Genomic DNA, 60,948 nt, shown 5'->3' with positions numbered 1-60,948 from the left:
TACCCTACCATAATCTCTTCGTTTGTTCTCCGCTATTAGTGACTTTGGAGTGACTCTTTGTTGCATGTTGAGGGATAGTTTTATGATCCAATTATGTTAGTATTGTTGAGGGAACTTACACTAGCGAAAGTATGAACCCTAGGCCTTATTTCCACACATTGCAATACCATTTACACTCACTTTTATCATTAGTTACCTTGCTGTTTTTGTATTTTCAGATTACAAATACTATTATCTACCATCCATATACCACTTGTATCACCATCTCTTCGCCGAACTAGTGCACCTATACAATTTACCATTGTATTGGGTGTGTTGGGGACACAAGAGACTCTTTGTTATTTGGTTGCAGGGTTGCTTGAGAGAGACCATCTTCATCCTACGCCTCCTACGGATTGATAAACCTTAGGTCATCCACTTGAGGGAAATTTGTACTGTCCTACAAACCTCTGCACTTGGAGGCCCAACAACGTCTACAAGAAGAAGGTTGTGTAGTAGACATCAGTGTGATTGGTGGGTCCATAGACAGATGTTAACTTGAAGCACACATTGATCGACCGGATGTGAACCTTGGCGGAGAGGCAAAAGGCCGAAGTAGAAATGTCGGACACCTCAACAGTATCGTCGTCCCATAGCAAGAGGATGCCACCCCTCGTACCTGTAGCTGGGCGCTGCGCAAAACTTCTCAGCCGGTTACCACCAAGGAAGGCTGCCACATATGTATCAACGTTCTCATGCTTTGTCTCTTGCAAACACACAATTTGGCAAGAGGAGTCAGCAATCGTAGAACTGACTGTAGCTCTTCTAGTCGGCCAGTTCAGCCCACGCACGTTCCAGCTTAGGGTATTTATTGGTTGTGATGTCATTGAGCACAAGGGTAAACACATTGGCCAATCCAGAGTTGACGATGTGAAACAGCTAGCAGCAACAACACGACTAAAATGGAGGGAGATACAAGCCCCACTGGGACACACCCATACTGGAAGTGGTACAACACAAAGCCAAGCCAGGCGCCACTAAACAGACCCAAAGTAAAACCTCCTACAGCCAGTAGGCTAACACACACAACAGGGAAGCGGAGAGCTAACATGACAACTAAAATTGCACTAAGATGACGAACTAGGCAAACTAGTCGCTTCCTACTGTGTTCCCATGCTCTGTTGGGCCACACCTTCCTCTTGGATCAACTCCAGTGTTCCTTCACCGCCGTGCTCGATCAGCGCATCCTCCACGCCATCGACAGCAGCATCGTCAAGGTGGAAGAAATCTCTCATGGCAATGATCACTTCCGGGGCCAGCTGCTCTTTGAACTTGGCTGTGAAATCAGCAAGCGTGGCCTCTATGACGTCCTCTCCATCCCTGGTAATTCCCAAGGACCGGCTGACCAGCTTTTTCGCCACCTTGGCTGCCGGAACCGCAACCCAGGGACCCCCACGCTTCACTTTCTGCAGAGAGAGGCCCGCCTTGTTGGAAATCCTCACTCCAGCAATAGTCTTCCGATGAGCCATAGGAGGCCTGGGAGGGGGGAGTCGGGCATAGCAAGAATGCCCCCTGGCGCCGCACAAAGATAGGCTCCATGGCATGACCAGAGTCGGTTGCAGCAAGGCCTCGAGCATGAGAAGGCGTGCGCTGTAGGGCGCCAGCGCTAGATAGGGGCGGCGTGGGGGATGACTGAAACCCCGGCGGCCTAGAGGGTGACCGCAGAGGCAGCACAAGCGAAGTGGGCGCGCAGAGCTCCAACATGGCCTGGCTGGGCGCAGGGCTCGCAAGACGGGAAGCCGCGGCCTCAGCGTGTTTGGAGACCGGGCTTGGCGGCAGAATGGTTGTCAGAGAGAGCGGAGGGGACGCCGGGGGTCCTTTCATCTTGCGAGCGGCGCCTGGAGGAGCGGGGTGATGTCGGACGCTTCGGGCTGCGCCCACGGACAACCACCAGCTTGAGGGCGCGAGCAGGCGCATCACTGGTCGAGCCCGAGCCCCTGAGAACCAGAGCAACACCAGGCCCCTCCATAGGCGCAGGCGAAGCAGCCTGGCTGTTGCCAGCGTGCCGGCGGCCACCGGAGCGGTCCCTTGAACGGTTCTGGACCTCCCCTTGATGTCGGTCCCGAGCGTTTCGGGAGAGCGAGCGCCGGACCCTGGCACCCCAGCCCTCTCGTGCGCGACCCTCATCACGACCACGCCTGCCGTCACGGTCGCCCTCGTCTTCACGCCTGCCACTGCGTCGTTCCGCACATCCCTGGGTAGGCCCGCGCTCCCTTGGCGTGTACGTGCCGTCCACCTTCTTCCTGTACCAAGTGAACTCGTGGACATCCGGTGGCGGCGGGTTGTCGTCGTCGTCCCCGGCCTTGGAGTGGTCCTCGTGGAGGTCGAGGTGGAAGAGCACGCGGTGACGGAGACCTCAACGTCCGCGGTGGCAGTGACCACGGTCCGGGAGAGTGAGCCATTTGACCTTGGGGATGGCACTGGGGTTGGACGTCCAAGCCCAAAGCGCCATGTCCCTTGTGTCCTCTTTGTGGAGCAAACGAGGCTCGATGTAGTCGAGGGAGCAACCTCGGCCGATGAGGAAGGTGGCGATGTAGTGGTTCCAGCCGTGCAGGGGGACGCCTTCCAAGCAGAGACGGACATGATGGAGTTGGTCTTCGTTGTCAGCATGAGCCTCGGGCCTCCACTCACGCATGAAGATGTGGTGGCCATTGCCACGAAGATCACCACGAGACACGGCGTCGACGCAGTGGTGTTGATGCATGAAGCGCACCAAAAATTGCTCGGGGTAGTGCTTGACAACCTCGACGTCGGCCGGTCTCGCGCCCAGGGCTGTCGCGAGCTCGGCAGCCACCTGGTGGCAGGGGATGTCCTGCCTGGCCCCCTCCAGCCAGGCCACAACACAGTTGGAGGTGAGGACGACTGCCTCCGCTTGTATCTCAGGTGTCGCCGGAACGATGACGAAGTCCTCCTCTGGCCTTAGCGCGGCGTCGCCCATGCGCTGCATCACGGCAGTCGTTGCGTTGGACTGCAGCAGGGGGCTCTGAGCAGAGGTCTCCCAGCCCCGGCCCAGACGGGGCGGAGCCACGCGGTTTGCAAGAGCAGCAGAGGGATGAGGCAGCGGTGGTGGGGGCACACGGAGACTGTCGAGAGAGCTCAGAGGCTTCTAGTTGTTCTTGCAGCCGTGCGATTTGTGCCCATTTTGTAGACAACAGGAGAAGCGGATCGGGTCACGGCAACTCTCAACCCTGTGCCCGCGGTGGAGGCACCGACAGCAACGCCCTTGAAGCCAGCGAGGGATGGGCGCTGGCTTGAATGCTGGAGCGGCCAAAGCCGGGCGGCGCGGGCCATTACGCGACGTGACGAGGTGCCAGCCGCTGGTCACCTCCGCCTCGCGCCCCGCGTCCGGCATTGAAGGCGCGCCAGAAGCAGAGAGGGAGGAGGAAGCCAGCTGCCCCGCCACTCCACAGTTAATGCCAGCGCCAGCCTGCACTTGAATGCGCGGGGATGAGGCGGCGGCGGCGCCATGCCCCGACCCAGCCAGGGCCAGACCCGTAGCCGACGCGTCTGGTTGCGAGTCGGGCACGAACTCCTCGAAGGCGGTGGCTCCAGATCCGCCATGCCCCGCCAGTGTTGAACCTGGATCCGGCGATGCGAAGTGTCAGGGGCTTCCATGCAGCGTGGGGCGGGCAGAGGCAGAGGCGCCATCGGGGCCGCCGACAGTGGGAGGTGGGAGGGGCATGAACCACGACGCGAAGGCGAGGTCGGAGCAAGGCGCGGCCACCGCCGGCGGCGTGTGCGCAGGCGTAGCAAGGAGGAGCGAGGGCGCTCACATCCTGATGTATGGACCCGTCACATGTACTACTCCGTCACGTTGATCGCCGCTCGGTCGTGCGCCCAGGAAGAGAAGCTCAACGTGTCGGTCGCCCCCAACTCCGGCATGCTTCCCATCCAGACCGTGTACACCAACACCGGCTGGGACTCCTACTCCTGGGCCTTCAAGGCAAAGCATAGCGATGTATGCATGTCCATCCACAACATCAGCATCGAGTAGAACCCGCGTGCGGCGACGAGCATTCTCCTCTTCTAGGGTGGATGATCATGTCGGGATCGAAGGTTGTCAAGTACGTCGACGCGCCGCACCACGTCGTTCCGCACGGCACACACGCCATGGAGCTGGTGGCCGGTCTGGAGTGCGTGCTGCTGCAGGAGGTGAGCACCGTGCCTATGCGGTCGTATAGGCTCTCTTTCTTTGTCGACGATGCGGGTAACGGGTGTAGTGGGTCCCTGGTCGTGGGCGCGTACGTAGGGTAGGAGACCCTGAAGGTGTCGTACGAGTCCCAGGGCACGGGTGGGTCCAAGCTCGCCGAGCTCCACTTCACGGCGATCTCCAACCTGATGCGCGTGGTGTCCCAACGCTGGAACCACCACATGACGTCCGAAGCCACACTCTGCGGTCCTATCTTTGACGACATCTCGCTCGTCGCTGCGCACGTGCACACTGCTCGTCGGCTGCTTCTGTAGCTAGCTCACATTTTAGACTGTTGGTGGCTTGCGTGTGTTTATTTTGTATCTGCGGAATGTATCGACTGTCTTTGGAATAAGTAAGGATGACATGAAATAAACTGAAATCGCATCTTTGTATTGTATTACTCGAAAATCAGGACTTGAATGTGCCATTTTAATCCATGTCATTCAAAGCCAAGTGGAACAAATGAATAATTTATTGAACACTATGCAGTTCAAACTGAATTGAAAATAAATTATGACAAATCAGTCATGATCCCTGTTATGTGCAAGAAGTGATTTCCACACAGCTCCTCAATGCTCTCGGATGCAAAGGAGGGAACTTCCCATTCACATATTTAGGGTTAGATCTCAGTGCCAACATAGATTTTATCCTTACTTGCCAACAACTTAGAAGACTGTCTGGGTGCTCAACTATGATTTCATATGATGGAAGGTTTCTTCTAGTTAAGTCAGTTTTTTCATCCCTTGCAATATTCTTCATGAGCACCCTAACACTACATGCTTCCATTATCAGCAAGATAAATAGGTATCTCGGGAATTTCTTATGAAGAAAGTTTGGGCAACAAATTGCTGGACCTACCCTAATTGCCTCAGACAAAGTGTGTAAACCCAAAGATCAGGGGGGTTGGGGATTATAGATGTGCCCCTGCACATACCAAAGCATTGATGATGATGAATATTCAAAAAATTCTCAACAAAGATCCATTGCCCTAGGTGTCTCTAATTTGGGAGAAATACTATTCTGATTCTCTACCTAGATTTATGATGGAAGGGTCAAGTTGGTGGAAAATCATCTAAAACTTCTACAAGAATATAAGGGGAACTCCAATTGCATCAGGAAATGGCAAATCAATCCTCCTCTGGCATGGCTTTTGGTTAGATCAACCACTCAAACACAAGCACCCAGAGATGCAATCCTATGCAAAGGCGGATATTCAATATGTGGATATCTGGAATCAGACTGAAGACCCAACCCAACTCTTCCACACAAGCGTACAATCAATTAACTCAGGTGGAGAGTATTCTTCAGAATCAAAGTAATTCTCAAGTGCATGATAGATGGACATGCAAGGGTTCAAAGAGCAAGTATTCTTCAATCATAATGTACCACCATCTCTGTTCACAGTAGGAGGAACACCAATTTTCAAATGGCTATGGAAGAGTGCTTGTAGACTGAGGCATGTTGTTTTTCTAGATTCTACTCCAATATAGAGTTAATACGAGGAATTTGCTAAAAATAAAACTATTTCACCTGGACTGTTATGATTGTGTGTTTTGCCATGAGTGCATTGAGGAAACTTCTAGGCACCTATTTTGGGATGGTGGCATTGTCCATGGCAGTTGGCACAGTATTTCCGAACCCTCGCTCACTCCGCTCGTGTCTCTTGTGTTGGAAATATGAGCAATTTACCAAATAACTTCGCTAACAGAAATACTAGATAAAGCATGGCTAATATAGCAGAGATAAAGCAAGTCATGCAATCTGACAGAGAGAAGGTAAATAGCATCCGCATATATGAACTTGAACTAAACACATCTAGAACAGACACTAGATGAAGTTGCATATATAAAGTAGAACCTAACATATGTAGGGCAGAAACTAGAGCAAAGAACTGTGGCAGGACCAGGACATCTAACAGAAAGAGCAAGAACACGTACGAGACAGCAGCAGCAGAAGCACTGGACTTGGGGTCGACATCCTCTCCAGCCATGTTGTTGATGAGGTTGTCGACGTTGGGGAAGTAGTCGTCGGAGTCCGTGATGAAGAAGGCAGTAGTCACGCAGAGCACTCCCCAAGAACCTTATCACCCTTCTCCCGTACAGGACTCAAAAGGTGCGGTTCCGGAGGCCTACTGTCCCGACCTATGGTGCACGCCGCAAGCCGGGATGGGGAAGAACGTAGCAGCAGCGCAGTGCTCAGGAACTTGTGGCGAGAGGAAGAAGAGGTTTTGGTGCGTCTCTCTGAGAGGAGCGACCTCCCTTTTATAGGTGAAGAGGTGCGCTGTTCGTATTCAATTTCCACTACAACAAAATTTAGACATCGACTCGGCTCATTCCTGCAACCCACGGCGCGACGCGGCGAGGCATGGTGGGCGGCGGAGGAGGAGCACGCGTGGATGTCCCTCTTGTTCTCATCCTCATACATGTGGAGAAAGAGCCTCCCTTATAAAGAGGTCCAACTCCCTCTAAACTAGCAATGTGGGACTAAACTTTAGTTCCACCTCTTGCCTTGCACGAATGGGCCCTCTAGGATTTATTAGGAATTTCCGAAACTGCTATTGGGCTAGGCCCAAAATAGACAAAATTCCAGCAATCCCCCACCAGATCCCAGAGGCACACAAAATTTGCCTTTGGTTCCAAAACACTGTTTTATATACCGGTACTGCAGTGGAGACTGTTAAGTTGAACTTCCACCTAGAACTCTATGCTACACTAGTAAGCAACTTGAACAGTGGACCGCGCCTTGAACTGCAAGTTTTCTGCGAATCTAGCTTCACATAAAGCCTTGACTGATACGTGGCTATCGTGGGTCTTCCCTGCAGGTGGAGCTTATGCGTCATACTCCGAGACCTTTCATGAGTTTACTAGAGAGAACCCTACTCTCATAGAATGCGACGTTTGACAATCATACTCATATATGTGTGTTCTTCAAAAGATGTTCTGCAGGACAACATCTCTGCTTAAATGAGCCACTTAGAACACATTAAGATATACATCAACCTGTCATGCAGATTTAGGAGAGTATTGCATCTTCATGGAGTGGTATTGTTAACAGTAAGGATACTCCCCTCTCAGTTGACCAGCAGCTTGTCTTCCACATCTAATTCACGGGATCTCCGATCACATAGACTAGGTTACCACTATGAACAACTCATATTGTGGGTCTCATACCCATCTCCCTCGATGCATTATCTATCACATTACGTGATAGACCCTTAGTGAAAGGATCTACCAGATTTTTAGACGTTTGGATATAATCCAATGCAATAACTCCTGAGTTTCTCATTTTCCTGACAGACTTTAACCTTCTCGAACGTGTCTTGATGACTTCATGTTATCCTTTGAGCTGTTCACTTTCATGATCACAGTTTGATTGTCGCAGTTCATAAGGATACCCGGTACATGTTTCTCAACAACCGATAAGTCATTTAAGAGCCGGCGAAGCCAATCTGCTTCGGCCGTAGCTGTATCTAGTGCTATGAGTTCTGCTTCCATTGTTGACCTCGCTAAGATGGTCTGCTTGCAAGACTTCCAAGAAACAGCGCCACCTCCATGAGTGAATACATAGCCGCTCATGGCCTTTATCTCATCAGTATCTGAGATCCAGTTTGAGTCACTATACCCTTCAAGCACCTTTGGGTGCCCGGTGTAGTGAATTTCATAATTGGCAGTGCCTTTCAAATAACGCAAAACTCTCTCTAGAGCTTTCCAATGCACATCTCTTGATTTTGAGACAAACCGACTCAGTTTGCTAACAATAAAAGAGATGTCAGGTCTTGTAGCACTGGCTAAGTACACAAGCGAGCCAATAATCTGAGAATATTTCAATTGATCTCTAGCAATTCTTCGATTCTTTCGAAGTAACACACTCGCATCATATGGTGTTGGAGAGGGCTTGCAGTCACTATAGCCAAAGCGACTCAAGATCTTTTCCACATAGTGAGATTGAAGCAATGTAATCCCACCATCATCGTCTCTTAACAACTTGATGTTTAGAATGACATCAGCCACTCCTAAATCCTTCATCTCAAAAGAATGAGATAGGAAATCCTTGACCTTCTTAATAACATTCAGATTTGTTCCAAAAATCAATATGTCATCAACATACAAGCAAAGGATAACTCCCTCGCCCCCACCATGGCGATAGTACACACATTTGTTAGCTTCATTTACAACAAAGCCTGCAGCTGTTAAAGTTCTTTCAAACTTCTCATGCCGTTGTTTAGGTGCTTTCTTGAGTCCATACAAAGACTTCAGCAACTTGCACACTTTTCTTTCCTGGCCATCTAGTACAAACCCATCTGGTCGTTCCATATAAATTTCCTCATCCAACTCTCTATTTAGGAAAGCAGTCTTAACATCCATTTGATGAACAAGAAGACCATGTGAGGTAGCTAGTGAAAGTAGATCTCGAATAGTGGTCAGTCGAGCCACATGTGAGTAAGTATCAAAGAAGTCTTCACCTTCCTTTTGGGTATAACCCTTAGCCACGAGCCGAGCCTTGTACTTTTCAATAGTACCATCAGGCCTAAGCTTCTTCTTGAATACCCATTTTCATCCTATAGGTTTGCACCCATAAGGACGACCAGTTATCTCACAAGTTTCATTTGCCAAGATGGAATCCATCTTGCTACGAACCGCTTCCTTCCAGTAGTCAGCACCTTCAGATGCATAGGCCTCTGAAATAGAACTGGGAGTGTCATCTATGAGATACACAAGAAAATCATCACCAAAAGACTTTGCAGTCGTCTGTCTCTTGCTCCTAGTAGGAACTTCATTGTTCTCCTCCACAGGACTTTTAAAGTGTTCCATCGAAATGGCAGGTTCAGTAATTGTAACCGGTTCCTGATTCGATGAACTAGACATCTCCTGATTAGATGAGATAGCCATATCCTTCATGGGAAAGATATCTTCAAAGAAAGTTGCATCATTCGACTCCATGATCGTACCGACATGCATGTCAGGTACCTCAGATTTACAACCAAGAATCTATAACCAATGCTATGAAAAGCATATCCCAGGAAAACACAATCCACGGTCTTTGGTCCAAGCTTGTGCTTCTTTGGAATTGGCACATTGACTTTCGCCAAACAACCCCAGGTTCGTAGATAAGAGAGCTTTAACCTTTTCTTCTCCAATTCCTCAAATGGAGTTATCTCTTTGTTCTTTGTGGGGACTTGGTTTAGGACATGACATGCTGTCAATATCGCCTCCCCCACCATGCCTTGGAGAGACCCGATGTGTCTAACATGGTGTTAACCAAATTAGTTAGAGTACGGTTCTTTCTTTCGGCCACCCCATTTGACTGAGGTGAATAGGGAGGCGCCCTCTCATGGATTATACCATGTTCCGCACAAAAAGCATCAAATTCATTCGAAAAATACTCTCCACCACGGTCGGACCTAAGCCTCTTGATTTTTTGATCAAGTTGGTTTTCCACTTCAGCTTTATAGATCTTGAAAAAGTTCAAAGCCTCATCCTTAGATTTCAGAAGATACACACAACAGTATCTAGTGGAGTCGTTAATTAACGCCATGAAATATTTCTTTCCACCTTTTGTCAAAACACCATTCATTTCACATAGATCTGAATCTATGAGCTCTAGTGGTGCAAGATTTCCTGTTTCCACAGTCATGTGAGACTTACGAGGTTGCTTAGCTTGCACACAAACTTGACACTTAGATCCCTTGGCAGTGGTGAAACTAGGGATTAAGTTCAACTTTGCTAGTCGCGACATGCAACAAAAGTTAACATGAAAAAGACGTGAATGCCACACATTTGATTCACTATTGTTGCAAACATGACTAACAACTTTATTGCAAACGTCTGATAAGGATAAACGAAACAGGCCTCCTGACTCATAGCCTTTACTAACAAAGGTTCCATACTTGGATATTACAAATTTATTCCATCAAAGACAAGCTTATAGCCATATCTACACAGAAGAGATCCGCTAACAAGATTTTTATTGATGGAGGGGACATAATGCACGTTCTTCAGCCGCACGATCTTCCCCGAAGTAAACTTCAGATCGACCGTGCCAACACCTCCCTTTTATAGGCGCAAGAGAAGGAGGCGAGAGGCTGTGCTGGGAGCTGAAGAGAACGAGGGAGACGAAACAAAAATGTAGCAGGTGAAGAGGTGCGCCGTTCGTATTCAATTTCCACTACAACAAAACGTTTCAGCTTCCGCGTGACCTTTCATATACCCGTCACGCGTGGCAAAAATTTAGACATTGGCTCGGCTCATTCCCGCAACCCGCGTCGTGTCGTGGCGAGGCGAGGCGTGGTGTGGCGTGGCGTGGCGATAAGGAGAGCGGCGGAGGAGGAGCGCGTGTGGGTGTCCCTCTTGTTTTCATCCTCATACATGTGGAGAAAGAGCCTCCCTTATAAAGAGGCCACACTCCCTCTAATAAACTAGCAATGTAGGACTAAACTTTAGTTCCACCTCTTGCCTTGCACGAATGGGCTGCGTGGGCCTCTAGGATTTATTAGGAATTTCCGAAACTGCTATTGGGCTAGGCCTAAAATAGACAAAATTCCAGCATCTTGCTTTGTCCTATCGTCTTCCCTTCCTCATTCCGATCCACAATGTCGAGCGCTGGCAGCCACTCCAGCTTCGACCTCGACTTCGACGAGGAGCTGGCCCTCCGCATTGCCTTGAAGCGGTCCAAGGTGGACATCGGGGGTAGCTTTGGATCTGCGGCGTCGCTGCAGCTACCGCGCCAGCGCAACACGGACGCCGGAGCTCCGACGACGGTGACGACAATGGTTCCACCTCCTCGGAGGACGGACAGGATCCTCCACTAGCCGCGGACGCCTATAGCTGCGCCGGCGACCAGAAGGGCAAAGGCCCAGCGAGGAAGTCGTAGAAGCTCCCTCTTATTTTTATTATAGTTTTTTAGTTGTTGAACTTGTTCGGTGATGAACTGTGGTGATCTTTTGGATGATGTAAAGTGGGTTTATGTGCATTTTGTTGTCCATTTGATGTCGATTTCTTTGTTTGTTGTTTGATCACGTAGAGTAGTTCATCATGTTGCATGCATAGTATGGATATAGGATGCCGGATATGAGGTACACGGATGTGAAGAAGAAAATTTGAGACGTGACTAGTCAGTGCCAGCGGACGTGTCTGGACGCGTCTGCGGGAGTTTGAGGGGTCAGATTTTCTATCGGCGGCTGTAGATGCTCTGAGAGGTCCATTCCACAACCCGCACCCGCGGGCCATAGGTCATTGAACCAGAATCCACCATCTCTCTCTCCCCTGGCTCTCTCCTCCAAATCAGAGGAACCATGCGGGACCACGCATCCCCTGCGTCTCTCTCCCTGGCTCTCCTCTTCTCTGGAATCTCTCTCCCCTCGCAGCCGCCAGTCCTCTCCTCTCGCCTCTCTCTCTCTCTCTCCCTCTCTCTCTCTCTGCTTCATCTCTCACGGCGGCTGGGGACGGCGGCTACCTCATCTCCTATGCTCCCTCTCTGACACGCGGCTATCTCATCTGCCGGAAGGGCGACGATGACGTGCGGGGGTGTTGGAGGGGCGGCAACCAAGCCTATTGAAGGGCGGCATACTAAAACCCTCTTTTCATCCCTCCTTTCATATTTCCCATCTCAATTGTTTTTCGTTTATGGATCTAGTACATTGCCACACCAGGTCTTGGTTGATATGTTGTCGCTACTCTGGAAAAATGCGTCAACTCAGATTTTTACGCATGAGATTCAAGTACATATTGTTGTTGGGTGTTTTAGACTCTGCACCCTTCACCACAAACCATAAGCCCAACCTTCATAAGCGTTCTTAAGAGATGTTCATGGTAGACAAAATTGGTTATTTTACCTCATTTGCTGCTGGAATCTCAAGAAGATCTTTAATTATATTTGTTGAAACTATTTCAGTATGCATATCTTGATTGTTGGAGTCATTGTTAGTTTATTGTGTACTATCAGTGCCACTCAGTCTGTTTAAGGAGTATTAGTCTCGCAGTGGCTTCATTTTCTTGTTTTCATTATTCGGGAGATTGTTCAATAAAGACCTGGCTTTAATCTCTTAAAGCTCAATTCGGACCACTTTCATTATATAAAACTATAAATCTGAGATGTACTAGTGAGTATGTTGTTCAGTTTGAGCTAATCATTCTGGTATCTGCCCTGCATCTCTTTACTAGCAGAATGTGAAATGTCTGTCATGAACCACTTGCAAATTCTACCATTATATAAATTGTAAATCTGAGATGTAGTGAGCATGCTCGTTCTTGTGTGTGTTCTTAGGCCATACTGGAGATGCTAATTTCCAAACACCCAGGCTATCTTATATGTTGTTGATTCAAGTGATACTAATTGATGACATTGATATTGATGCAATGCATTGAAAAAATTACACTGGACACCACGAAGCCTTTTGCCTCCCTCATCAGTGTAGATAGGTCAATGACCATCATCATCACTTGGATTCAAACTGCACGGACTTCCGGTGACACATTTAGCTCGGCGACCATGACTGAAAAGCAATGTTTTTCTACGCTGTCAATTTTACATTTGAGGTATGAAAATTTTATTCTTATTTCTTCTTAGGCCTCCATTTATCAGTGCTACATCCGCGCGACAATTGATTTTTTGTGTGGGAGCGGGCAGTCTTTGTACAAGGTAATGAAGATTGTATCATCCTTTTACTATTTCCTTGGCCCCACATGCAATTTGACCTTAATGTTTTCACTTGAACTGCAGGAGTGCATGTTGGACTCTGTGGCAAAGAGCTACGACGCCTTCACAACATCTCAGCCAATGGCGGAGCTAGCCGAGTATGGCTTGGGGGAAGGGCGGGGGGAGGGGGGAGGGAGGTAGATGGCTACATTTATCTTTAATCTTAACACCTAATAAAAAATTCTTCAGGAATTTTTCTAATCTTAGGGAGGGGGGGGGGGGGGGGCATGCCCCCCCCCCAGTAACACACATAGCTCCACCGTTGATCTCAACGCAGCAGGGCAGACGACTCCGGATTCCTCTTCTCTGGTACGAGCTCAAAGGCTCAGGCCAGCTATACCAGGATGCGTAAACTGAGTGAGGACGAGATGAAGCCCTTCCTGGGCTACAACTTCATCCATGGTGATGATTGGCTGAAGCTCGATCCTGTCCAAAGAGGGGACGATGTTTCGGTGCCTTAAGGCACCTACCTTTGTGTCTATGACATGTGGGCCCAACAAGTGGCTGGCCCACATGTCAATGACTCAAAGGCAGGTGCCTTTAAGTCACCGAAGCTGCGTCCCCAAGGAGGGGGGAAATATTGATGTGGTTTAGTTGACAAGTTCAGCTGGTAGTGTCCTTTGTTCTCGCTTATGAGAACAAGTTCAGCCTAAAGTCTGTTCTTTTATTTCTCTTTTGAGACTTTGCATTCCAGATTGAGCGTCATTTGTTCTCCTCTTGTGGATTCATGGAGTAAAAACAGTTTAGTCATGCTATGTGTAGCTTGTTCTTGCATGGTGTTGAAATGTTTGAAGTTTGCTTGTTCTGTTAATTTCAATTGGGAAATTTGAAAGTATTAAAGTTATGGAAAATTCTAGTGGTAGCCTGAAATCTGTCACAAAAGGAACAAGGTAAACACACCAAGTTATAGAAAATTCTTTTTTTTTGAATGCAGTACAGACGCAAGCGCTCATATACACGCGCATACACTCACCCCTATGAATATGTGCGCACACACATCCTACCCATATGAGCACCTTCGAAGACTGAGCCGGCATATCATCTTGAAATTTAGAAGTTGCCGTAGGCACCTCGTCCTCGACGGAAACATCTCCTCTCACTTAATGTGCATCGCCGGAAATTTTGAAATAAATGCGAGCATCAAGATTGGAACCCTGTTGTCCTGGGATACCACAATCCTTCTAACCATGCAATCATAAGTTATGGTTCGTAGTTATGGAAAATTCTAGTGGTAGCCTAAATCATACTTTTTTTTTCTTTGAGAGGAGGACAGCCCCGGCCTCTGCATCGTACTAGTACATCGACTAATCGAGTTCACATGAACAGTCGGCGAGCCGCGCGCTTGCGCACGCTGACGAGAGAGATGTCATCCACGACCGGCCCGCAGAGCGTGCCGTCGACCTTCATGTGGTGGTGAAGGCTCTGGAACACCACACGCGTGAGGTTCCCGATCGCCACGAAATCGAGCATGGCGCGCCTGTACCCTCCCGTGCCCTGGGACTGGTATTGGACCTTCAGGCTCGCCGCCGCCACATAGGCCTCCACGACCATGGACTCCTTGCACCCGTTGGCCGCGTCCCCGACGTAGAACTGCAGCCTGTACGATCGCCCGGCCACGGTCGCCACCTCCTGCACCAGCGCCGTCTCCCTTCCAGCCACCAGCTCGACGGCCCGCGCGCCGTGCGGCACCCTGTACCTCGGCGCGTCCACGTACTTGACCACCTTGGTGCTCGACATGACCATCCATCCCGGCAACGGCGAGCAGTTGTCCTCGTCCATCGGCGGCACCAGAACCCCCCACGGGCAGTCCGGGAAGATGTACGGCCCATCCTCAAAGTCGCCATTCCTGAGCATATTGCCTGCAGTTTGAGTTGAATCACTCGGTCGTTAGGAACTTAGGATTCGCTACCAAGTTGAACCTTCAGATCGATGTGGGAAGCTAGCGATCTTACCTTTGGTTTTCGTGGGAGGCTGGAGGGTCTTGATGGCGATGGCGTCGATGACGGGGCCGCACGCCGGGTCCTCCTCGACGCCGGGGTTGTGGATGGCGAGCCACACGGCGCTGTGCTTGGCCCTGAAGGCCCATGAGTAGGAATCCCAGCCGCCGCTGCTGTACACGGTCTGGACGGGGAGCACGCCGGAATCCGCGGCGACGGACACGTTGAGCTTCTCGGCTTGGGCGCAGGTGCGCGCCGCGCTGAAGGTGATGGAGTAGTAGGCGCGCCGCGTGACTCTGATGTTCTGCCGGATGGACGCGTCGTTGCCCAGGCGCACGGCGCTGGCGCCCTCCGGCACCGCCACGATCATGTCGTCCTGCGTGTGCCCCGACTGGATGTACTCGACGAACCCCGAGATCTCCCAGTTGGGTATGGAGTGGCGCCCCATCACCACCGTGCCGTTCAGCTGGGACTTGGCTGGCCCGTCCTTGAAGTTGCCGTTCGGTAGTAGGCCTATGCACACAAGGTGATCGAACATATTAGCCATATCAAGCATGGAAAAGTATTCATCCATTTGCGGCTACAGAAAGCTGGGACACATTAGCCGTGCAAATGAGCTAGATCTATTGTGTTAAAAGATTAAGTTGAGTGTGATCTAAAACTGCAGTGCACATTAATTGATTCACTTGCACAAAAATGAAAATGATCAACAGTGGAAATTGAGTTTCAATAGTATACTAGTAACCCTAACAATTCGTCAATTTATATTCTTATCAAGATGATTAAATATCGACAGGTTCAGAAACCCCTCTCAGTTCCACGACCCAGAAAATAATTTCACAATCTGATCGCCCAGTTTGCAAATCTTGAGCTGTATACTCTTTTTCGTACGTGCCTTTACACTGGAAAATCAGTCAACGCCCGCAATCCCGGCGTCCACAAGATGCATAATCAAAACGACGAGAACTATCCATATACTTCCTCCGTTTTAAAATAGATGACCTAACTTTTTAAAATAGATGACCTAACTTTGTACTATGTACTAAAGTTAGTACAAAGTTGAGTCATCTATTTTAGAACAGAGGAGTACACATAGTATACACTAGTTACTTGTTCCGTCTACAAAGTTTCCAACGTAAATCAGTATTACGCTAGTTACTTCTGCTTACCTACGGCGTATTACCAACGAGTCACACCGTCAGAATTCTGACACCTCTCTCACTGAAGTCTGAATTTGAATGCGCATATTAAGGTATGAATAGGGCACCGAAACTAGCAAGAAGAACAACAAAAAGCTCTGCAACATGAAATGGCGCTGGGAAGCCCGCTCGCGGAAGGATCCCTGCTAACGTATACGGGGGGCACCAGTTTGCGAGGTCTCACCGTCCGTGACGGCCGAAGCCGCCCGAGCAGCGACGCCGACGAGCACGAGCAGTGTGATGCACCGGCGCCGCATCCCCTCCGCCATGCCCATCTCTCCCCGTGCCTGGCGAAGTGGTGCTGGGCTCTCTGCTCCTACACTGTCAACAATGGGGCTTTAAAACGGGGAAGGGTCGATGGAGCAGTCATGTCAACTTGGCTATGCTGGCTGGCAATGGAAGGCGACAAGAGGAGGCCGGGTTCCAGGGCACGAGAAGGACAGCCGAGCATCCCTCGGGTCTCGCTCGCTTCCGGTTGCTCTACGCTTCAGTTTCCTCCGCACGACCGCAGGGCCCGATGCAGTGCAGCAGCCTCGGGTCCTCGGGGTTTGGGGACGACGCGTCAATGGTAAAGCCGCTCGCTATGTGGGCTGGGCCGTAACGATGACGATAGCAGGTGCATGCATGTTGGGTGGGCCCAGGCCGAGCCCAAGTGCGTACTGGGCTGCCATGTCGCCGAACGGCCTAGCCACATGGTTGCCCACTTCTTCCCTAAAAAATGGAACAAGATTTGTCAACTCGCTCTGCTGTAGAAAAAGAGGTCTACTCCCCGGCACCCGGCGCTGCAGGCGCCGCATCTATCGGCTCGGCTGCCACGATGCCGCGTCATGCGCTCGTGTAAATCTGCCACGGAACTATGCGTCTTGCACTTGCTGGTGTTCTATCATTCAAAAGTTACTTGCCTACCGCTGTGTAAAACAAGCTACAGAGGAGAGGAGGAGATGTCTATGTCTATGGATTGATGTATGCAGTCCCATTATAACACTAATGATGCTTTAAATGCTTTAAATGATGTTCCCTAATGCAAACTATAAAGTTCTTAATTCGCAAAAAAAAAAAAATTCACCTCCACAACATGTAAAGAAATGTTAAAATGATGTTCCCTAATGCAAATTATCCACGATACATTACAGAACCCTGGTTTACAACTGCCGACCGTCCGGAATTTTAGATCCTACTCCATAACGGAAGAGGTCAAATTGTTCGTGTCACAAACCAACGGACCGTACATTGCGGCGCCGCACAATCACAGAAGCAGCCGGCGAGCGTGGCTCTGCGCGCAGACGAGCGAGGCGTCGTCGACGACGGGCCCGCAGACCGTGCCGTCGGACTTCATGTTGTAGCTCGCGCTGACGAACACCACCCGCGTCCGGTCCTCCGTCGCCGTGAACTCGAGCACGCCGCGCGTGAACCCGCCCGTGCCCTGGGACTCGTACGGGACCGTCACCCTCCCGCCCGCCGCGTACGCCTCCACGGCGAGGGAGCCCGTGCACCCGTCGGCCGCGTCCCCGATCGAGAACTCCATCCTGTAAGACACCCCCGGCACGGTGCACACCTCCTGCACCAGCGCGCTCTCCGCGCCGAACACCAGCTGCACGGCCCGGGCGCCCTGCGGCACCGCGTAGTGCGCCGCGTCCACGTACCGGACGGACTTGGTCGACGACAGGATCACCCACGGGAACAGCGGGGAGTAGCTGTCCTCGTCCATGGGCGGCACCATCACCCCGCACGACGTGCTGGGGCAGATGTACGGGCCCTCCTCGAAGTCCCCGTTCTTCAGCATGTTATCTGCCGGCCGGTGTAAGTATTTAGTTAGTCATCTTCGGCGAATCCATGCAAAAATCACGTACGTAGCTATACTGAAAACGAGAGGTTATGTATGATATGATCCTAGTACGTACATTCGTTGCTTTGTGGTGGCAGGAGGGTCCTGATGGCGAAGGAGTCGACGACGGGGCCGCAGGCGGCGTCTTCATCATATCCGGGGTTGTGGACGGTGAGCGTTACGACGCTCTCCTTGGCCTCGAACGCCCAGGAGTAGGAGTCCCAGCCGCTGCTGGTGTACACCGTCTGGATGGGGAGCTCGCCGGACTGCGCCCCGACCGTCACGTTCAGCTTCTCGGCCTGGGCGCAGGTGCGCGCCGCGCTGAAGGTGATCGCGTAGTGCGTCCCCGGCGTCACGCTGAGCTGCTGCTGGACGGAGGCGTCGTTGCCGAGCCGCACGGCGTGGGCGCCCTCGGGGACCGGCAGCACCATGTCCCCCTGCTTCTGGCCCGAGCAGATGTACTCCACGCACCCGCAGGCCTCCCACCGCGGTATCGCGTAGCGGCCCGTCACCCTCGTCCCGTCCATCTGCGACCGGTCCGGCGCCTCCTCGAAGTTGCCGTTCGGCAGGAGGCCTGATGAACATGCAAAAAAACGACATAACACAGCTCCCGGCATGATTAATCAGCTCGCCATATGCCATGCACTAGAAATGAAACACATAAGTAACACAGCTTGAAAGCTCTCACCATCGGTGGTGTCCGAAGCTACGAGAGCAGCCATGCAGACGAGCAGCAACAGCGCGACGCAACGGGGACCTTGCACCATCTCTCTTGCCCTCACCATCATCTACGATGTCTTACGGCACAGCGAGTGAAGCAGTGGTGCTTTGAGAACTAGAGCAGGCTGTGATCTAAGTTTAGTGTACGCACTAGCTCAGTGGTGTGTGTTCACTTAATAGGGGAGACTTCCTGCTCACTGATTAAGGATCTCGAGGCAGGAGTTATTTCAGAGTTGACCACTGTATCACCGGCGGGATCGAGAGACAACGATAGCAGGTAGCATCTTTTGGATTCCTGGCCGCTCTGCCCGCGTTCATCTAATAATCCGTCAAATTAACCTGCCTTCGTTCACTGCAGGATGGGGCTACGAAGACAGATCTATATGTGTGATTGAAACATTACACACGGTAGAAAAACAGAACTGTTTGCCAGAAAGCGTAACGTATGCGATGGATAAGCCATCGGGCAAGATATCAGAAGGTGAGTTGTGTGCGATAAAAATCTTGCCCATGATCATACTTTATGTCTTAAGAATATTTTATCAAAAAAGATTTTCGCCCCGCTTTATAAATAAAGCAAATCACCAAGCACAAAGTCAACAAGGTACCAACCGCACAACACACACACAACGCCACCGCGGCAAGGTCCAACACACAAGCCAAAACTCTACACAAGATCCAGCTGTGGGCACAACACAACAAGCCCAATACAGACATGAGGCACGCACAACACAACACGGCGGTGGCGACGAGGAAGAGAGAATCTAGTCCGCCTCTGGTGGAGGAGGGGGAAGCGGAGGAGCCATCCGGAGAACCATCGCGCGAAGCTGGGTGATGATGGAGGTGATGGCGTTTCTCTCCCTGGGGCGGCTAAGCGGCCGTCAAAGCTGCAAGTAACCAGACCATTTGAACAAAACGTCAGTAGCGGGACGAAGAGGGACATGCTGAATCACAAGCTTATTCATAATAGTCCACAGCGTCTAGGCCAGCACACCGATGGTCAGCCACCTAATGTGGCAAGAAGCGGCTGGTACTACCTAAAGTTCGGCGAAGAGAGCGGAGAAGTTGTTGTGGTCCCAACTTCCACCCACTAATTCGCGTAAACAGCTCCAGAGGAACTGCGTGGACACACAGGTGAAGAAGATATGGTTCATATCCTCCCCAGGTCCGCAGAGCGGGCATCGCCCATCACCAGGGCCGTTGCGCTTCAGGACCTCTACACCGGACGGAAGGCGGCCACGAATCCATTGCCACAAGATTATCCTAATCTTCAAGGGAAGCCTGATCGCCTAGATGGAGGAGAGAGCTTCAAGGCCCGGCGAGGGGGCTATGGCCTGGTAGAGAGACTTAGCGGCGAATTGTCCAGATGGCTCAAGCCGCCACCTGGTGCGGTCTTCTCCTATCTCCAGATTCGGCTCGTGCACAGCAATGCAGTCGAGCAGGTCCTGCCACACATCATTTTCCATTGGACCAAATGGTCGCCGGAACACTAGGTGCCCTAAGCCAATAAGGGCCACCACTACAGAAATCTGCGGATCAACCGCGATGGAGAACATGTCAGGGAAGTGAGCCATGAAGGGGATGTCCCCAGCCCATCTTTCGAACCAGAACAGCATGGCGGTGCCAGATCCAACCGCAATCGAGGTCCCGATGCGGAGGACTGAGAGCAGTTGTATGGTGGATTGCCAAAACCGGGACCCACCGGGCCGCTGACAGAAGGCGAGTGGCTGACCACGGAGGTATTTCTGCTGGATGATGCGGAGCCACAAGCCCCCCTCTCCGTTTGCAATCCGCCACATCCACTTGGTCAGGAGAGCTATGTTCATGCGTTTGGAGGACATGATCCCGAGTCTGCCTTGATCGCGAGGCTTACAGATCCCCGACCACCGAACCATGTGGTACTTCTGCTTGTTGCCCTCGCCAGCCTAGAAAAAGCGTCCCGGACTGTGGCAATCTCATGGTGCAGCGTCTCAGGGAGGCTGTAGAACTCATGATGAATAGGAGCAAGCTGGAGAGGGACGAGTTAATGAGCATCGTCCGGGCGGCCTTAGATAGATAGTGGCCCTGCCAAGGCTCAATGCGGTGCTGAAGCTTCCCCACCGTGGGGCGCATCTCGGGCACCGTGAGCCTCGTGTCGCTAATGGGGATCCCCAAATACGTCTTGGGGAAGCACCCAAGCTGGCAGTTGAGTCGGTTCGCGATGCTCTGGCGTTCGTCTTGGGGGTATCCCAAGACCATGACTGCACTCTTATCGAAGTTGATCCTGAGGCCAGACATCCTGCTGGAAGCAGAGCAGGAGGAACTTCAGGTTCATGATGTCGTTCGGGGAGCCTTCCACCAATATAATGGTGTCATCTGCGTACTAGAGAAGGGAGATCCCATTCTCTCCTACTAGATGCGGGACAATGGCCCTAATATGCCCCGCGGCCTTGGCCTTATCAAGGATGGCTGCCAGAGCATCAGCAACCACGTTGAAGAGGAACGGAGAGAAGGGATCGTCGTGACGGACCCCACAGAATGTGGGGAAGTAGGGGCCAATCTCGCCATTTATGTTCATCGTAGTCCGGCCCGAGGAGACCATTTGCATCATGCGGGTTACCCAGCCATCATCGAAACCCTTCTGGAGCAGGCATTCCCAAAGGAAGGGCCAACTGACCATGTCGTATGCCTTGTGAAAGTCTAGTTTCAGGAAAACTACCTTGAGGTGTTTGGTGTGCACCTCATGGAGTACTTCGTGAAACACTAGGACTCCATCAAGGATATACCGGCCCTGGATGAATGCCGACTGATCCGGGTGTATGATCCAGCCCGCTATTGGGGCCACCCTAATGGTGTACCCCTTCGCAAGGATGCAGAAGATGACGTTGATCACCATGATCGGGCAGAACTGTCAGATATCCGATGCTCCAGTTATTTTGGGTATGAGGGTGATAATCCCAAAGTTCAGCCTGGTAAGGTCGATGGAACCCACATAGAACTCCTCAAAGAGGGCCATCACTTCCGGCTTAATAATCTCCCAGAAGGTCTGGAAGAACTTCACTGGGAGGCCATCCAGGCCAGGTGCTGATGATGGATTCATGCCCTTAATGGCAGCCTAGACATCCACCTTAGAGATGGGGCCGTGAGGGCCACATTGTCCGTCGGCGAAACACATCAAAAAATCATTGCCCTCAAGAATATTTTTGTGTGCCCCATCCACATCGAAAAATCTTGTCTCAACCTATAAACTTGATCATGATAACCCGGCTTACCTTCAATTTTGGCATGTATTTATCTCCATTAAGGACTAGGTAATGGAGAAGGTGTTGCTATACACCAAGAGTAGGGGTTGCCTTTATCCCCGACCATAGAAACCGTCAGTAGGGCGGCAAGCTCTTTAAGCAAGGAAACTATCCTCCTCTTAGTGGCATAGGCGTCTAAAGCATTCTTTGTATGTGTTGGTCAACAAAGTCCTAAAGGAAATAATCTTCTTTTTCAGTAATGTTAATGAGTCAGTTTGTGATGCTTGTCAAAAAGCAAAGAGCCATCAACTCCCTTTCAGCTAGTACTTCGAATGCTCATCTAGAGCTCATTTTTTGAGATATATAGGATCCTGCCACACCTTCAATGGGCAAAAACCAATATATTATGTAAGCTTTATAGATGACTTCACTAAGCTTACATGGAGGCAGAAACCAATATATTATGTAAGCTTTATAGATGACTTCACTAAGCTTACATGGATATATTTTCTCGAAATATATCTGATCTGTTATAGGAGTTTCATGATTTTTAGCATCATGTAGAGTGATTATTTGATAAAAAGGTCCTTGATATGCAAACCGACTGGGGAAGTGAATACCTTAAGTTAAATTGCTTTTAATCACATTGGTATTTCTCACCATGTGTCATGCTAATATGCCCATCAACAAAGTGGGTCAGCTGAGCGCAAACATCATCATATAGTTGAAGTTGGTTTAGCACTTCTTGCCCATGCATCTATGCCACTTAAATTCTAGATGAAGCCTTTCTCACTGTTGTTTATCTTAATAACAAACTCTCTAGCAAAGCCATCGTGTTCCAAACACTCATGAAGCATCTATTACATGCTAAACCAAACTATCCTTTTTATGAATTTTTGGATGTGCACTATGGCCAAATCTTCTCCCTCACAATCAACATAAATTCAATTATGCCCAAAGCAATGTGTGTTTACAGGCTATGGTGGCCTTCATAAGGGGTGCAAATATCTTGATGTCGCCATCGGTCGAGTCTATATATCTCAAGATGTCGTTTTAATGAGGTCATATTTCCCTTTTCTATCATGCATCCTAATGTTGGCGCACAACTTCCAGCCGAGATCCTACCACCTATCCGCCTTAATCCTTTCACTCCTTTGAATCATGGGGAACATGCGCATGATGCATGTAACTATTTATAACACTAATGTTGATGAAATTTCAAAAAACACTATACACGTTGGTTATTTTATGTAGGAACAATCTGCCACGGAAGATCACAACACGGAGGGTGAAGCTGATTCAGCCACACGCACGAGATCCCCTACTGATCCTGCCAGGGCATCTATCCTAGGATTTGCGCTAGTTAGCCAGACCCGCTAGCAAACCGCGTCCCAGGCCGCATGGTCTGCGCGCAGACAGGGGAGGGGGGTTCCTTGGATGCAGCGCGCACACCTGCGCTGTCTTCTTCTCGTTCCACGTCGCTGCTGTCAAGCTCTGCATTGCCGGATGACGGACTCCTCTAGCACACCAATGACACCGACGCGTCAAGTGGCACTTGTTGGGGAATGCAGTAATTTCAAAAAATTCCTACGCACACGCAAGATCATGGTGATGCATAGCAACGAGAGGGAAGAGTGTCGTCCACGTACCCTCGTAGACCGTAAGTGGAAGCATTATGACAACGCGGTTGATGTAGTCGTACGTCTTCACGATCGACCGATCCTAGTACCGAACATACGGCACCTCCGCGATCTGCACTAGTTCAGCTCGGTGATGTCCCACGAACTCACGATCCAGTAGAGCTTCAAGGGAGAGTTCCGTCAGCACGACAGCGTGATGACGGTGTTGATGAAGCTACTGACGCAGGGCTTCGCCTAAGCACCACTACGATATGACCGTGGTGGATTATGGTGGAGGGGGGCACCGCACACGGCTAAAAGATCAATGGTCAACTTGTGTGTCTTCGGGGTGCCCCCTTGGCCACGTATATAAAGGAGTGGAGGAGGGGGAGGGCCGACCCTCTATGGCGCGCCCTGGAGGAGTCCTACTCCCACCGGGAGTAGGATCCCCCTCCCTTCCCTAGTTGGACTAGGAGAGAAGGAAGGGGGAGAGAGGGAGGAAGGAAAGGGGGGCGTCGCCCCCTCCTAGTTCAATTCGGACCAGAGGGAGAGGGGGCGCGCGGCCTGCCTTGGCACTACAAAAAAAGACACATCTGTGACATTTGGGGCCAAACGAATTTTTTTCTGTCATACTTATGACACTTCTATGAAAATAATTGTGACAAAACCCAATATCATCATAGATGTGGTGGGGGCCTACTTCTATGACAAAAAACCATGATAGGAAATGGGCTTTTCGTCCTGGGCGGGCCGGAGACGCAACTGCATGACATTCTTTGGGCCGTCCATGACGGAAAAAAACCATGGTAGAAGCAAGGCCGAGGAAAATATCGGGGTGTTCCCTGTCACGGTGGGTGGTCGGGGCCGAGCGATGCACGGAGGTTTGCGCGTTTCTCTCATACACGCACGCACGTGGGTGCGAGGCGTTGGGCTCTAACTGAACCCAAGCGAGACGTTCGCCTACTGAACCCGAGCGATTGCACTGCAGGCTACGTGTTACTGAACCCGAGCGATCGAGCGATGGCTCTTAACTGAACCCGATCGACCGATTCCTTCGCTACTGCTCCTAACTGAAGCTGATCGATGCTACCTCTGGATGAACAGTGAGTGGTGCTGGGGGGGGGGGTTGGATGAACAGTTCCCGGTGGGGGTGGATGAACAGGACCCCGTGGTGTTGCCCCTGTATGAACAGGACCCCGATCGATCGAGCCGGTTGGGGCTGGATGAACATGACCCCGTGGAGGGCTGGATGAACAGGACCACCCCGTGGAGGGCTGGATGAACAGTAGATGGTGGAGGGCTAGATGAAAAGTAGCCCATGGAGGGGTGGTTGAACAGGAGCCCGTGGAGAGGGCTGGTTGAACAGTAGCCGATGGAGTAGCGCGCGGTGGAGGCTGGATGAACAGGAGCCCGTGGATGAACAGTCGCAGGTGGAGGCTGGAGGAGGTCGACGGTGGATGAACAGTAGCCCGTGGAGGCTGGAGGGGGTCGATGGTGGAGATGAACAGTATCCCGTGGAGTCCCGTTTTCCGCTACGCCACACCCCTCCCGATGAACATGACCCCCGTTTCGACCATGGCGCTTCAACACAAGTCCGTTTCCTCGTTTTGCGGTACGGCACACCCTCCCGATGAACAGGACCCCCGTTTCGACTGTAGGAGGTCCGTTTCCTCCATTTTGCGGTACGCTAGACCACTCCCGATGAATAGGATCCCGTTTCGAACGTGGCCGGTCAAACATAAGGCCGTTTCCTCCGTTGTGCGGTACACCAGGCCTCGTTTCCATCGGCTGTTTCGTCCAAGCCGGTTGGATCCCACGCGTTCCGTTGCCTCCTGATGAACATGACGCATTCCGTTGCCTCCCCATGAACACGACGACGACGCAGTTTCTCCGTTCCAACCCAACCATGTACACGAGCCCTGGCCGTACTTATGCGCGAGTAGGTGTTCGAGACCCCGCCCGTATGTACGTACGTGGCCATATTTTCTTTCTTTCACACTGGTTGTTGTACGTACGTGTACATGCTACGTGCGCGCCTCTACTACGACACGTGCGCGCCTCTACATTGACCAGTATGTACGTACACGTTCGCGACCAGAATGAAAATGCTACGTACGCTTCGACCAGGTGGGTCCTGACTGTCGGGCACTTCCTTGCATGCGAAGATGTAGCTGGTGGGTCCCAGCAGTCAGGGGGAAAATCATTTTTTGCCCGGGCGCACTTCCTTGGGAGCAAAGATGTAGCTGGTAGGTCCCAGCAGTCAAGGGGGAAATATTTTTTTTGCGAAATACGGTTGCCTGTCCGGTGGGTCCCTGCTGTCAGGTGGAGGAATCATTATTTTTTGCGTAATAAGGAGGCACTTCCTTACTGTGGCCGTGGACCCAGCTGTCAGCCTCTCCATGTACAGTCCACGTCCGATGGAAGCCGTTCCTTGACCATGTTAACCATGCCGCACTGAGAGCACCAGGACGGTGGACGACGGCGAGGCCTAGGAAGGGAACGACGCGGAGCCGGAGAAGACACAGTAGTGGATGCCCACGCGTAGAGGAGTATGAGGGTTCACTGGTTCGGCTGCGGTGTGAGACTGCCGTCGCCACAGAATAACAGGGGGTGTGGGTGAGTAAAGGTATGGCCTGGCCAGCAGTGGGAGTAGTAGGGCGTGGTGAGGCCTCCGCGGCATCACAGCCGGCCACGGGAGGCAGGAGCATGCGGCATGACCGGCGCTGGTTTGGGTGGCTGGAGCAAGAAGACCAGAGATTGAAGAAGCACTACGATCGTTGGATGGGTATCGTACGGTCACTGGAGCTAGAATCGTTCATATTGACTAAGTTGACAAAGCCCTCCATCCCCGTCAAATTAGTAGGCCCACAAGTCAGCCTCCCACCAAGGTGGGTCCCAGCTAGCAGGGGGAGTATTCATTTTTTCTGCGTAATAAGGAGGCACTTCCGGTGGGTCCGAGCTGACAGCGGGGGGAACATTTTTTCACGAAATACAGTGGCCCGTCTGGTGGGTCCCAGCAGTCAGGAGGAAACATTTTTTTTGCAAAATACGGTGGCCCGTCCGGTGGGTCCCTGCTGTCAGGTGGAGGAATCATTATTTTACGCGTAATAAGGACGCACTTCCTTATTGCGGCCATGGACCCAGCTGTCAACCTTTCCACGCAAAGTCCACGTCTGATAGAAGCCGTTCCTTGACCACGTTGACCACACCGCGCCGAGAGCAACATGGCGGTGGATGATGCGGAGCCGGGAAAGACGTGGCAGTGGATGCCCACGCGTAGAGGAGTATGAGGGTTCACTGGTTCACTGCGGTGTAAGGCTGTCGTCGCCGCAGAATAACAGAGGGTGTGGGTGAGTAGAGGGATGGCCTGGCCAGCGGTAGGAGTAGTAGGGGGCGGTGAGGCCTCCGCCGCATCGCAGCCGGCCATGGGAGGCAGGAGCATGAGGCACGACCGGCACTGGTTTGGGCGGTTGGAGCAAGAAGAACAGAGGTTGAAGAAGCACTACGGCCGTTGGATGGACATTGATAATCCCCAAGTGCAAGGAATCATCATAGCAATTTACAAAGGTGGAAGTGACAAGTATGGAGTGTCAAACCCACAAGGAGCTAATGGTAAGATCAATATTCTCTCAAGCCCTATCTGCCACTGATACGACTCTACGTACAACGAACGTTTGCTTCCAACTAGCAACGAGAAATAAAACTATGTTGTGGGTATGAAGAGGATAACTTTGTATGATATCGGAGAGCTAAAATATAAAAGTAGGTTCTGTTATCATGAAATTAGAATATATTATTAAATATTATAAATAGCAAGTGTGGAATAATGGTGGATCGGTGTGCGGAATTGTCCTAGGCAATCGTTAACAAGACCGGTAATCACTATTGCAGTTTCATATGAGGGAGAGGCATAAGCTAACATACTTTCTCTACTTGGATAATATGCACTTATGATTGGAACTCTAGCAAGCATCCGCAACTACTAAAGATCATTAAGGTAAAACCCAACCATAGCATTAAAGCATCAAGTCCTCTTTATCCCATACGCAACAACCCCCTTACTCGGGTTTGTGTTTCAGTCACTCACGCAACCCACTATAAGCGAATCATAAACGTATTGCAACACCCTATAGCGGGAATCCCTCATGCTTGCGCGACACGGAGGGCACCATAGGACAACACCAAAGTAAAAAATACAACTCATACCAATCTAAATCATCAATCAACCCAAAGACAAAAGATATCTACTCAAAACATTATAGGATGGCAACACATCATTGGATCATAATATGTGGCATAAAGCACCATGTTCAAGTAGGGATTACAACAGGGTTCAGGAGAGTGGACCGCGTAAAAGAGATGAGGATGGTGATGATGATGGTGATGTTGATGAAGACGATCACCGCGGCGATGATTCCCCTCTCGATGGCACTCCGGTGCCACCAAGAGAGAGGAGGAGAGGTTCTCCCCCTTGTGCTTCCTCCTCCATGGCCTCCGCCGGGATGGGGAGAGGTTCTCCCTCTGGTCCTTGGCCTTCATGACGATAATGGCCCCTCCGGGATCCTCCTCCATGCCCTCTGGTGATGATGGCCCCCTCCGGCAGGATGCCCGAGAGGGCCTAGATTGGTTTTTGGTGGCTACGGAGGCTTCTGGTGGCGGAACTCCCGATCTAGGTTAATTTTCCGAGGTTTCTGTATTTATAGGAATTTTGGCGTCGGTCTCATGTCAAGGAGGTGCCCGAGGCATCCACGAGGCAGGACCACACGCCTGGGGGGGGGGGGTGGGCGCTCCCTCACCCTCGTGGACGCCCCAGGACTCTCCTGGCCCAACTCTTTTACTCCGGGGTCTTCTTTTGGTCCATAAAAATCGTCAAAAATTGGCACGTCAATTGGACTCTGTTTGATATTCTTTTTCTGTAAAACACAAAAACAAGGAAAAAACAGAAACTGGCACTGGGCACTAGGTTAATAGGTTAGTCCCAAAAATCATATAAAATAGCATATAAATGCATATAAAACATCCAAGGTTGATAATATAATAGCATGAATACTTCATAAGTTATAGATACGTTGGAGACGTATCAGCATCCCCAAGCTTAATTCCTGCTCGTCCTCGAGTAGGTAAATGATAAAAGAAATAATTTATGAAGTGTGAATGCCAGCAAGTGCATAAGTTTCATCAATGATAGTTTCAATCACTTTTTATAACATCATTATATATCATAACAGTAGCTCATCTTCATAAAACTTTTCATGATCAAGTAACAAGCTATTCACATGTTAAAGTATAGATCATAAACTTTCTTGAAACTAACAAACTATATTCTCAGTCATCACACAATTGCAATTCATCTTATTTCCAGGAAGGGTCTATGTCAGAGCTTTGGTTTAGCAAACTCCACATACTCAACTATCATTTAATCTTTGACAATTGCTAACACTCACGTGATATTTATGGGTTCAAAGTTTTAATTGGACACAGAGAAAGATAGGGGCTTATAGATTCGCCTCCCAACCTTTTACCTCAAGGGTAATGTCAACAATAATAGTTCATGATAACTTACATCCAATTGGATATATATATATATCAGGATCTTTCCAACACAATGTGCTTGCCAAAGGATAAAATGTAAAAAGAAAAGATGAAGATCACCATGACTCTTGCATAAGGTAGAAGATAAAAGTAAAAGATAGGCCCTTCGCAGAGGGAAGCAGAGGTTGTCATGCGCTTTTATGGTTGGATGGACAAAATCTTAATGCGAAAGAACGTCACTTCATATTGCCACTTGTGATATGGACCATTATTATGCAGTCCGTCGCTTTTATTTCTTCCGTATCACACGATCGTATAAAGCTTATTTTCTCCCACACTAATAAGTCATACATATTTAGAGGGCAATTTTTATTGCTTGCACTGATGACAACTTACTTGAGGGATCTTACTCAATCCATAGGTTGGTATGGTGGACTCTCATGGAAAAACTGGTTTAAGGGTGTTTGGAAGCACAAGTAGTATCTCTACTTGGTGCAAAGAATTTGGATAGCATGAGGGGGAAAGGCAAGCTCAACATGTTGGATGATCCAAGACAATATATTTTATTTCGGATATAAGAAAACATAACCCATTACGTTGTCCTCCTTGTCCGACATCAACCTTTTAGCATGTCATATTTTAATGAGTGCTCACAATGACAAAAGATGTCCAATATAGTATATTTATATGTGAAATCTCTCTTCCTTCAATATTGTTTCATGAATTGTTCAAGTGACCAATTCTACGTTTGCTAACTTTCAATAAGTTTACTACCTATACTTATTCTATGTGAAGTCATTACTCCCCATGGTATAAGCATATGAAAAATGCATAAATTCAGATTTATGATATTCAATTATTCAACCATTTACTCATAGGATATACGTGAAGCACGTGAGTAAATGACAAACTACTCCAAAAGATAATAGTGAAGGACACAAAGTAGTCAAATAATTAACTAGCCATGGGAGGATTCTTTTTCATTTAATAATTCAGGTCCAATGATTTTATTCAAATAGCAAGTAGAATTGAAAATACGCTCCAAGAAAAACACATATCATGTGACGAATAAAAATATAGCTCCGAGTAAGGTATACCGATAGTTTTGAAGCCGAAAGAGGGGATGCCTTCCGGGGTATCCCCAAGCTTAGGCGCTTGAGTCTTCCTTGAATATTACCTTGGGGTGCCTTGGGCATCCCCAATCTTAGGGTCTTTCCACTCCTTATTCTCCTCATATCGATATCTCACCCAAAGCTTGAAAACTTCAATCACACAAAACTTAACGGAACTTCGTGAGATAGGTTAGTATGATAAAGAGTAAACCATTCACTTTGGTACTGTCAAAGACAAGGTTCATAATTTTTCTCACACAATGCCTACTTTATCATATCATTTCTACAATTTATATTGAGAAATATAAGCCATAGAAACTAGAAAACAAGCAAACTATGCAATAAAAACAGAATCTATCAGAAATAGAACAGTCTGTAATGATCTGAACACTAACCATACTTCTGCTACTCAAACAATTATGAAATAAATTGTTGGACGTGAGGAATTTGTCTATTAATCTTCTGCAAAAAGAATCAGCACCAAATCACTCTCCTGTAAAAAAATAGCAGCTAATCTCGTGAGCGCAAAGTTTCTATTTTTTACAGCAAGATCACATTAACTTTCACCCAAGTCTTCCCAAAGGTCTTACTTGGTACTTTATTGAAACAAAAGCTATAATACATGAGAACACACAAAAACAGTAAGGTTAAATATTGGGTTGTCTCCCAACAAGCGCTTTTCTTTAATGCCTTTTAGCTAGGCATAATGATTTCAATGATGCCCACATAAAAGATAAGAATTGAAACATAAAGAGAGCATAATGAAGAATATGACTAGCACATTCAAACCTAACCCACTTCCTATGCCTAGGGATTTTGTGAGCACACAATTTATAGGAACAAGAATCAACTAGCATAGGAAGGCAAAACAAGTATAACTTCACAACTTTAAGCACATAGAGAGGAAACTTGATACTATTGCAACTCCTACAAGCATATATTCCTCCCTAATAATAATTTTCAGTAGCATCATGAATGAATTCAACAACATAACCATCACATAAAGCATTCTTTTCATGATCTACAAGCATAGGAATTTTACTACTCCCCACATAAGCAAAATTCTCCCCATTCGGAATAGCGGGATCACTAGTTCCTAAAGTCGACACTCTTCCAAACCCGCTTTAGATGATAGTATTATTCATACTCCAAAAGATATAAGTGAAGTTCATGGAGCATTAATATAAACTAACCAATGTCCAAGCTTAAAATGTATGAGTGAATCACATGAAGCATTCTATAAAACCATACTCAAAAGATTTAAGTGAAGCACAAAGAGCAATTCTATAAGATCATAATTAAAATATATAAGTGAAGCACATGAAGCATTCTATAAATAAATGAAGGGCTATCTAATACTATCATGGTTCATAAAGGAAGAACAAAAAACATAAAGGACGCAAATCATGTGAACGAAACAAAAACCGAGGTATACCGATAATTGTTGAAGAAGAAAGATGGGATGCCAACCGGGGCATCCCCAAGCTTAGATGCTTGAGTATCCTTAGAATATTTACTTGGGGGTGCCTTGGGCATCCCCAAGCTTGTGCTATTGCCTCTCTTTATTCTTCTCACATCGGTAACTCCTCGTTCTTCGAACACTTCATCCACAAAAAACTTTAACAAAAACTTTGTGAGATCTGTTAGTATAATAAAACAAATCACTACTCCAAGTATTGTTGCAAACAATTCATATTTTGTTTTTGCACTGTAGCTACTGTAATATAACTTTTCCATGGCTCAATCCACTGATATAAATCGATAGTTTCATCAAAACAAGCAAACTATGCATCAAAAACAGAATCTGTCTAAAATAGGACAGTCTGTAGTAATCTGAAGGTTTAGTAAACTTCTGTATCTCCAAAAATTATGAAATAAATTTGCAAATTTGAACAATTTATACAGAAGTAATGTGCAAAAAGTTTCAGACCCATTTGACTTTCCAGTAAAAAGAATGTAAAATCACGCGCTACAGCCAAAGTTTCTGTTTTTTGTTCTGCACATAGTAAACAAGCAATCTAATCATCCTAAAACCAAAGCTTGTGTCAGGACCCCGACTCAATGCCACATCGATCCAGCATGTAACACCTCATATCACTTTGCGGCCTCACGCACGGTATCCCCACGGGTGTCGCCTTACCTTTGCCCGGGACCGTTTGCGCCTTTTGGCACACGTATATGATGGTGTCGCTAGCATCCATATGATAAAGAGCCCGGGCTGACATGGCTAGTCGTAAACCCAAAGTGGCACTAACTTACAGGGACAGGCATCCATGACCCAGCATCGAACGTGTCGGTCATCAGCGAGTGAATCCAGGCTGTAGCACTGGGCTAACAGGACTCCGGTGAACCGGGCTGTAGCAGGCTAACAGGACTCCGGTATTCATCGCGTGACATTTCCCCGAAGGGACAGACACAGGATCGAAGAAGGACACATGCCGGCCAGCCTAAGTGTTCCGGAGCAGTAGCAAGCTACCAGGGCTCAGTGGAAGCACTAGGAGACATTTCCCGGTAAGAGAGCTACTAAGGATAAACAACTAGATAGTCAGATCCCACACATAGCAATACACATTACACGTACGCATAACATGCAAGTATGTGCTGTACAACATGGCATCACAGCATAACTCAACAACTCATATAGATAAAGGCTCAGAAGAGCCATCATAGCATTTATTACAAACAGGGGTCACATGACCCAACATTCAGAGCAATCAAGCAACAAACGGAAGCATTACATGTCTGAGTACAGACATCTATAAATGAAAAAGGCTGAAAGCCTGACTATCTACAACGTCCGATCAAGATCGTAGCTGAGGTACAAGCTACTAGTCGAAGTCCACGAGAACACTATAAGACCGAAGTCTCCGCTGCAAAAACATAAATAAAGCAACATGAGTACAAAGGTACTCAGCAAGACTTACATCAGATCCTATCATACATGCATTTGTATCAAGAGGGTAATGTGGGGTTTAGTTGCAGCAAGCCAGCTTTGACTCTGTGGCTATCCTGTTCTACGACTACCAGAAACTCTTGAGGTGAGACAACGTACACGAGTCCACTAATCACCACACAATACACTACTATGGATTCATCCCCGTCTCCCTACGAGAAGGCCATCCATAGCACTCACACTTGTCTTGAGCATTTTAGAGTATCCACTTCAAGTTGTCTATGTACCATGTAAGCATCCAAGAAGTCCATAACCGCGGACCCGGCTATTCGAATAGATCATGTTAACCCTGCAGGGGTGTACTTCTTCACACACGCTCTCGCCACTTACCGCCATGTACACGTCATGTATCTCGGCAACCTTCAAGCGGAAGCCTGGCGAGGGTGTCGGCCACGACCTGACTAACCACACAAGACTCTAGCCCAGGTTTATCGCCTATTCGGGTTCCATCCGCAAGGAGATCCGGCCGGGGTGTCGCTCACGGCCCCAAACGATGTGAGCAGGGTTCCCGAGCCCACCATCCGGGTGCCACTCGGTACACCGGCCACATGTGCCTAGTCTGTCCCAAGCCCACCCTGCCGGGTGCCACTTGGTAGAAAAATAGCACTACCTACAAACACCAGAAACTAGTTGCGACTCCTGGACAGAGATCAAGTTGGTTAATAAGTCGAGAGGGTCAATTAAGGATCCCAATGTGTGGTAGTATCGAGTCATTGGACAACATACATAGAACTCAGTGCTTAAGGACGGTTCCAGTGAGACAACCCACCATGTACTCCTACATGGCCTCTCACCGCTACCTTTACCAAATCGTGTTCACACACTTAACTCTCAGCATCAGAACATATCGTAACACTCCAATTCATTCCCAATGAATCAGACCTGACACAACTCTAAGCAATAGCAGGCATAGCATGGTAGGAACACAACAATGGCTTCAATCAACTCCTACACATGCTAGTGGGTTTCAACTATTTACTGTGGCAATGACAGGTCATGCAGAGGAATGGGTTCAACTACCGCAGCACAAAGTAGCAGATGAATCGTTGTTGTCCTAATGCAATAACTGAGAGCAGGAGCGAGAGAGTAGGGTTTTATCGAAATGAACAAGGGGGTTTGCTTGCCTGGTAAATCAACAGAGGAGGCACTGCTTCACAGACAGGTACTCTGGAACAGCTCCGGAGCAGGACCTATCGAGAAGGAACGGTGCCGGCAATCAATACACAAACATATGCAACAATATGATGCATGAACATGGCATGAAGATGTGATGTTGTTTGAGCTAATGCAACTAGTAATCATTTGGTTTGAAGTCCATTTGAACCATAAGCTCAAATGCATCTCCAAAGTAAGCTCTTATATATGCCATAATGTGTTTTCCCATATTCAGCATGTATAAGTTGGTTTGTCATGCATGAAACTAGTACAGATGGAAAGATTGCATTTTTCTGATAATTTTTCATATATAAATTATTTTAATCTGAGCTACGGTTGAATTGATATGAATTTTTGAAGTTTAAATCAATTTCTGGAATTTCCTGATTTAATTTAAATCCAGAAATTATATTATTGCACCAGCATGACGTCAGCACGATGTCAGCAGTCAACTGCGGCTGGCTAGGGTCAAACCTGACGTGTGGGGTCCACACGTCAGTGACAGGGGGTTAAACAGGGTTAGATTAACTTAATTAAAGGATTAGGGGGGCACCGGGGCCCACATGTCAGCCTCAGGGGGGTTAATTAAGCGGTGATTAGCACTAAGCTAATCACCTGACGGGCCGGGCCCACATGGCGGGGCTCAGGCGACGGGGCTCGCCGCCGGCGACCTCTGGACGCGGCGGAGTCCGCGCCACAGGCCACGGGGACGGCGTCTGAGAGCACCGGGGCGTAGCCCGGGCTCTCGCGCATCTGGAGGGGCAGGTGGGAGGAGCTGGGGAGGCCGGAGCTCGCCGGAGCAAAGCTCGCGGCGGCGGCCGGAGCTCGGCTTCGATCGGGAATGGGCTGCGGGGCACTAGGGAGGCTGCGAGCGGGTCCGCGCGACTCGCCAGAGTGCACTAAGTGCAACGGCGAGCTCGGCTGCGGCCTGCGGCGGCTGTGGCCACGACGGCGAGGAGCTGCGGCGGCGATGGCTTTGGCCATGGTGGGGAACGGAGCTACGGCGCGGGAACGAGGGGGAGAAGAGAGGGGAAATGGGGAGATGCTCACGGTGGATCCAGCGAAGGCGTCAGCGGGCTCGGGGACGTCTTGCGTGCGGCGAATCGACGGTGGTGGTGGTCGGAGCCCGAGGTGGAACACGACGGCGATGGCGGCTCCACAGGGCGTCCGGCGTCTTGTGTCTTGACGGGGAGCTTCAGGGCGAGGGGGCGGAGCTCCTGCGCGTGTCGGGGAGGCGAGGGGAGACCGGTGGCGGCGGCTATGGCGAACGGCGGCGACCGGCGCGTTCGGACACGAGAGAGAGAGAGAGCGAGGGAGAGGAGAGGAAGAATCGAGGGAGAGTGAGAGGGTACGGGGGGGGGGGGGCGTGGCGACGCGTGGGATCGTCCAGAGCGACGAGGGGGGCGCCAGGCAAGGAGGGAGGCTGGTGGCGTGGCGCGGTGGCGCGCGCGCGCGCCGGGCACGCTCCCCTCCCTCTGTCGAGGACGAAGACGACAGAGGAGGAGGCGGGCTGGGCCGCCTGCTGGCTGGGCCGGCCTGCTGCTGCTGGGCTGCACAGGGAGGAGGCCCAGGTAAGTCTCCCTCTTTTTTTTTGTTTTCTAATTTTTCTGACATTTGTTTTGATTTAATTTAAAATATTAAATCATTTAATTACCTTATGCCAATTTTTGCAGGAGCTAACTATATTATTCCAGAGCTCCTTTATAAATGGCATACTTTTTGGACATATATTAATATATATAACTAATATATTTCCAATGCAAATATTTATCGGATTAATCCAAATGGCCAAAATAAATATCCATGAGCTCCTAAAAATATTGGTTTGATTTTTATCTCTGTCCAATATTTTCAGAGAGCAACATGAGCATTTTCTTGGACCCTTTTGGAGAAATTTTTATTTGGGTCATTTTCAAAAATGATTCTGAGGGTTCCACCAATCCTCATTTCAAATTTAAATGAAATTTAAACATGATGCACAAATGACTAGCTAGTCTAGGTCATACCAGACTAGGGATGTGACAACTCGCCCCCACTTGAAAGAATCTCGTCCCGAGATTCAGGGGTCGACGGAAAGAAAGCGGGGTACTCCAGTCGAAGACGATCTTCTCGCTCCCAAGTAGCTTCTCTCTCGGAATGATGAGACCACTGAACTTTGAGAAACTTGATGTTCTGACGTCGGGTAACACGCTCGGCTTGATCAAGAATGCGAACCGGGTACTCTCGGTATGTGAGGTTATCTTGGAGATCAAGCGTTTCGTGGTCCACTCCGCGGATGGGATCCGAGAAGCAACGCCTGAGTTGAGAGACGTGGAAGACATCATGAACTCGAGAAAGATGTGGGGGTAGTTCCAATTGGTAGGCAACCTCTCCTCGTTTAGCGAGAATACGAAAAGGACCAATGTAACGAGGAGCCAACTTGCCCTTGATACCGAAACGATGGGTACCCTTCAAAGGAGTAACCCGAAGGTAAGCTTGGTCGCCAATTTCATAAGTCATATCCTTATGATGACGATCGTACTGGCTTTTCTGACGAGACTGGGCTGTTTTCAAATTCCCACGAATGATGCGAACTTGCTCTTCTGCCTCCTGGATCATGTCCGGTCCAAAGAATTGTCTTTCACCGGTTTCTGACCAGTTCAAAGGTGTTCGACATCTTCGTCCATAGAGAACCTCAAAAGGAGCTTTCTTGAGGCTGGATTGATAGCTATTGTTATAAGCAAACTCGGCAAAAGGAAGACATTTCTCCCAATCCATACCGAATGAGATAACGCAAGCTCTAAGCATGTCTTCGAGAATTTGGTTGACCCGTTCCACCTGACCACTCGACTGAGGGTGGAAAGCGGTACTGAAGGAAAGATGGGTTCCCATGGCAGTTTGGAAACTCTCCCAGAAATGAGAAGTGAAAAGACTGCCACGGTCTGAATTGATCTCTAGTGGAACACCATGAAGTGACACTATTCGAGAAATATATAAGTCAGCAAGCTGACTAGCAGTGATACTCTCTCGAACAGGAAGGAAGTGAGCCACTTTGGAAAGACGATCAACGACTACGAAGATAGCGTTATTCCCTCTCTTGGTCCTGGGAAAGCCGGTGATGAAGTCCATACCAACTTTATCCCATTTCCATTCAGGAATAGCTAAAGGCTGAAGGGTGCCAGCAGGTCTCTGATGCTCTGCCTTAACGCGACGACAAACGTCACATTTAGCAATGAACTCAGCGATTTCTCTCTTCATCCTAGTCCACCAGAACCTCTGGCGTAGGTCCTGATACATCTTAGTGCTACCGGGATGAATCGTGAGAGGAGATTCATGCGCCTCCTTGAGAATCAATTGTCGAAGATGTTGCTTCTTGGGGACCACCAGGCGGTTCCCAAAGAAAACAACACCTCGAGCATCAATAGAGAAACTACCAGCAACTCCCTTCTTAACGTTATCCTTGATACGAGAAATACCCGTATCATATTGCTGGCTAGTTATGATCTGATCCTCAAGAGTAGGTTTCGCCACCAAGGTAGAAAGGAATCCGTGAGGAGCAACGTGAAGGTTAAGCTTACAGAATTCCTCATGGAGAAGTGGTTGGCCTTGCTGCAACATGAGATTGTTGCAATAGGATTTACGGCTTAACGCATCAGCCATGACATTGGCTTTGCCTGGGGTGTAGGTAATCCCTAGATCATAATCTGTGATTAACTCCAACCAACGTCTTTGCCTAAGGTTCAGGTCTGGTTGGGTGAAGATATACTTGAGACTCTGGTGATCGGTGTAGATCTCGCAACGTTTACCAAGGAGGTAATGTCGCCAGGTCTTGAGTGCATAGACTACGGCTGCAAGCTCTAGATCATGTGTAGGATAATTCTCCTCATGTGGATGCAACTGTCGAGATGCATAGGCAATCACATGACGATCCTGCATAAGAATGCAACCTAGTCCCTGTCGTGAGGCGTCACATAGATAACAAAGTCCTTTGTGAAATCCGGTGGCACAAGTATGGGAGCAGAAGTCAGGCGTCTTTTCAGTTCCTGAAAACTGTACTCACACTGTGGGGACCACTCGAACTTTTTATCTTTCTTGAGAAGTTCCGTGAGGGGTTTGGCTACTTTGGAGAAGTTTTCAACAAAGCGGCGACAATAGCTGGCTAGACCAAGGAAGCTCCTAACTTGTTTAACGGTTTCAGGTGGAGTCCAATCGAGAACGGCTTGAACTCTCTCGGGATTGACAGCAATGCCCTTACCAGAGATTACGTGGCCTAGGTAGGTCACTTCTGGCAACCAAAATTCACACTTGGAGAACTTGGCATAAAGGCGGTGCTCTCTGAGTTTTTCTAACACAAGTCTAAGATGTTCGGCATGCTCTTCCTCGTTCTTCGAGTAAATAAGAATATCATCGAGGTAAACCACGACGAACTTATCTAAGTACTCCATGAAGATCGAGTTCATCAAGCGGGAGAATGTGGCTGGGGCGTTGGTTAGGCCAAAGGACATGACGGTGTACTCGTACTGGCCATAACGAGTGACAAAAGCTGTCTTGGGAATGTCCCCGTTTCTGATTTTGATTTGGTGGTATCCTAACCTTAAATCCATCTTGGAGAAGACTGAGGATCCAGCGAGCTGATCATACAGATCGTTGATCCTGGGGAGCGGATACTTGTTCTTTATCGTGACCAAATTAACGGGACGATAATCTACAACCATCCGGTCCGTACCGTCCTTCTTCTTGACGAAGAGGACGGGGCAAGCCCAAGGAGAAGAACTAGGACGGATGAAACCCTTTTGCAAGGACTCATCGAGTTGTTTCTTAAGCTCGGCTAGTTCTAAGGGTGCCATCTTGTAAGGTCTCCTAGAGATTGGAGCTGTTCCTGGGATAAGATCTATGACGAACTCTACATCTCTGTCAGGTGGAACACCTGGCAGTTCCTCTGGAAAGACATCCGGAAAGTCACGGACTACCGGGATATCTTCAAGGTCTGGAAGAGGGCTGGCATTAAGAGAATAGAGCTGACGCTTTGCAACTCTAGTGGAAACGGTGACTATCTTGCCAGATGGGTGTGTAAGCTGAACAGATCTTGTGTAACAATCAATCTTGGCATGATGAGCTGTCATCCAGTCCATACCCAAGATGATGTTAATATCTGAGGACTTGAGGGCTACGAGTGAGGCAAGGAATACAAGTCTGTCAACAAGGATTTCATTACCGTAGCTGATTCTGGTGGTCTGCCATCTAGACCCTGGGGTTTGGATTTCAAGCGGAGTCGGCATATCACAAAATGACATGTCGTGCAAACGAGCATAGCCTTCAGAAATGAAGGAGTGAGATGCTCCAGTATCGAATAGAACTGATGCTGGGTGACAATTGACAAGGAGTGTACCAAGAACGACATCCGGATCATCATGAGCGTCTTTAGCTGAGACGTGATGCACACGTCCACGTTCAGTGGGAGCTGACTTGACACTGATCATCTTGCGTGATGGCTTAATGCAGCCAACAGTCTTCTCGGCCTTGGGTGGAGCATAACTAGTTTGAGAACAGTCACGTGCATAGTGTCCTGGCTTCCCGCATGTGAAGCAAGTCCCTGAGGTTGGACGTGGACCCGCACTGACAAGCGGTCTACCAGTAGGCATGGGTGGAACATACGACTGAGCTGGGGGAGGCACCACATAGGATGGCCTCGGTGTATATCCGGAAGGAAGAGCGGAGTTTGGAACCCAAATCCGGCGCTTCTGGGAACTAGAGCCAGAGGAAGATCCCAAATCACGGGTGTGCTTACGAGACTCCTCGTAAGTGAGCTGAGCTGTCTCTGCATTGATGGCCTTGTTCACAAGGGCTTGGAATGTATCACAATGATGCAGGTGGAGATCACGGCACAACTTGGGGTTGAGACTCTTCCGGAACCTAGCTTGCTTCTTGGCGTCCGTGGACACTTCTTCGGTGGCATAGCGAGCGAGGTTCTCAAACTCTCGGCTGTAAGCATCAACAGCCATCTTATTCTGGGTGAAACTACAGAACTCTTCTCTCTTGCGATCAATGAGGGCCTGGGGAATGTGATGCTCGCGAAAAGCCTCAGTGAAATCTCTCCAGGTAGGAATCTGGCCAGCTGGAAGCATAGCCTCATAGTTCTGCCACCAAAGACTAGCAGGACCTTCCAGGTGGTATGTGGCATAGGTGACCTTGTCATCTTCAGCTACGTTCGCGGAACGCAGCTTATGAGTGATGCTACGGAGCCAGTCATCTGCATCGAGAGGCTCGATGGAATGATGAAAGGTGGGTGGGTGCAAGCGAATGAAGTCATGAATGGTCGCAGACTTATTGGACTGATGTGCGGTGTTCTCCTCGATACGTGCCAACAAGCGGTTAGACTCACGCTTGTTCCTCTCCATCTCTAGCATGAACTCTGTCAACGAAGGTGGGTCGGGAGGATCCTCATCCCTACCATCTTCATGGTTCTGGCTACGAACAATAGAACTTGATGACATCCTAAGAAACGAAACCAGGGACGGAGTCAGCATCAACTATAGACTGTAGAATGTAGGACAAGGAATTAGTATCTCTCGAACTCCTAGGGAAATTCCGGCAGCATAACAGCAGTAAAAAGCTCAGAATGAGACATCCTACTAAAAATGGGGTGGTAACATACTCATCAGCAATACTCAAGGTTCTGAGATCATACTAAACAGACTACACCGGAAATACTCGAAAACTGGGGTATGACTCTGATCAACCAATCCTATGGGGCTACGGAGTAGTAACACGTGATCCTGATAGACGGAAGAGAAGCCTAGTTCCTTAACCCCGTGGGAAAGATAGGACGACTCAGATCAGAAGGCCATGAGGTAAAGGAGTAAAAGGAGCCTTACGTTCCTTCCCACAATCAATTCCCTTACATAACTAAAGAATTTCTAGACTCAACTTCGACCAGTTTGGCTTGGCAATCCTACAGGCAGTCAGGCTCTGATACCAACACGCGCTACAGCCAAAGTTTCAGACCCATTTGACTTTCCAGTAAAAAGAATGTAAAATCACGCGCTACAGCCAAAGTTTCTGTTTTTTGTTCTGCACATAGTAAACAAGCAATCTAATCATCCTAAAACCAAAGCTTGTGTCAGGACCCCAACTCAATGCCACATCGATCCAGCATGTAACACCTCATATCACTTTGCGGCCTCACGCACGGTATCCCCACGGGTGTCGCCTTACCTTTGCCCGGGACCGTTTGCGCCTTTTGGCACACGTATATGATGGTGTCGCTAGCATCCATATGATAAAGAGCCTGGGCTGACATGGCTAGTCGTAAACCCAAAGTGGCACTAACTTACAGGGACATGCATCCATGACCCAGCATCGAACGTGTCGGTCATCAGCGAGTGAATCCAGGCTGTAGCACTGGGCTAACAGGACTCCGGTGAACCGGGCTGTAGCAGGCTAACAGGACTCCGGTATTCATCGCGTGACATTTCCCCGAAGGGACAGACACAGGATCGAAGAAGGACACATGCCGGCCAGCCTAAGTGTTCCGGAGCAGTAGCAAGCTACCAGGGCTCAGTGGAAGCACTAGGAGACATTTCCCGATAAGAGAGGCTACTAAGGATAAACAACTAGATAGTCAGATCCCACACATAGCAATACACATTACACGTACGCATAACATGCAAGTATGTGCTGTACAACATGGCATCACAGCATAACTCAACAACTCATATAGATAAAGGCTCAGAAGAGCCATCATAGCATTTATTACAAACAGGGGTCACATGACCCAACATTCAGAGCAATCAAGCAACAAACGGAAGCATTACATGTCTGAGTACAGACATCTATCAATGAAAAAGGCTGAAAGCCTGACTATCTACAACGTCCGATCAAGATCGTAGCTGAGGTACAAGCTACTAGTCGAAGTCCACGAGAACACTATTAAGACCGAAGTCTCCGCTGCAAAAACATAAATAAAGCAACATGAGTACAAAGGTACTCAGCAAGACTTACATCAGATCCTATCATACATGCATTTGTATCAAGAGGGTAATGTGGGGTTTAGTTGCAGCAAGCCAGCTTTGACTCTGTGGCTATCCTGTTCTACGACTACCAGAAACTCTTGAGGTGAGACAACGTACACGAGTCCACTAATCACCACACAATACGCTACTATGGATTCATCCCCGTCTCCCTACGAGAAGGCCATCCATAGCACTCACACTTGTCTTGAGCATTTTAGAGTATCCACTTCAAGTTGTCTATGTACCATGTAAGCATCCAAGAAGTCCATAACCGCGGACCCGGCTATTCGAATAGATCATGTTAACCCTGCAGGGGTGTACTTCTTCACACACGCTCTCGCCACTTACCGCCATGTACACGTCATGTATCTCGGCAACCTTCAAGCGGAAGCCTGGCGAGGGTGTCGGCCACGACCTGACTAACCACACAAGACTCTAGCCCAGGTTTATCGCCTATTCGGGTTCCATCCGCAAGGAGATCCGGCCGGGGTGTCGCTCACGGCCCCAAACGATGTGAGCAGGGTTCCCGAGCCCACCAACCGGGTGCCACTCGGTACACCGGGCCACGTGTGCCTAGTCTGTCCCAAGCCCACCCTGCCGGGTGCCACTTGGTAGAAAAATAGCACTACCTACAAACACCAGAAACTAGTTGCAACTCCTGGACAGAGATCAAGTTGGTTAATAAGCCGAGAGAGTCAATTAAGGATCCCAATGTGTGGTAGTATCGAGTCATTGGACAACATACATAGAACTCAGTGCTTAAGGACGGTTCCAGTGAGACAACCCACCATGTACTCCTACATGGCCTCTCACCGCTACCTTTACCAAATCGTGTTCACACACTTAACTTCTCAGCATCAAAACATATCGTAACACTCCAATTCATTCCCAATGAATCAGACCTGACACAACTCTAAGCAATAGCAGGCATAGCATGGTAGGAACACAACAATGGCTTCAATCAACTCCTACACATGCTAGTGGGTTTCAACTATTTACTGTGTCAATGACAGGTCATGCAGAGGAATGGGTTCAACTACCGCAGCACAAAGTAGCAGATGAATCGTTGTTGTCCTAATGCAATAACTAAGAGCATGAGCGAGAGAGTAGGGTTTTGTCGAAATGAACAAGGGGGTTTGCTTGCCTGGTAAATCAACAGAGGAGGCACTGCTTCACAGACAGGTACTCTGGAACAGCTCCGGAGCAGGACCTATCGAGAAGGAACGGTGCCGGCAATCAATACACAAACATATGCAACAATATGATGCATGAACATGGCATGAAGATGTGATGTTGTTTGAGCTAATGCAACTAGTAATCATTTGGTTTGAAGTCCATTTGAACCATAAGCTCAAATGCATCTCCAAAGTAGGCTCTTATATATGCCATAATGTGTTTTCCCATATTCAGCATGTATAAGTTGGTTTGTCATGCATGAAACTAGTACAGATGGAAAGGTTGCATTTTTCTGATAATTTTTCATATATAAATTATTTTAATCTGAGCTACGGTTGAATTGATATGAATTTTTGAAGTTTAAATCAATTTCTGGAATTTCCTGATTTAATTTAAATTCAGAAATTATATTATTGCACCAGCATGACGTCAGCACGATGTCAGCAGTCAACTGCGGCTGGCTAGGGTCAAACCTGACGTGTGGGGTCCACACGTCAGTGACAGGGGGTTAAACAGGGTTAGATTAACTTAATTAAAGGATTAGGGGGGCACCGGGGCCCACATGTCAGCCTCAGGGGGGTTAATTAAGCGGTGATTAGCACTAAGCTAATCACCTGACGGGCCGGGCCCACATGGCGGGGCTCAGGCGACGGGGCTCGCCGCCGGCGACATCTGGACGCGGCGGAGTCCGCGCCATAGGCCACGGGGACGGCGTCTGAGAGCACCGGGGCGTAGCCCGGGCTCTCGCGCATCTGGAGGGGCAGGTGGGAGGAGCTGGGGAGGCCGGAGCTCGCCGGAGCAAAGCTCGCGGCGGCGGCCGGAGCTCGGCTTCGATCGGGAACGGGCTGCGGGGCACTAGGGAGGCTGCGAGCGGGTCCGCGCGACTCGCCAGAGTGCACTGAGTGCAACGGCGAGCTCGGCTGCGGCCTGCGGCGGCTGTGGCCACGACGGCGAGGAGCTGCGGCGGCGATGGCTTCGGCCATGGTGGGGAACGGAGCTACGGCGCGGGAACGAGGGGGAGAAGAGAGGAGAAACGGGGAGATGCTCACGGTGGATCCAGCGAAGGCGTCAGCGGGCTCGGGGACGTCCTGCGTGCGGTGAATCGACGGTGGTGGTGGTCGGAGCCCGAGGTGGAAGACGACGGCGACGGCGGCTCCACAGGGCGTCCGGCGTCTTGTGTCTTGACGGGGAGCTTCAGGGCGAGGGGGCGGAGCTCCTGCGCGTGTCGGGGAGGCGAGGGGAGACCGGTGGCGGCGGCTATGGCGAACGGCGGCGACCGGCGCGTTCGGACACGAGAGAGAGAGAGAGAGCGAGGGAGAGGAGAGGAAGAATCGAGGGAGAGTGAGAGGGTACGGGGGGGGGGGGGGGGGGCGTGGCGACGCGCGGGATCGTCCAGAGCGACGAGGGGGGCGCCAGGCAAGGAGGGAGGCTGGTGGCGTGGCGCGGTGGCGCGCGCGCGCCGGGCACGCTCCCCTCCCTCTGTCGAGGACGAAGACGACAGAGGAGGAGGCGGGCTGGGCCGCCTGCTGGCTGGGCCGGCCTGCTGCTGCTGGGCTGCACAGGGAGGAGGCCCAGGTAAGTCTCCCTCTTTTATTTTTGTTTTCTAATTTTTCTGACATTTGTTTTGATTTAATTTAAAATATTAAATCATTTAATTACCTTATGCCAATTTTTGCAGGAGCTAACTATATTATTCCAGAGCTCCTTTATAAATGGCATAATTTTTGGACATATATTAATATATATAACTAATATATTTTCAATGCAAATATTTATCGGATTAATCCAAATGGCCAAAATAAATATCCATGAGCTCCTAAAAATATTGGTTTGATTTTTATCTCTGTCCAATATTTTCAGAGAGCAACATGAGCATTTCTTGGACCCTTTTGGAGAAATTTTTATTTGGGTCATTTTCAAAAATGATTCTGAGGGTTCCACCAATCCTCATTTCAAATTTAAATGAAATTTAAACATGATGCACAATGACTAGCTAGTCTAGGTCATACCAGACTAGGGATGTGACAGCTTGGCATATTATTTTTATAATACAATGGATATATATATCTTACCTACTAATAAAACACGGACTGTTTCTGGTCGTCCATCACGCTATTTTACAAATAAACCCCTCAGTTTTCTGTAAATCAACCCGCAGTACACGTTTAAGTTACAACCGAACCGTTTTTTCTCATTTTCTCAGAAAACCCCCTGACGTTTTAGACAATCAACTCGCCGTCCATATTTAAGTCAGCCGAAACATTCGTTTAGTTTTAATAGAAAACCCCTTGACGTTTCGGTTAATCAATCTATAGTTTATGTAAAATAAGATTATTCATATCTTTTAAACCGTAACTCAAATTTTAACATGTTATATATGAAACTTGATTAGAAAAATATGTTGAATCTAAATATGAAGTTATTTTTAGCTGTTAAATATTTCTATAATATAATTTTTGGTGCAAACTTAATATATAGTGTACAGTCTATTTTTTTGTACCGTCGGTGATTCAAATTGCAAATAAACATCTATTAAAACCAGAGTGAGAGAAAAAAACATCGAGAACCATGCATACACAACTATGAAAAACCTTGCGGACAAAAAATAACATACTTTTTATCTTATTCCAAGCGAGTGTGCGCACGTGCGCGCGCAAAAGAGAGAGACATTAAGACTAACCACATTCAAACGTGTTTTCATTGTGTGAGCACAGAGGTCACTGTCGGCAACACAAATGTGATGCCATGTGAAACTAAAAGACGTGGGCCTATTAATGTCTTGAGTCATGGTTATTGGATTAAGAGTGTGTGTTATTTTCTTTCCCGTTGCAATGCACGGGCTTTTTTTTCGAGCGAGTGTGTGAGTATAGAGGAAATACAAATGTGATGCCATGTGAAACTAAAAGACGCGGGCCTATTAAGGTCTTGAGTCATGGTTATTGGGTTAAGAACGTGTGTTATTTTCTTTCCCGTTGTAACGCACGGTTTTTTTTGCTAGTCTTACCTACTAATAAAACACAGATTGTTTCTGGTCGTCCGTCACGCCATTTTACAAATAAACCCCTCAGTTTTCTGTAAATCAACCCGCAGTACACGTTTAAGTTACAACCGAACCGTTTTTTTTCTCATTTTCTTAGAAAACCCCCTGAAGTTTTAGACAATCAACCCGCCGTCCATATTTAAGTCAGCCGAAACGTTTTTTTAGTTTTAACAGAAAACCCCTTGACATTTCGGTTAATCAATCTACAGTTTATGTAAAATAAGATTATTCATATCTTTTAAACCGTAACTTAGATTTTAACATGTTATATATGAAACTTGATTAGAAAAATATGTAGAATTTAAATATGAAGTTATTTTTAGCTATTAAATATTTCTAAAATATAATTTTTGGTGCAAACTTAATATATAGTGTACGGTCTGTTTTTTTGTACCGTCGGTGATTCGAATTGCAAATAAAGATCTATTAAAACCAGAGTGAGAGAAAAAACATCGAGAACCATGCATACACAACTATGAAAAACCTTGCGGGAAAAAACATACTTTTTATCTTATTCCAAGCGAGTGTGCGCACGTTCGTGCGCGCAAAAGAGAGAGGCATTAAGACTAACCACATTCTAATGTGTTTTCATTGTGTGAGCATAGAGGTCATTGTGGGCAACACAAATGTGATGCCATGTGAAACTAAAAGACGTGGGCCTATTAATGTCTTAAGTCATGGTTATTGGGTTAAGAGTGTGTGTTATTTTCTTTGCTGTTGCAATGCATGGGCTTTTTTATCGAGCGAGTGTGTGAGTACAGAGGAAATACAAATGTGATGCCATGTGAAACTAAAAGACGCGGGCCTATTAAGGTCTTAAGTCATGGTTATTGGGTTAAGAACGTGTGTTATTTTCTTTCCCGTTGCAACGCACAGGTTTTTTTGCTAGTGTATATATATATATAAATATAAATATATATATATATATATATATATATATATATATATAAGGGGATAATTATTTACAGAGAAACTTCCATGAAAAATTCTACATTGTTTCCGTGAGCATGAACACGAATGCTCAAGGTCGACCCTCACTTCTTCAATGCATAACTTTCCAATCACTTCTCTTTTTGAAAAACTTTTTAGGCATGAGAGGCAAGTAATTTTTTTTGGTATTTTCATTCTTTTAAAAAAATTGTATGTTTCACCCACAACTAAACAGAAACAAAAAGGAAAAACAAAATCTACTTAGTGAAGAAAGCAAACAAGCACACACGAAAATATCAACCCCACGCTATTGCTCCCCGGCAACGGCGCCAGAAAATAGCTTGATAATCCTCAAGTGCAAGGAATCACCGTAGCAATTTACAAAGGTGGAAGTGATAAGTATGGAGTGTCGAACCCACAAGGAGCTAAAGGTAAGATCAATATTCTCTCAAGCCCTATCTGCCACTGATACGACTCTACGTGCACCGAACGTTTGCTTCCAACTAGCAAAGAGAAATAAAACTATGTTGTGGGTATGAAGAGGATAACTTTGTATGATATCGGAGAGCTAAAATATAAAAGTAGGTGCTGTTATCATGAAGTTAGAATATATTACTAAATATTATAAATAGCGAGTGTGGAATAATGGTGGATCGGTGTGCGGAATTGTCCTAGGCAATCGTTAACAAGAGTGGTTATCACTATTGCAGTTTCATATGAGGGAGAGGCATAAGCTAACATACTTTCTCTACTTGGATCATATGCACTTATAATTGGAACTCTAGCAAGCATCCGCAACTACTAAAAATCATTAAGGTAAAACCCAACCATAGCATTAAAGCATCAAGTCCTCTTTATCGCATACGCAACAACCCCCTTACTCGGGTTTGTGTTTTAGTCACTCACGCAACCCACTATAAGCGAATCATAAACGTATTGCAGCACCCTACAACGGGAATCCCTCACGCTTGCGCGACATGGAGGGCACCATAGGACAGCACCAAAGTAAAACATACAACTCATACCAATCTAAATCATCAATCAACCCAAAGACAAAAGATATCTACTCCAAACATCATAGGATGGCAACACATCATTGGATCATAATATGTGGCATAAAGCACCATGTTCAAGTAGGAATTACAGCGGGGCTCGAGAGAGTGGACCGCGTAAAAGAGATGAGGATAGTGATGTTGATGAAGAAGATCACCGTGGTGATGATTCCCCTCTCGATGGCACTCCGGTGCCACCAAGAGAGATGAGGAGAGGTTCTCGCCCTTGTGCTTCCTTCTCCATGGCCTCCCCCTGGATGGGGAGAGGTTCTCCCTCTGGTCCTTGGCCTTCATGACGATAATGGCCCCTCCGAGATCCTCCTCCATGCCCTCCGGTGATGATGGCCCCCTCCGGCAGGATGCCAGAGAGGGCCTAGATTGGTTTTTGGTGGCTACGGAGGCTTCTGGCGGCGGAACTCCCAATCTAGGTTACTTTTCCGAGGTTTCTGTATTTATAGGAATTTTTGGCGTCGGTCTCACGTCAAGGAGGTGCCCGAGGCATCCACGAGGCAGGACCACACGCCTGGGGGGTGTGCGCGCCCCCCACCCTCGTGGACGGCCCGGGACTCTCCTGGCCCAACTCTTTTACTCCGGGGTCTTCTTTTGGTCCATAAAAATGGTCAAAAATTGGCACGTCAATTGGAATTCGTTTGATATTCCTTTTCTGTAAAACTCAAAAACAAGGAAAAAACAGAAATTGGCACTGGGCACTAGGTTAATAGGTTAGTCCCAAAAATCATATAAAATAGCATATAAATGCATATAAAACATCCAAGGTTGGTAATATAATAGCATGAATACTTCATAAATTATAGATACGTTGGAGACGTATCGAACATCGTATGGTCACTGGAGCTAGAATTGTGCATATTGACTAAGTTTACAAAGCCCTCCGTCCCCGTCAACTTAGTAGGCCCACAAGTCAGCCTGCCACTATAGTGGGTCCCAGCTAGCAGGGGGAGTATTCATTTTTTTGCGCGTAATAAGGAGGCACTTCCTAGCATGCGAAGATATAGCTGGTGAGTCCGAGCTGTCAGCGGCGGTAACGTTTTTACGCGAAATACAGAGGCCCATTCGGTGGGTCCCAGATGTCAGGTGGATGAATCACTATTTTGCGCGTAATAAGGAGACATTTCCTTGCGTGCGACCATGGACCCAGCTGTCAGCCTCTCCACGTATAGTCCACTTCAGATGCATGTCGGTCATTGGCCATGTTGACCATGCCGTGCCGAGAGCACTAGGGCGGTGGACGACGGCGAGGCCTAGGAAGGGAATGACACGGAGGCAGGGAAGACTCGACAATTGTTTCCCACACAGAGGGGAGTATGACTGTACGAGGGTTTACTGGTTCGTCTGCCATCGCCGGAGAATAACAGTAGGTGTGGGTGAGTAGAGGGATGGCTAGGCTAGCGATGGGAGTACGGTGGTGCGGTGAGACCTGCGCGGCAGCACAACCGACCACGGGGAGGAGGGAGCAGCAGTCCCGCCGGCGCTTGTTTGAGCGGCTGGAGTAGGAAGAGCAGAGATTGAAGAAGCATGACGACCGTTGGATGGACATCCAACAGTCACTGCTTGTGCGTCAACCTTTTTTAGAAAAGCCTTAAATCTATGGAAAACAACATACAACCCATCTGCCATTATTTGTAATAATTTATAGCCCATTTGCTAATTCTTAAGGTTTTTTTGGAGCCCATATTCTTTTTATTAGCATTACAACCCATATTGTGGCCACGGTTAAAAAATTATATGAATTTTTGCATATTTCGGTGCGGTCCGAACTGTTTTTAATCTCGAAATTTCGAGTCACATTCAAACCGATTTTAAAAATAAATGTATATCAATATAAAATCCAACAAATTGTCCACGCATAAAAATCAATGCAATTTAAAATCTCGAAATGAAAAAAAGAGATTTGAAACTAATTGCCGGTTTGATGTGTTTTAAAAATGTACAACCCATTTCTCATTACTAATAGGCCATTTTCTCGGCCAGCCGAATGAAGCTCTCCTCGTCTTGAAAGATTTGCAGCACAACAGGCCTGACAAAGCGACTTACTTGGCAAATCACAAAAAACTGGGATGTGGCCGTGGACCCAGCTGCGGCCGTGGACCCAGCTGTCAGCTGATATGTCTCCATCGTATCTATAATTTTTGATTGTTCCATGCCAATATTCTACAACTTTCATATACTTTTGGCAACTTTTTATACTATTTTTGGGACTAACATATTGATCCAGTGCCCAGTGCCAGTTCCTGTTTGTTGCATGTTTTTTGTTTCTTAGAATATCCATATCAAACGGAGTCCAAATGGGATAAAAACTGACAAATATTTTTTGGAATATATATGATTTTTGGGAAGAAAAATCCATGCGAGACAGTGCCCGAGGGAGTCACGAGGCAGGGGGGCGCGCCTCACCCCCCCTGGGTGCACCCCTGACCCTCGTGGCCACCACGCAAGGCAGTTGATGCCCTTCTTTCGCCACAGGAAAGCTAATATCCGGATAGAGATCGTGTTAAAATTTCAGCCCAATCGGAGTTACGGATCTCCAGGAATATAAGAAACGGTGAAAGGGTAGAATCTGGGAACGCAGAAACAGAGAGAGAGAGAGAGAGAGAGTTCCAATCTTGAAGGGGCTCTCGCCCCTCCCACGCCATGGAGGCCAAGGACCAGAGGGGAAACCCTTCTCCCATCTAGTGAGGAGGTCAAGGAAGAAGAAGAAGGAGGGGGGCTCTCTCCCTTTCGCTTCCGGTGGCACCGGAGTGCCACTGGGAGCCATCATCATCACTGCAATATGCACCAACAACTTCGCCACCATCATCACAAACTCTTCCCCCCTCTATGCAGCAGTGTAACCCCTCTTTTACCCGCTGTAATCTCTACTTAAACATGGCGCTCAACGCTATATATTATTTCCCAATGATGTATGGCTACCCTATGATGTTTGAGTAGATCCGTTTTGTCCTATGGGTTATTAGATGATCTTGATTGGTTTGAGTTGCATGTTTTATTATTGGTGCTGTCCTATGGTGCTCTCCGTGTCGCGCAAGCGTGAGGTATTCCCGCTGTAGGGTTTGCAATATGTTCATGATTTGCTTATGGTGGGTTGCGTGAGTGACAGAAGCACAAACCCGAGTAAGTAGGTTGTTTGCGTATGGGATAAAGAGAACTTGATACTTTAATGCTATGGTTGGGTTTTACCTTAATGATCTTTAGTAGTTGCGGATGCTTTCTAGAGTTCCAATCATAACTGCATATGATCCAAGTAGAGAAAGTATGTTAGCTTATGCCTCTCCCTCAAATAAAATTGCAATACTGATTACCGGTCTAGTTATCAATTGCCTAGGGACAAATAACTTTCTCGTAACAAAAAGCTCTTCACTAAAACTAACTTAGTTGTGTCTTTACCTAAACAACCCCTACTTTTTATTTACATAATCTTTATTATCTTGCAAACCTATCCAACAACACCTACAAAGTACTTCTAGTTTCATACTTGTTCTAGGTAAAGCGAACGTCAAGCGTGCGTAGAGTTGTATCGGTGGTCGATAGAACTTGAGGGAATATTTGTTCTACCTTTAGCTCCTCGTTGGGTTTGACACTGTTACTTATCAAAAACTGTTGCGATTCCCTATACTTGTGGGTTATCATCAGCCTCTCCACGTACAATACTCTTCCGATGGAAGTCGGTCGTTGACCACATTGACCACGCCGTGCCGAGAGCACCAAGGCGGTGGACGACGACGAGGCCTAGGAAGGGGACGACGCGGAGCCGGGGAAGACGCGGCAGTGGAAGCCCGCATGGAGAGGAGTATGAGGGTTCACTGGTTCGGCTGCGGTGTGAGGCTGCCGTCGCTGCAGAATAACAGGGGGTGTGGGTGAGTGGAGGGATGGCCTGGCCAGCGGTGGGAGTAGTAGGGGGCGGTGAGGCCTCCGCGGCAGCACAGCCGGCCACGAGAGGCAGGAGCAGGCGACACGACTGGCGCTGCTTTGGGCGGCTTGAGCAATAAGACCAGAGGTTGAAGAAGCACTACGGCCGTTGGATGGACATCGTATGGTCATTGCAGCTAGAATCGTTTATATTGATTAAGTTGACAAAGCCCTTGGTACACGTGAACTTAGTAGGCCCACAGGCCAGCCTCCGAAACGGTGCACCCCAGATGTCAGGGGGAGGAATCATTTTTTGTGCGGCTGAAGCTAGAATATCTGAGATTGAAGAAGAAGCACGACATCCGTTTGATAGACATCCAACGGCCACTGCTGCTAGAACCGTGTGTTGACTATAATAAGTTGAAAAAGCCTTGCATACACGTCAACATCTTTTTTTAGAGGACGCGCCAACTTGGTAGGCCCACAAGTGTGTGGCAGAGAACTTATAGCCCATTTGCGATGTGTAAGAATGTACAACCCATTTTTGAATTCTAATGGAATTTACTATAGCCCATTTACAGTTTGTTAAAAGTACAACCCATTTTCTAGCTAGGACAACGATTAATAATTTCAACCAACCGTTCAAGACAGAATTCAATAAAATTTCCCACATTTGATGGGATCCGAAATATTTTATCCCGAAATTTCTATTCAGATTAAATATAAATTTGTATTACGTAAAAATTCAATGAAACATTGCACGCGCAACAATAAAAAATTAAGATTTTTAAAATCCATAAATAATATTTTATAAACTAATTTCATGTTTGGTGCATTTTTATAGTTACTGCCCAGTTTTTATAATTACATCCCATTTATTATTTTTTGAAAACCATTTTCCTGTTAAGCCTAATGCATCCATCCTAGGAAATATTTGCGGCCCAGCGGGGCGGAGAATAACAAGTTGACCTTGCCTGGGTATTCCTCACAAAAAAATGTATAGCTGGGCTAGCAATTTTCATCTTGAAAAAAATTAATATCTGGGCTGGATATCTGTCCTGGGCTAGACGGGCCACAGCCCGCCCAGTTAATACCATGCTCTCCTCCAAACAACAACGAAAACATCGCCAGGAAAAACTCTACAGTGCTCACGCCTCAAAAACACAAATACTGCTCGAGCTGCTTGGTCCCAATTGTCGGCGGCACCTTGTGCAATTCTCTCGTTTATATTGACTACATAGGTTGACAATGGTGTGGGACCATGATGTCAGGAATCCAGGAAGAAGCAAAACAAATATAGTTGTACATAATAAGGAGGCACTTGCGTACGTACGGCTATGGCCCTAGTGGGTCCCTACTGTCATCCAGTCAAAATAAAGTCATCTCCTGAATCCTCATGTTCATTGACCATGTTAATAATGCTTGGCGCCACGGCGACCACAACAACTCGAAGGACGATGGAGAGGGCCTCGCGGGCCCTACGGATGGTCTGATACAGCGCCCGCTGCTCATTCAGGAAGCCAGGATCATCGGACACCTATGAGCACCTTCGAGAGACTGAGACGGCATGAAATGGTAAGGCCACACTTGGGAGCTCTGGTTTATTTCACACCTGTATTAAGATACAGGTATAATTTACTTGTCATCAGAAACAACGCGTAAAATATAGGCGTAATGAAACCGAGGGCCCGAGGTCTGTAAGTAAAACCGACGGGTTACACGTGTAATTTGATAGACCGGTGTATATTTTACTAGTCAAAATCGACCAACCAAGCGCTTCGCCCGAGACCATCTGCTTTTATTTACAAGCGTCAGTTTTACAAGCAGTTTTGGTTGGAAAACGACGATCCAATCACGGCCTAAGATGATGAGTTGGTCGGAAGATCATATGGTTTCACGTCTAACCTACCCGACTTGTCGTATAGGCTATGAATGAAACATAAGACGATGAACTTCTTAAGCACGAAAACAACAGAAGAGGATGATCTTCTTAACAAGCAAATCACTGGCATTAGATCGACATGCAAAACAATACGAAGCATTATTCTCAGGAGGCATGGTGGACAGCTCGTGATGCCGCATGCCACAACATTCCAAGCTCAACTTTGCAATCAAACACAAGGCCTGGCATTACATAGACAATATTCAGAACTAACTCTTAAAATATCTTACATAAGTCAACATTCATGTGACTATGCATCTCAGTAGCGTAAATATTTACTTCTGAACTGAGGACAGGAATAGGAAAAAATGATCGAAGTTGCTCACAGCAAAGGGCGTACCACTCAAAAATATCAAATGCATGTCTTCTGGCTAACATCAATGAGCAAGAATTGACAAGGTTTTCCAATTCCAATATATTAAACTAATGTCAACTTTGACAAGCTTTTCCCATTCAAAATATGTAATGCCTATGATTGTGGAACGGGTAGGGTTTGTCATCAGTTTGTCATCTGATAGTCCGGTGGCTCAAGGTGATGACGAATGATTAGAGAACCATTCGATGTATTGTGCATGAAGTATTATGGAGGACACGAACCATCTAAACATTTTGTGCAGTTCCACTAAAATCAAGCTGAGCATCCCTATGGATTTCGTATTTATATGCTGCCAGAAAACAAAGACACATCAACACACACATGAATATTGGCCCCAGTGTCAGCCCACCAATCGGTGGACTAACAAACTGAAAGTACGGTAAACAGATTACCATACCCAGATGCCCCATCATTGTTGCTTAGAGTGACATTGACAGACTTGGAGTCCTATCCTGGCTTCTTAGTACTTTCTTGGGCACTTGTTTGCCCAGTGTTCCTCCAAACCACAAGTAAAGTAGCCATCTCTCCTTTTGTCTTTCTTCTTACCCTTCTTAATGGCCGACGCTGGCAGCACCATTCAAACATATAGTCCGGTGGCTCAAGGTGACGACGAATGATTAGAGAACCATTCGGTGTATTGTGCATGATGGAAGTATTATGGAGGACACAAACCATCTGGACATTTTGTGCAGTTCCACTAAAATCAAGCTGAGCATCCCTGTGGATATCGTATTTATATGCTGCAAGAAAACAAAGACATAGCAACATACACATGAATATTGGCCCCAGTGTCAACCCACCAATTGGTGGACTAACAAACTAAAAGTACGGTAAACAGATTACCATACCCAGATGCCCCATCATTGTTGCATAGAATGACATTGACAGATTTGGAGTCCTGTCCTGGCTTCCTATACTTGTTTGGGCACTTTTTGCCCAGTGCACTCCACGTGTTGTAGAGTTTCCTATACTCTCTGCAGACTAGTCATGTCACCAGCGTCTACTAATACTCTGTAAAGCTTCTCGATCATTCCTTGTGTAATGTAGTGCAAACAGTGACTGCTTCTTTCTGCAAAGTGGTAAGACCAATTGGACCCACTAATGCAGCAGTTTGCCTTAGACACATTGGCTCCTTTTGTGCAGCTCAACTAAAATCAAAGTCGGAATAAAACCGAGCTTTAATTTTGATATCCCTGTAACCAACAATAGGTATAAGGGAAATAATTACTGAGAAATAATGGTTGATGACTTGTACTCCCAGAAGAGAAACATCTACGGATCTACCTTATCTTAATGGGAAACAAAGCAGGAGAGTAGCAATTCTCAATCAGTGTGATTCATTCATATTAACTAAGACATTATCTTAACAATGCCTTGTTTCAACATGTATAAAGAACGACAAAGCAGAAAAGTATCATTCCTAAAACAATGCGACTGATTCATTTTAACAGAGACAATATCTTAACAATACCTTGGTTAAACATGTAGAAAGAACTACAAAGCAGGATAGTACCATTTGTAAAACACTGTAACTGATATATAATAACAGAGACATTATCTGAACAATAAATTTCTTAAACATGTACTCCGGTCGATCCCTAACAGAAATGGTACTCCCGCCGATCCCTAACAAGTGTTGCAGTTTTGAACTAAGATTCAGTAGTTAATTCTGAGGAAAGTAGGTACTGACCTTTCAAGACCAAGATTTGAAACAACTCCCGAGGAAGATCTAAAAGAGATGTCAACACATATATGGAAATCCGGTCTCATTTTGTGCAGTTCCACCAAAATTAAGCGAAGCAAAATGTCGCAATAGCAACAAGTTGAATAGATATCCCTGTTTTAACAAAGGCAAAAAAGGAATCAATTACTGGCCAATAAAGGAGGATGAAACATGCGGCCACAAAAATGGTAATCCCACCAATCCCTAACAAGTGTTGCAGTTTTGAAATAAGATTCAGTAGTTAATTCTGAGATTGGCATTGCTTAATTTTACTAGCGGCATTAGATTAACAAAAAGCATAAACAGTTCCAGGGAAGAGTGGGTGCAACAACAACATGTGCTTCCATCTACTTATAAAGGGGGTGATGCAAAGTTTGTTGTAACAAAGCAACAAGCATAATGTCTGGGTTGGTCCCATTTTTGTTCACTACTTAATGGGAAAAGACAGCAATACAATAGCTTCAATTCAAGATTTATTTAAAACAATACCAATACAAGTAGCACAACATCTCAAAACACACTGCACGATCATGTGGATGAAGGCAAGTACCAACCTGTCATGATGCACACAAGATCACGTACGAATCTGCCAACACGAATAGGAAATCCAATCTCGTTTTGTGTAGTTGCACTGAAATCAAGTAAAGTCGCCGGTGTGACATTTAAGTTTGCTATAGCAACAAGTTGAATAGATATCCCTGATTTAACAGAGGCAAAAAGGGAAACAATTACTGCCAATAAAGGAGGATGAAACATGCGGCCACAAAAAGAAGCATCTACCTTATCTTGATGGAAAACAAAGTATAGGACAGTAGCATTTCTAAAACGGTTGCATTGATTCATATTAACAGAAAAATTCTCTTAAAATAGTTCAGTAGTTAATTCTAAGAGTGGCATTGCTTAATTTTACCATCAGCATTAGATTAAGAAAAAGCATAAACAATTTCAGGGGCGAGTGGGCGCAACAACACCATGTGCTTCCATCTACTTATAAAGAGGGTGATGCAGACAAAGCAACAAGCATCATGTCTGGGTTGGTACCATTTTTGTTCACTACTTAATGGGAAACTAGAGCAATGCAATAGCCTCAATTCAACATTTATTTAAAACAGTACCAATACAAGTAGCACAACATCTCAAAACACACTGTACGATCATGTGGATGGGACATGGGACATGCCAGCACCATGTGCATCCACACATATAAATGGGTGATGCAGAGTATGTAGCCAAGCAGCATATCTGCATTGGTCCCATATTTGTTCTCTTTGAAACTTTTTCCTATGAGAGGGCAGCAAATCTAGTCCTGCACAAACTACCCGACCCCCTAGTTTCTTTCCCTTTTCAACAAAGAGTTCGGTTCCTTACAAATGTGTGTACTGGGTTACCCCCTTTTTCCCTTTTCGACCAACAAAGCGGCTGGATAGCTAGTCTATACTACTTTCCCTCCCTCCTTTCCTCATTGAACCACGTCCTAGATTCATGCTCCACCCCACCGCACCCTTCTTTCCTCTTTGAATCAAGACCTATGAGGGAGTCCTGGATTAGGGGGTGTTCGGATAGCTGGACTATACCTTCAGCCGGACTCTTGGACTATGAAGATGCAAGATTGAAGACTCCGTCCCGTGTTCGGAAGGGACTTTCCTTGGCGTGGAAGGCAAGCTTGGCGATAAGGATATGAAGATCTCCTACCATTGTAACCGACTTTGTGTAACCCTAACCCTCTCCGGTGTCTATATAAACCGGAGGGTTTTAGTCCGTAGGACAACATACACATCAACAATCATACCATAGGCTAGCTTCTAGGGTTTAGCCTCCTCGATCTCGTGGTAGATCTACTCTTGTACTACCCATATCATCAATATTAATCAAGCAGGACGTAGGGTTTTACCTCCATCGAGAGGGCCCGAACCTGGGTAAAACTTCGTGTCCCTTGTCTCTTGTTACCATCCGGCCTAGACACATAGTTTGGGACCCCCTACCCGAGATCCGCCGGTTTTGACACCGACATTGGTGCTTTCATTGAGAGTTCCTCTGTGTCGTTGCCATCAGGAAGGATGCCTCGCCCCGTCTTTAAAGACGACACCATTGCTAAGGGAGCTTTGGCTATCGGCCAAACCCTCCGACTAGGTGGTTTTCTTATGACCGCCTGTCCGGCTTCTGCGCCGACGATGACCTCTCGAGCCATCGAAAACAATCTTCATGTCAACTCGGAACTCGCCGAGCAGTTAGATCCATTGGAGCTTCCTCCATAAACGAGCTCTTGGATCGCTTCGCCGCCCTGGGAGTCGCTACGGATTACGACCAGATTGGGCCTAAAACCGATCTGAGAGAGATTAACTCTCCCCAAGTCACCCATCATGTTGCCGTGGTAGAGGGACAGTGCGGCGACCCTTCATCTATCTTAAGGACTCGCTACGTCCGGATTCCCGATCCCTCCAAGCCGGATACCCGCGGAGGGGAGGATATCACTCAAGACCTGAACTTAGAGTCAGGCGACGGGCTGGATTCATTAGACAACATCCAAGAATCCAAATTTTCGAGTTCGGAAATTCCTCGGCCTCTGAGCCTTAGATGGGGTGAGGCTTCGGATTTAATTCCACCCACCCACCCCAACATAAGCGATCTATCCAAAATCAGGCAAGAACCCGATGAAACAGTACATCATTACTGGGCCAGATTCCTCCTGGTTAAGAACAGGCTAAGGGACTGCCGCGAGGAAGACGCAATCTCAATCTTCTGCAATAATTGCACGGACAAGGGAATACTCAACGCCATAAGTCGCCGTGATATTACACGCTTCGCTGACTTGGCGTCCATTGTACGAAAGTACTGTGCGATGGAAAGCGCCTGGAAAACCGAAATAAAATTTTGGGACAATCCGGCCCTGAATACAAACCCAGTCCGAAATAAAAGGGTGCATCATCACCAGTCACCCGGTCAAGCACTAAAAAGCAAAAACCCTCTACAGGGCATGGAACCGTACTGGAAGGATGGCTTAATGGACCCTGTAAAATTCACAGTACAGAGGACGCCACACCAACTCACAGCCTCAGAGCATGTTGGATACTCCGGCAGGTGGCCAAAATTGGCGAAAATCTCCTAATTCCGGAGGCCACAGAAAGCCACCCCAGAGACACCAATACGGTATTAACAGTCTTCGAGACTTTCGCATCAAATAATATGCGAAAAAGGACACTCCGCAGCCTTGCCGAAGTCTACCAAGTAGCAACAATAAACCCATGGAGTGAAACGGCTATTACCTTTAACGCCAGTGATGAACCTAAATTCCGAACAGCCCGAGCACCAGCCGCATTGGTCCTCAGTCCAATAGTGGACGGCTTTCGTCTTACCAAGGTACTCATGGACGGCGGCAGCGGATTGAACCTCATTTATGAGGAGACCCTTCAAAAAATGGAAATAGACTGGAACCGCATTGAGCGAAGCAGCACAACCTTTAGAGGAATAATCCCTAGTCGGGAAGCGCGCTGTATAGGAAAAATCACACTAGATGTGGTGTTCGGCACGACGGATAATTACAGGTCCGAAGAGGTCACGTTCCAGGTGGCTCCGTTCAGCAGCGGTTATCACGCTCTGCTAGGGCGGGAAGCATTTACAATCTTCCAAGCAATACCCCATTACGGGTACATGAAGCTCAAGATGCCCGGGCCTAACGGGATCATCACTCTCGCTAGTGATCCGGACATAGCACTCCGCGCCGAAAACAAGACAGCCGCACTGGCCCTCGAGGCACTATCCGAAGCCCTAGCGGCTGAGGAGCTGACTGCGCTGCGCTCTATGGTGAATAGGGACGATGTGGTACTCGACAAAAGATCCAAGTCCACCTCCTTTAAACCGGCGGACGAAATAGTTAAATTCCAAGTCCATCCAACGGACCCCAATAAAACAGCTTCCATCGGGGCACAGTTAAACCCTGATGTCGACGCCGCATTGCGAGAGTTCCTACGAGAGAACTGGGACATTTTCGCCTGGCACCCTTCAGACATGCCAGGAATCCCACGCAGGCTGGCCGAGCACAGCTTAAATATCCAAGCAGGATTCAAACCTGTCAAACAGGCTCTTCGGCGTTTTTCCGAACCTAAGAGACAGGCCATGGGAGAGGAGCTAGCAAAGCTATTGGAGGCCGGATTCATCAGAGATATAAAACATCCGGACTGGCTAGCAAACCTGGTGATGGTACCAAAGAAGGACAAATCCTGGCGCCTGTGTGTTGATTTTAAAGACCTTAACAAGGCTTGCCCAAAGGATCCCTTCCCCCTCCCCCGCATCGATCAAATTATCGACGCTACCGCAGGACACGATTCGTTGTGTTTCCTCGACGCATATTCTGGCTACCATCAAATCAAGATGGCAGAACCAGACCAAGCCGCAACGGCATTTATCACACCATACGGGCCATTCTGCTTCAACACGATGCCCTTCGGGCTCAAAAACGCCGGCGCAACATATCAGCGCATGATTCAGACATGTCTGGCAAGCCAGATCGGCAAAACAGTGGAGGCATATGTAGATGATGTGGTCGTCAAAACAAGACATGTTGAATCTCTAGTAGACGACTTGAGGCTCACATTTGATAACCTCCGAACATACGACATCAAGCTCAACCCGGAAAAATGCGTTTTCGGCGTTCCA

At 47.8% G+C, this 60,948-nt stretch overlaps 2 protein-coding genes across 2 annotated transcripts; both read right to left on the bottom strand.

Annotated features, from left to right (window-relative positions):
• Positions 1-14,025: 14,025 nt before the first annotated feature.
• On the bottom strand, positions 14,026-16,450 carry LOC123185657 (uncharacterized). The gene is made up of 3 exons (XM_044597505.1): positions 16,246-16,450; positions 14,878-15,375; positions 14,026-14,784 (listed from the first exon to the last, which is right to left on the bottom strand). Exons 1-3 carry the CDS (start codon positions 16,334-16,336, stop codon positions 14,240-14,242), a joined length of 1,134 nt encoding a protein of 377 aa, XP_044453440.1. The 5' UTR covers positions 16,337-16,450; the 3' UTR covers positions 14,026-14,239.
• Positions 16,451-17,137: 687 nt separating this feature from the next.
• LOC123185656 (uncharacterized) lies at positions 17,138-18,756 on the bottom strand. Its single transcript, XM_044597504.1, has 3 exons — positions 18,575-18,756; positions 17,963-18,460; positions 17,138-17,849 (listed from the first exon to the last, which is right to left on the bottom strand). The coding sequence occupies exons 1-3, from the start codon at positions 18,672-18,674 to the stop codon at positions 17,308-17,310; spliced, it is 1,140 nt and encodes a 379-aa protein (XP_044453439.1). The 5' UTR covers positions 18,675-18,756; the 3' UTR covers positions 17,138-17,307.
• Positions 18,757-60,948: the final 42,192 nt, after the last annotated feature.

Source organism: Triticum aestivum, chromosome 2A, assembly GCF_018294505.1.
Source record: "Triticum aestivum cultivar Chinese Spring chromosome 2A, IWGSC CS RefSeq v2.1, whole genome shotgun sequence".
NCBI classification, from domain to species: domain Eukaryota; kingdom Viridiplantae; phylum Streptophyta; class Magnoliopsida; order Poales; family Poaceae; genus Triticum; species Triticum aestivum.
The sequence above is the reverse complement of the archived record's forward strand: the minus strand, read 5'-3'. Positions and strand labels throughout refer to the sequence as shown.

Bases quoted from the DNA above. Each gene is read 5' to 3' on its own strand.
- LOC123185657 (XM_044597505.1), bottom strand. From the start codon at position 16,336: ATGGGCATGGCGGAGGGGATGCGGCGCCGGTGCATCACACTGCTCGTG. The intron at 15,376-16,245 runs GTGAGACCTCGC...TTGTGTGCATAG, and splicing joins GGCTTCGGCCGTCACGGACG to GCCTACTACCGAACGGCAAC. The intron at 14,785-14,877 runs GTAAGATCGCTA...CTCAAACTGCAG, and splicing joins GCCTCCCACGAAAACCAAAG to GCAATATGCTCAGGAATGGC.
- LOC123185656 (XM_044597504.1), bottom strand. From the start codon at position 18,674: ATGATGGTGAGGGCAAGAGAGATGGTGCAAGGTCCCCGTTGCGTCGCG. The intron at 18,461-18,574 runs GTGAGAGCTTTC...CATGTTCATCAG, and splicing joins AGCTTCGGACACCACCGATG to GCCTCCTGCCGAACGGCAAC. The intron at 17,850-17,962 runs GTACGTACTAGG...ACCGGCCGGCAG, and splicing joins GCCACCACAAAGCAACGAAT to ATAACATGCTGAAGAACGGG.